At 42.4% G+C, this 60,948-nt stretch overlaps 7 protein-coding genes across 11 annotated transcripts; 4 read left to right on the top strand and 3 right to left on the bottom strand.

Annotated features, from left to right (window-relative positions):
* Positions 1-8,249: 8,249 nt before the first annotated feature.
* Positions 8,250-17,564, top strand: RB195_006743 (uncharacterized protein; the record flags this gene model as incomplete). The annotated part of the gene is made up of 13 exons (XM_064180000.1): positions 8,250-8,328; positions 8,722-8,882; positions 10,719-10,838; positions 10,908-11,009; positions 11,829-11,972; positions 12,037-12,139; positions 12,210-12,280; positions 12,334-12,435; positions 14,944-15,051; positions 15,333-15,459; positions 15,515-15,591; positions 17,219-17,311; positions 17,370-17,564. 13 exons carry the CDS (start codon positions 8,250-8,252, stop codon positions 17,562-17,564), a joined length of 1,482 nt encoding a protein of 493 aa, XP_064036906.1.
* Positions 17,565-20,088: 2,524 nt separating this feature from the next.
* On the bottom strand, positions 20,089-26,831 carry RB195_006742 (uncharacterized protein; the record flags this gene model as incomplete). Its single annotated transcript, XM_064179999.1, has 12 exons — positions 20,089-20,208; positions 20,258-20,370; positions 20,433-20,508; positions 23,530-23,598; positions 23,654-23,817; positions 23,898-24,033; positions 24,089-24,184; positions 24,236-24,338; positions 24,415-24,550; positions 26,502-26,569; positions 26,657-26,736; positions 26,790-26,831. 12 exons carry the CDS (start codon positions 26,829-26,831, stop codon positions 20,089-20,091), a joined length of 1,203 nt encoding a protein of 400 aa, XP_064036905.1.
* A 2,400-nt stretch (positions 26,832-29,231) lies between these two features.
* Positions 29,232-33,070, bottom strand: RB195_006741 (uncharacterized protein; the record flags this gene model as incomplete). Of its 3 annotated transcripts, none has more annotated exons than XM_064179995.1 (9): positions 29,232-29,363; positions 30,376-30,423; positions 31,047-31,201; positions 31,257-31,375; positions 31,454-31,519; positions 31,942-32,065; positions 32,132-32,238; positions 32,654-32,718; positions 33,008-33,070. In XM_064179995.1, 9 exons carry the CDS (start codon positions 33,068-33,070, stop codon positions 29,232-29,234), a joined length of 879 nt encoding a protein of 292 aa, XP_064036902.1. The 3 variants fall into 3 exon arrangements, with proteins under 3 accessions (XP_064036902.1, XP_064036903.1, XP_064036904.1); XM_064179996.1 differs by having other exon boundaries at positions 32,654-32,715; XM_064179994.1 differs by lacking the exon at positions 29,232-29,363 and having other exon boundaries at positions 30,319-30,423.
* Positions 33,071-37,959: 4,889 nt separating this feature from the next.
* On the top strand, positions 37,960-40,708 carry RB195_006740 (uncharacterized protein; the record flags this gene model as incomplete). Of its 2 annotated transcripts, none has more annotated exons than XM_064179993.1 (8): positions 37,960-38,022; positions 38,315-38,376; positions 38,791-38,897; positions 38,964-39,087; positions 39,510-39,575; positions 39,654-39,772; positions 39,828-39,982; positions 40,604-40,708. In XM_064179993.1, the coding sequence occupies 8 exons, from the start codon at positions 37,960-37,962 to the stop codon at positions 40,706-40,708; spliced, it is 801 nt and encodes a 266-aa protein (XP_064036900.1). The 2 variants fall into 2 exon arrangements, with proteins under 2 accessions (XP_064036900.1, XP_064036901.1); XM_064179992.1 differs by having other exon boundaries at positions 38,312-38,376.
* Positions 40,709-40,765: 57 nt separating this feature from the next.
* Positions 40,766-41,589, bottom strand: RB195_006739 (uncharacterized protein; the record flags this gene model as incomplete). Its single annotated transcript, XM_064179991.1, has 2 exons — positions 40,766-40,972; positions 41,485-41,589. 2 exons carry the CDS (start codon positions 41,587-41,589, stop codon positions 40,766-40,768), a joined length of 312 nt encoding a protein of 103 aa, XP_064036899.1.
* A 4,964-nt stretch (positions 41,590-46,553) lies between these two features.
* Positions 46,554-48,580, top strand: RB195_006738 (uncharacterized protein; the record flags this gene model as incomplete). Its single annotated transcript, XM_064179990.1, has 5 exons — positions 46,554-46,590; positions 46,692-46,831; positions 47,636-47,677; positions 47,779-47,880; positions 48,419-48,580. 5 exons carry the CDS (start codon positions 46,554-46,556, stop codon positions 48,578-48,580), a joined length of 483 nt encoding a protein of 160 aa, XP_064036898.1.
* Positions 48,581-51,862: 3,282 nt separating this feature from the next.
* On the top strand, positions 51,863-54,708 carry RB195_006737 (uncharacterized protein; the record flags this gene model as incomplete). Of its 2 annotated transcripts, none has more annotated exons than XM_064179989.1 (7): positions 51,863-51,883; positions 53,243-53,411; positions 53,599-53,745; positions 53,828-54,207; positions 54,269-54,352; positions 54,425-54,544; positions 54,601-54,708. In XM_064179989.1, 7 exons carry the CDS (start codon positions 51,863-51,865, stop codon positions 54,706-54,708), a joined length of 1,029 nt encoding a protein of 342 aa, XP_064036896.1. The 2 variants fall into 2 exon arrangements, with proteins under 2 accessions (XP_064036896.1, XP_064036897.1); XM_064179988.1 differs by lacking the exon at positions 51,863-51,883 and adding an exon at positions 52,471-52,500.
* Positions 54,709-60,948: the final 6,240 nt, after the last annotated feature.

The following is a 60,948-nucleotide window of genomic DNA, read 5'->3' as shown; positions in this document are numbered from 1 at the left end:
TAGATTACATGCATTGCAATAAATGAAATCAGAGACGGTTTTTCCTTGATTGTGCTGTAGAGCCGTTATTGGAAAGAAAATGGTATGGCGAGATGAAAGAAGATGGATACCTTGAGAAGTGAGACCTTAAAATTTGGACCGGAGGACAATTGATGACTTCCACCACAGTTTGGAGTAATTTATATTCTTCCCAGATTATTCGTATGCTAAAAAGTATTGAAATATCTTATTCTGTGCTTGAGGTTACTGCAGTCGTCAAGTAGCGAGATTTAGATAATTAGTTTGATGAGTAAGGAAATTAAATAGAATTTTATCTAGTACACATAGGAGAAAAACATGCAAAGCCGCTTATGTAGGGGCTCTATAGCGCTTCCTACTCTAAGTAGCCTATCCCATTGGAGCATCATCTCCTAGCCATCTCGTCCGTAACCGGTAGGATAAATGTTCTTCAATCACAACTAGATATTAGATTTCTTCTCTGACTTATTTTTCTTGTCTTCATCTCGTTTTCTTTCCATCTCTCCTCTCTTCCATGGCTTAGAAGAGAACCGCAACATTGAAGCAATTTTTTTTTTGAAATTTAGTATTCGTACGTTACTGAGGTCCCTTCCAGGAGAATGTTTCAGACATCAATATGGAATAATGGAATATAATATATTGTAATTTTCGACTTCACTTTCGTTCGCTTTACGAAAGTCAAGTCGGAGATGATAAAAGTGAGCTGAGATTTGAGCCTTTGTTGATAAATACGATTTTTCTCCTCTTACAACTGCATCTTCCATTTATCTTTATCTATAATCATATATCTATAGTCTATTTATCGATAATCATCGTGGTTTCAATAAATCACTTCGACATTATCCCTAATCCATGTTTTCTTGATTAAAAATTTTTTAAGAGTGTCGGTATAGGAGCAGTTCTACAGAATTTTATTCGGACTGGTGTGTTACTAATTATGGTAAATATTGAAGTCATAGTGTAACATAGGTAAGAAGAAAAAGAGGAGAATATTGAAATCAAAATCAGAGAACCAAGAAATCCGGTACTGAGTAATGCTATCTTTGAGTGTAACATACGGGTATGGTGGTTTATGAAAAGTTTATGTAATAAAATAAATATAAATGGAATAATGATAATATTTAAAATCCTTTTCGACTAGAAACGAAAGGCAGTGCTCGTGGGAATCTGCACTCTACTCTCCATGCAGTAATGGATAAGGTTCAGGACGTAGTTTGCAAGTACGGCGGCGAGAACACGAAGCGTCATCAGTGAATCTGGGAAATACCTGTCTCAAGCGTCGGAGAGTTCTCAATTTACTCAACGGCGCAACTTTTTACACGCGTGAGATTAACGAGATGAATCTATCCAGAAAATTGTAGACAATGCGTGTTTTTCGCTTTTTTGCCTCAGGGAGAGGCCCATTTTCTAGGGTTCCCGAAGTGAACGCCTTCAGATATAATTGATTTTTTCGTAGCAGCTTCCAGAAAAATTAACAAAAATGATATTTTCTATTTTCGTGCTCAAGCTTATCCTAATATTATCGAGTCCTATCAGAGCGAATTATCTCAAAAAAAAAAAACGAAAAGAAAAAAAGAAATCTTATCTTCATTTTATACGCTGATCAACTACGGATCACACTGTCATCGATATGTTAGAGTAAATTGCATTGTTCATGCGAGTGCGAAAAATTTCTTTATTGCTTACTTCTACCACTAATCCACTCTACGTACATTCTTGCGTACTTCCAATTCGTCATTTCAATGAGCGTAAAGAGTTGCTTTGTTGGCTAAACTGAAACCTCTGGTGTCTTTGAGGATCCTGCAGCTAGTCTTGAAAGTTGTGAAAAATGGATAATGTATGTTGGTTAAATGACCACATTTTTTTGAACTCGCAGTAGTTTTTGCACTTGAAAGTTGCTTGCACGTGAAGTGCATGGTAATGTAAAGTGAATAAAATGTCTGGGGTTAATAAATTCGCGCTAACGCATTCACTTCAATTCAGAATCGTTTGAGGTTTACGAGTGCGTACAAAACTATACAATGACTGGCGGGGGCTAGCTGATGTATCAAGTTAGTGTTTTTATCCTCCCAGACGAGTCTGGTATCATTTAATTGACTTCAGAGAATGAAAGGCTCTGTTGGCTTTGGGGCGGTTTTGAACCATTGAGCGATCGTGTAGTTACAGCGGAAGATCTTACCGACTGCACTACACACGCCTCCTAAGGCTATGTAAACATTTATGTAGATGTGCAATGTGTAATGTGAATGAAAAGCCGAGATATCGAAGAAAAAGTGTGTTTTGATACGCACACGATTAAAGGCAGCCTACCACGAATCTGGGGTGGTGCGGATTTCAGGTGGAGTATCCCTATACATGGTCGTAGATTATGGAGACCGGGGCGGTTCCGCTCATTTCTCTCTGAATCACTGCAAGCAGCCGGCCCCTGAATGCTGTTTCGTACGATGTCTTCTAGTGCGGCGCGCCACCCTTGCACGCGTAGCGTTCCTCACTGCCTACCGGGGCAGTCCAAATTGATTTTCGACGAATCGCAGGGCGGAGGCGGCGCAAGGGGTGCAGCGTTGCAATAGATGGCGTCATAGAAAACGGCATTCTGGAGGCTGCTGTTTGCAGTGATGCAGGAAGAGATGAGCGGAACTACATAATCTACGACCCTGCATACGGATACTCCACCTGAAATCCGCACCACCTCAGATTCGTGGTATGCTGCCTTTAAGAGCTACACTTATAGAAGTTAGGCGACAAACCACAAGACTATTTAGGAGCACAGCGACGGCTTTTTATAAACCCGATAGACTTGAACGAAGAAGAAGAGGATTCAGCAACAGTCCGCAGACCTTGGTTGGATGCATAGACAGAAATTCATGAAAAAAAAACTAAAAAGTTTGATAAGAACTTTATCTTATGTTCCTCAGTGGTTCTTGGTGGTCTCGAATCATGCCAAACTTTTTTGTGAGATCTAATAATCTTCAGCAGATCCGGATGACCTTACTACCGGTGATCAGGGCTTTCTACCGCAGAATTGCGCACGCGCATTACATACCAGAACTTTGATGCATTTTTTTTTGGGAACTCGTATTTCAAGTAATTCACTTTTCTTTCCATTCGAGCAGTTCAGATTTCGATTGAACCGATTTCTCAGATCACTGTTTTTCTCATAGTTCGTAGTGTCTATGTATCCTTACTCTTCTTATCGGATTTGATCAAGGATTTCAGAATTATAATATAATAATAATATATAATTTGATATCGATCAGTCTTCGTTTTTGATTTTGTTGGTTTTTAGGGGTGCAACTAGTGTATACATATATTGGTCTATTACGCGCACGTCAACTTAAACGATGTAATTAAAGAGCAATTATCGTGTGATCCGATAATTCCTCTGACTTTGTTTTTTTTATTCCAACAGGACTGTTGTGTCCATGGTCTGTTCAGGAGTTCTTTTTGTTTATCAATATGTTACAAGCATATGTATTATATAGTGGAGTAGTATTAGTATACGTCGATCTAGGATCAGTTTTTTTTTTCTGCGTACTTTCTCGGCCCATTCCTGGTCAACTGCACTGAGGAAAACGTTGGGCCTCGGACGCTTCAGGATGGTTGCGTAAATACAAATGTGCCTCGTTGCATATATTTCCCAACCTACTTTTTTTCTGATTAACTTAGCTTCTTCTCCTACGTAACTGTTACTTCCCTCAAGATTCACTGACTCTGATGCTCGCGCATTTTTAATATTATGGTGTGTGTTGCTTCGTTTGTACCCAAGTTCGGGCTGACCTTGACTGCAACACAGTGAAACGTTTGAACAGAACCATGATCGAATAGTCACTAAAATCCGCATTGTAGGATGTCACAAAAGTGGTTGTAATACTGTAATAGTAATACTTTTTTCTATTAATAAATAATCACTAAGAATGAGTATGAATGGTTTTTATAATTCAAGATAGTGCATAAGAATTTAGAATAATCTACTGACTGAGGTACAGTACTCGAGGTTAAAGGCATCACCCCACGAATCTGAGGTGGTGCGGATTTCAGATTTCAGGAGTATTCGTATACGGGATTGTAGATTATGGAGGGAAAGGTGATTGCGTCTATTTCTTCCTGATTGCCGTAAAAAACGGCCCGGAAGATACGACTTCGAGCGTTCCGGCGCACTATTTTCTACAAGGAGTTCGGTTGGAGCGCTCCAGCCCTGTGCGGCGCCGCATCTTCCGGGCCGTTTTTTTTACGGCAATTAGGAAGGAACGGACGGAATGACATCCGTCTCCTCAACCTACGATCCGGTATGCGAAAACTCCATCTGAAATCCGTACCACCTCAGATTCGTGGAGTGATGCCTTTAAGGATCCAGTTTAACACGTTTAGTTGATCACATTCCCTGTTTTTGTGTTTTCTTTTCTCTCGAATAGTAATGTTTCCAAGAAAAGTCAGTATATCACCGAAGAGACATGTCACCGTCAGTTTCAACCGGGAACTTTGGCGATGAAAGTAATGTGAAAACGATTATCGAAATTATTGCCTTTGCAATCGAGAGCATTCATAAATTTTACCGCAGCGATTTCACTAGTTTGAAAAAGAAAAAACACCTTATTTCTCATAGACGTCTCTTCAAAAACCAATAGACAATGTTTGAAATGTATCTGCTCACCTCTCTTGCTTCAAAGGGTACCTTTTTATAAGCTGAGCCTGAATCCAACTTACGATTTCAACAACAAAATAAAAAAAACACGAGAGTTGTGTTTTCTCGTGAATTTTATTGGTATAAATTGCGCGATGAAACATAAATTTATAAGTTTTGAATCTTCAGTTTTAAATACAGAACAGAACAAAAATTCCAAAAAAATCAAGAATTAAAAATTAAATTTGGGCCTTGAAAATTGTCCCAAATTGATAGTGGTGATCATTTCTCTAGTCTGGCGACATGAACCGCTGATCAGTGCTTACTAGAGGTCCAACACTTGCCTTCCTAAAGCTTTTTTGTGTTCCGGAAAAATTCCTGATCTGTTTATGTATATTCTTCTCTCAGGTATCCCTAAAGAAAAGTATATCACCGAGAAAGGTCTTGCGAATTGCGTTGATTGTCACTGTGCAAAAAAAATAAGGTGGTTCGAGAAGAAATTCGTTCCTAGCTGTTCCTGAAATAGTTGCGCAGTTGTTGAGACGGAAGATGCTCGATCCGGGAATACAGCTCCCAACAACCGCTTACAGATCTTTCAAATAAGTAAAATTCGGATCGTACACCGCTATTTTGATGTTGTGCAATTTTATGAGCTTCATCTGATAATGACGCCTAGTATTTGCACTAAAAGGATAAAATTATAAAGGGTCCAGGATCACTGCGTACATGGGTCTTCTTCGCATTCGACTTCAATTCAGAATCGTTTGAGGTTTATGGACGCGTGTGCAGCCTTACAATGACTTGCGGAGGAAGGGGATCCTGTGAGTGAAGTTAGTGTTTTTATCCTCCCAGACATACAACTCGTAACAATTTATTGCTTGGGATGAAATCTTTGGGATCAAAGCCCTGGTTGGCATTAGTGCGGTCTCGGATTATCCTGTCAGTCAAAGCGGAACCTCTCACCGGCTCGGCCACAACCGCACTTCTATTAAAAATACTTCTAAGAATTAAGAGGTAACTGTATTCCCAGTTTACTATACTATGTACATCCATATTAGTGATACCTGTACCATGCCTGTTGCTACAAATACGTGCATGTGCAAGATTCTATGTTCCCTTCAGGCAATTGACCTTTCAGGTTATGGGCTTTGGTGATGTACTGGACGACCCGCACCTTTTTGTAATCTATGGGCATAGGTTAGCAGTTGATAGTAGATCAAAACGACGTGAAGCACGGTCCAATTGCGTAAACGGCTACGCTCGAAGCGCTGCGGCATAGGTTAGCAGTTGAAATCTAGTAGGGACCCTTGCTGACGCCATTTCTCGCTGTAGTCCGCGATGGTCCCATCTCAATTCCAATCGCCACCTCCACCGCGCTTCATGTCTTTTTTGACCCAATTATAAGTGGTTGATAGGAAAGTTCCCTTTTCTCGTCCGGACTATGCTGGCCGAAATGAAAACAACACTACTAAACCACTTTTTTTTTAAACAGTCATGAGTTTAGAAAAAAAGACGCTGATATCTTCTCGGACATACCGTAGTTCTTAAGAATTCTCTGCGCAGTGCGTTGTATGGCCAGGAAAGGAGTGGAACTCAGATTTTACCTACTTTTCCTCAACTTTTGTTTTTCCACAGTTCCAGCATGTTATTTGAAAATTGACTTTCAAATTTTCAAATAATGTGAAAAATGAGCTGCAAAGCTATTCTCTTCTTGAACCTCGGTTTTTTTTAAATGTTCAAACACTGGACTAATAATACTTTTAAACAAACTTTCCGGACTCAGTTTTGGAAAGTTTTGCAGTTCGCGGGTTGGGGTGGAGGAGGAACGACCCCAATGTCGTTCTGTTCTGCTGAGATCTGTCGAAGTGGTGCGAATGACACGTTATTTCTGTTGCTGAGGAAAAAGTCTATTATTGATGCTGATATGATTTGACATCGGCGAAATAACCGGAATGGGCGCGTCACTGACAGCTATTTCGTCCGTGTCGCCACCGTAGACAATTATTCCGCTTGTTGATTCAAATATCTGCAATATTTTACACTACAATATTTTTCACATATAAATTTGGCGATCAGACGATATTGTCTCGGCGGAAATAGTGTTCCGTCAGCCGTGCAGTTGACAAAATTCACTTCTCCTTACAAGTTTTCCCCGCGGTCACTTATGTTTCCCGTCGTATTCGGAACCATCGAAGATATCTTTGTCCTTTCCAAGCGCTGCAAAACTGGAACTTCCCACACGCCTACTCCGTATTTTTTATTGTTGACACGTGTATGTACAGTATGTACAGTATGTTTAGTATAGTACGCTCCCCACACCCTGATTCGTTCCTTATCTCCGAACGTAGCGTTTGTTTTCGGTGTTTATTGTGTACATCTCACACTGTCTTGTTACTTCTTGAACGTTACTCCTGTACCGTCCTGGAAGGCCAACAATCGAGCAACCGAGTTCTCCTCCTTTAAGAACGAACTGATTAGCTTCACTTTGAAATCTTCGCTTTTTTCTTGGAAATGAACAATTTGTTATTATTTTTTTTCTCGACCTGTCCTAGTGTTGTAATCGTAGTCAATGAGTGTTTGTCGTATCGTGATCGTTTCTGGGAGGAAATTCCTGTACACTCTGGATGTGTCAAGGACACTCTTTACACACCAATATACGTTCGTAACGCTAAGAGTGCAAACATAAAGTTGTTTTTGATGAAAATGAACAAATAACGGAATATAGTGGACAAAAATTTCAAAGAAAATCTCGAGCGTCTTTGGATTCGATATGAAAAGATTTCGAATTTTGAAAAATTGAGTGTAAGTGGAACAACCGCGACTTATGCGATGAATAGTAAAAATTACAGAGAAGAAGGAATTAGTGACGACATTTGGAAGAAATCAGCTTAAAAATACGAAGGAAAGTGAAAAAGAAAGTATTGTGAGGATAGTTCGCAATCATTTGATGCTGTCGCTGACGTTTTCTCAACCTATGAATTCGTACGCTCTCCAGCTGATCCACCTTCTGACAGTTTCGGAGTTGTTTTAGTCCTAGAAAAACCTGGGAACGAAACTTATGAATTTGAACTCTCCATTTCATGAAATTTGAAGCGCAGTTTTTGAAATTTTCCCTCCTCTTTGTCAAAAGAATCAGGTTTTTGTTTTTTGAGCATTATGAACTCATCGACAATATGTTCTGTATTATATATTCAGTGTCTGTGTTGAGAAGCTGTGAAACGAGTGTATTCGTCACTTAAAATATTATCCAGAGAGTCTGAGTGTAGTGTGAAGCGCTTCTTCGTGGATTCTTTCAGGAAGGCAGGCATTGTAGAAACCTTTGTGGTAATTGGAACCAGCAAATCTATGTACGGTAGAAGGGCAGCTGATAGAGGGTTATTTCCAGTTCGTAGTGGAAATGAAAACAATAAGAAGAAAAAAGTGTTCGGTTGTTTTAACAAGTAGAAAAACCTCACCTGACTGCTTGATTCATTTAAACGTAGTCATTTTCATTTTTCTCCAACTGTGGTGCTCTTTTACCAATTTCGAAAGAATATGCATATTGTAATTCGAATGAATAGCTTTAGTTCATTTCTAGTGAGCAAATTTTTTTTGAAATAGATTTCTTCAGATGGTTGCTGTCACTGTTTCCTCGCTATCGCCAGAAGTCAATCATTCATCTGACGTGAGGGTAGGAGGTGAAAATCAACGTGAGTTGACGATTTTTTAAATTACATGTAATTTTTCTTCTACTTTTCAAGCGCTTTAGATTTCTTAGCGGCAGCAAATGACATTTCGTTATATTTCTGCAAAGAGCCGAGTTGTATTTCCTCCAACCATTAAAACGTGTTCCACTGTCATTTGATGTTGTTCTCATAGATTTCTGGTGGTTCATTTCAAAGGTGATTAAGCGCTCCATGCATCATTGGATTTTGATTGCTTTCTGACGGTCTATTCGAGTTTAACAGATCTGGATTCGCTCGCATCCATGGATTTTTGAATACTCTCCCACAAAAGTCAAAGGACAAAATAAATGGGGTGCTTCCAAGCACATAATCTTTTGATGAACAATATTTTTTATTCTCGTAGAAGCTTCTTTCCAGCACACTCAACACCAGCCGACGATGATGACCGCTCGTGGACCAGATACGCAGTGCTTTGCTCCACTATTATCTGTCTCTCATCAATTATGGCCAACATGGTGTGCTTCAACTTCACCGTGTTGTGTATGCCAGCCACGCATGAACAGCTGTCGATGAACGAGGTGATTTTTTAGGGAATCGTTTGAGACATCACTCAAAAAGAGATATTTCTTCCAGTTTTTCTCTCCGAAAAACGATGTCTGATCGGGTTGTTTTTTCTCCAAAGGTCACACTACTTCGGTTAAGAAACGTGTGTTCGGTTTGCTGCTTCCACTTGCTTAATCGATGCGATTGCCGTTACGAAAAATTGCACAGTAAACAAAGAAACGCCCATAACAAAGGGAAAAATCGACGTTATTATAAAACCCGCAACAAAAGGAACATTATGATGGATGATACAGCAGGGGAATCTCCGTGCAGGGAAACCCTTGCAGCGATGCACGCACCGAAGAAGAGATGAAACGAATAGGCAACAGGAATTGCAATGACTCACCGGAAATGCGCTCGTCCTTCGCTGCTCGTACCCTTCCTCTTCTCATAATTTTGATGTGGATGCGCGTGATCCGAATGAAGCCACCCGCGTCTTGAACAGAGGTCATGACGTACTGTGCTGTCGCTTCGTCAAGAACCTGAAACACTTTGTTCTTCGAAAGTCGCTCCGTTCGCGAAACAGCGCAGTGACGTAGCAGCTGCGAACGGTCTTTAGTCGAAGCGAACAGGGAAGAATATGGTAGCCCCGATGAAACGAGGAACCAGAGCGAAGCGACCCATCGTCTGTGTAAAAATTTCGAGGGGTTTTCAAGAGCAATAAGTACTTTGCAGGGTTGTTGTAGAACTATCTCATCTGAATTACGAACTCCCCGTGAAAATTCATCTTTCTCTTAGTTAATATCGCTAAATGATAGTTTTTATGATCATAAAGAGAAGTAGAGCAAAAAAAGACTTTTTTGATATTTTAGACTTTAAGGGCATCACTCCACTCCATGAATCTGAGGTGGTACGGATTTTAGGTGGAGTATTCGTATACGGCATAGTAGATTATGGAGGGGGGTGATTCCGTCCATTTCTTCCTAATTGCCGTAAAAAACGGCCCGAAAGATACGGCTTCGGGCATTCTAGTGCACTTTTTTCTACAAGAAGTTCGACTGGTGCGCACCAGCCTTGTGCGGCGCCGCATCTTCCGGGCAATTAGGAAGAAATGGACGGAATCACCCTCCTCTCCATAATTTACTATCCCGTATACGAATACTCCACCTAAAATCCGTACCACCTCAGATTCGTGGAGTGATGCCTTTAGGATACTGGTTCTTTCCTCATCTGAAAATTACTGAATGTCTTAGATTTTGATAAGGATAAAGGATAAAGTGTCTGGCGTTAATCACGCCGCTTGGGATGCGCCCCCACGTTCACTTCAATTCAGAATCGTTTTAAGGTTACGAACGTGTTACTGGCCTTTACAATGACTTGCGGTGGCTAGCCGATGTGTCAAGTCAGTGTTTTTATCCTCCCAGACAACTGTGGTACCAATTCTTCTACTCCAGAGATATGAAAGGTTTGATCGGCACTAGGACAGATTCGAACCTCCGATCGATAGTGGACTAGCACTCGTACCACTTTCCGACTGCCCTTCGTCCGCATCGAGCTTTTTATGAAGTTCCATAGACTCATATGTCTCTCTATATGGAACATAATGTCATATTTGACGTTAGAATATGATTAAGTACTGTAATAATGTGGTCACAATACTGAAATAGTTCTCTTATGAATAATTTTTCGCTCTAAAATTGTTTTACTGGCAAAAAGTGAGGCGATGCTCTCCTTGATGCTTTAAAATCTACTTGAAATGACGTTACAGTAGCTCGTTTTTGCTGGCAAAACTAGGTCAGCGTAGGTTTAGTCAACAAATGCAAATTGTTCGTCCTATTTTGCGGTATTTTTGAAGGCCAACGCTTCTTCAGACTCACTATCATGGATACAGCAAAAATGAGCGGACGTGGCTTTTTAGTGCGGTAGCGGTTGGTGCACTGCTGTCGGTGGTGCCAACTTCGCATGCCATCGCCACGATTGGAGCTCGACACGTGAGTTCTTCACTGACTTCACTTCGGCACTGAACAATACATGCATAGAAAAAGTTGCATACGTTTCAGGTGTTCTTCGCAGCCGGAATGCTCACCACCATTGCTACTGCGTTGATTCCAATTGCAGCTCAGAACAGTTTGAACGCATTTCTGTTGCTGCGTTTTGTACAGGTGAGACGGAGAACATCGTCATGTAAGGAATTGTGATTGGCACTCAAGTAGTCAACTCTCTATCTAGGCAATTTAAAAGAGATTCAAAATCATCTATATGATCCCCTTACTTCAGAGATAGTTTCTGATATCCTTCAGATCCTCTCCATAAATCTATGGATAATCTCCTAATTTTTGAGAGTAGACATTAATTATTTGTACTGGTGTTTAACTGTAACGTGCATTTAAATAACTCTATCGTGGCACGGACCGGCTGGCCGGTCCTTGTGCTCACAGGTGCCACAAATTTCAATCCTTTATATTTCCTTAGCAATAAAAGAAGTTCTCGGCACCATCACGTTAAAAAATATTGTGTTCTAATCGTTACTAAAAATATAAATAAAATAATAATGTAAAATAGGTCCAGATATTAATACGAAGAAGGTCTGTGAAGGTGTCGGTAGGTGAAGGTGAAGGTAAGAGGTTGAAGATTTCAAACGGAGAACATGAAAGGAGAGACACGAATAGGACATTAGACGGAACACCTTTTTTCTTTTTCTAATCTCTTCAGCCTTCCAATTGAATCCTTCATCGAAAAAATTAACATTCAACGTTTATCCTTAAAACCAACATTTTTTAAATTAACTCCATGTCTGAAAAGAAGATGAAATTGAAAACATGAGAGTACAAAAATAACAAGTGATGTTTTTGAATAAAAGTAGTTTTGCGGAAAGTGTCGGTTAACCTTCGGAGGTGTCCCTTTCCGTTTGTTTCCTGCCTACAGGAAAAGAAGAAGGGCAGGCCCAAGTTCTCGTTCCTCTCATGCGTTGATCTACTTAGGGTATTTCTTGCGCGGCTTGTATGCCCACGGTGGGAGCGGTGACCGCGGCATGGGCCTCACTCAAGCAGCACGGGCTTTTCATGTCCACTCTCACCACATTCGGTCAACTCAGCGCTGTGTTCGCAATGCCGGTATCGGGCGAGGTGAGTTCTTCAAGTTCTTCCCACCTCATTCTTGCTGCCTCTTGCAATTTTTCTTCTTTTCCAGCTCTGTTCATCATCTTTGGGCTGGGAAGCTGTATTCTACTTGCACGCAGTGATTTCGCTAGTCTCATTCACTGGATGGTTCTTTCTGTATAGCAATAGTCCTGGTGAACTGAACTATTCACAGATTGCGATTTGATTCCAGAGATTGCGATCCTTACACTAATCTATTTCCAGAACATCATCCACTAGTCTCCAAACACGAACTTGCTGAAATCAACGATGGTAAATTCGCCTCGTCTCTTAAGGTAAGTCTTTATTCATTCTGTTCCAGAAGGAGTTTTTTGAAAGTTTTTTTTAGGCAGAAGATTCCAAAGACGCTATTCCTTATCTCGAAATTCTCACTACTCCAAGTGTATGGGGTGTATGGATAGGAGCTCTCGGTGATCTTATCGCTATACAGGTCACTGAGCAATTCATGCTAAAAAAAAAAGTTCTTGATATTCTCAAGATGCTGGGGATATTTTAAATGATATACAAAAGGAAGTCTTTTGGAATGAGTTTTCGAATTTCTAGGAAAGAGCAAACGCAAAAATCCGATCAAAAATCTGAATTCTGAAATCAATACAACGATCCGCAGAAATGCAGCTCGTGATCTCGCTGTTGCATGGTTTAAAGGCATCGCCCCACGAATCTGAGGTGGTGCGGATTTCAGGTGGAGTATTCGTATACGGGATCGTAGATCATGGGGGAGAGGGTGATTCCTTCCATTTCTTCCTAATTGCCGTAAAAACTGCCCGGAAGATGCGCGTGTGCACACTGCTGGCGCGCTCCAATCGAACTCCTTGTAGAAAACAACGCGCCGGAACGCCCGAAGCCGTATCTTCCGGGCCGGTTTTTACGCGCCAATTAGGAAGAAATAGACGGAATCACCCCGGTCTCCATAATGTACGATCCCGTATACGAGTGCTCCACTCGAAATCCGTACCAGCTCAGATTCGTGGGGTGATGCTTTTCAAACTACGCATTTCTGATCCGCTACTTTTCCGCCCTTCCTCCGTTGAAAAGCACTGATTATCGCATCCACTGTGAGAAAAGCGACCACGAAAAAGCTAAAGGATTGATGTGCTTCAACTGCAATCCTTTCTCCTTGTCTCCATTCGGTGATTATGCACGTGAATTACCGGTTTTGCAGGCCGTTTTAAACTTTTTTTTTATTTCGCTAGCTTTTTAAAATTGCTGGGTTTTACTAGCATCTTCGCCGAAATCGCCGAAGTTGAATGCCTTGTCAGCTAATTATTAATTACCCAGATCTTCAAACTTACTTTTTCGGTTTGTTTACTGTGACTTTTACTCACGACAAACGTCACTCACACATCTCGATTATGAAGGTCTAATCAAAGGCATCACACCACGAATCTGGGGTGGTACGGATTTCAGGTGGAGTATCCGTATGACGGCTCGTAGATTATGGAGACCAGAGTGGTTCCGCTCATCTCTCTCTGAATCACCGCAAACAGCCGCCTCCAGAATACTGTTTTGTACGATGCCTTCCATTGCAGCGCGCTACCTTTGCACGTGTAACGTCCATTACTGACTATCAGGGTAGTTTTCGACGAATCGCGGGGGGAGGCGGCACAAGGGGTGGAGCGTTGTAATAGATGGCGTCGTACAAAACAGCATTCTGGAGGCGGCTGTTTACAGTGATGCAGGGAGAGATGAGCGGAACTACTCCCGTCTCCATAATCTACGACCTCGTATACGGATACTCCACCTGAAATCCGCACCACCTCAGATTCGTGGTATGCTGCCTTTAAACTAACGTTTATGTGCTAGAAAGTGATCAACATCTGGAACCGACACATAAACCGGGGTAAGCTTTGAAACTGACTTTCAAAGAACACAAAGAACAAAAAAATGTTGGTCAGAAAACAGTTCTAGAAGACTAGGATAAACGGTCTATATAAAAAATAAGATGCTCTTTCAAGAAATGTGCTAAAATTGAAACATTTAGTTCAACCACTTATCATATGCAAGCGTGCTCTACAACACAAATCGGCTAATTCTTGCAAAGCGAAGAAAATGCTTTTGAGTCAATTTAATCTCAATCCTGTACAGCAAACTTTCTTAAAGGCAGCGCATGTCACGAAATTGATGTTGTTGGGGTCTCTGTGGGCCAATATAAAGTTCGTGTTCTAGGTTACAAGCGTTAGCGTGGTCATGCTTAATTCTCCTTAAAGGCATCACCCCACGAATCTGAGGTGGTGCAGATTTCAGGTGGAGTATGCGTATACGGGATCGTAGATTATGAAGAGGTGGGTGATTCCGTCCATTTCTTGCTAATTGGCGCAAAAAACGACCTGGAAGCTGCGGCACGTGCACGAGGCTGGCGTGCTCCAGTCGAACTCCTTGTAGAAAATAGCGTGCCGGAACGCTCGAAGCCATATAGCCATAGGCCGTTTTTTACGGCAATTAGGAAGAAATGGACGGGATCACTCCCTTCTCCATAGTCTCCCATCCCGTATACGAATACTCCACCTAAAATCCGTATCACCTCAGATTCGTGGAGTGATGCCTTTAATCGTCCTCAAAAAAAGGCTTGAGAAATAGCGTTAATTCCTATGAGGTACGTGAGAACGCACCGCGTCCACGAGCAAGTGGCCGAAAATCAAAGAGGTCTCCTCAGCTGTGCTATGAATTCAAATCAATGAACAGGCTGCAGGACCGGAACGTCTACAAAGGTGGGTGTCCTAACGCACCTCGTTGAAACTGAGGGTGTATGCCGTTTTTTTCAGATTTTTTTAGGGGGAATTTAGCGGGTCGACGTTTGTATTTGTAGACTATACTTTGAACTTTATATTCGCCTACAGGGACCACAATATCGTCCCTTTTGTGACACGTTGACACTTCAGATGAAATCCACTTCGAACATCAATTCAGCCGTCATCATTATACATTTTTTTCATTTCAGTTAATTCATACCTTTTCTCCACAATACATTCGTGAAATACTGCAGTATTCGGTACATCATACCGGATTCGCTGCCGCTCTCCCTGTTCTCTTCCAGTTCATTGTCAAGGTAGCACTAATACGATCCCTACGGGAGAATTTTAGCATAGTCGAGTCAAAACGACATGAAGATCGGCGCAGTTGCGCAAGCGGCTGCGCTCGCAGCTGCTCGCTAGAGCTAGCGGATGGGATCGAGGTGGGAACATCGGGAGCTGCAGCCTTCCTGATCCTACGCGCACCGCTTCGAGCGCAGCCGCTTACGCGACTACACCGAGATGCATGTCGTTTTGACTCTACTGTACCTGAGAATTTTAGTAGTTTTACTATTCTAGTTCTCATTTGCACTTGCAGGTGTTTGCTGGCCACAGCAGCGATCAGATCAGAGGTGTGTCAGAAACAACGAAAATACGGATTTATAACAGTGTTGCGCTGGGAGCAAGTGCTGTATTTTTATGTGCATTGGCTTTCGTTAAAAAAGGTGAAACGTTCTTGAGAATATGTCTAGACATATGGATGCAAATCGTATTTGTCAGGAGATTCCATCACCGGTATTGTGTTGATAACGCTCGCCACCGCGATGTTCGGCTTCAACGGCGGCGGATTCAACAAGGTCTGTTCACTTATGGTCGGGTCAAAACGACATGAAGCATGGTGTTTTTGCGTACGCGCTTGAAACGGCGCGATGGAGGATTGAAACCGTAGTGTCGCATCGCAAACTTTGGCGATGTGTGGTGCCAGCAAGGGTTCCGGTGCGTTCCTAGCAGCGACGCCCCATCGCACTGCCTCGAAAGAAGTCGCGTACGCAATTGCGTACGAGCTTCATGTCGTTTTGCCCCCGCTGTATGCTTCCATCCACTTTCAAATTTCCATTCCCGCATGTGGTCAAATTCAGCAGCATGGGTGAATGTAAACTAGAAAGGGAATTATTTTAGCGGAACCTTGGACAACAATAAAATGAGGTCACTACTAGAATAAAATCCTATAGTCGGGTCAAAACGACCTGGAACTCGGTGCAGTTGCGTAAGCGACTGCGCTTGAAGCGGAGCGATGGAGCTAGCGGTTGGGATCGAGGTGGGACCATCCCGCAGCGGCGAGAGGTGCTAGCAAGGGTCCCTCTCTATTCTAACCGCTACGCTTCACTGTATCGCTTCAAGCGCAGAAATTGAGAAATTGCGCTGAGTCTCATGTCCCATGTGTAAACTAGTGTTAGTCATTACGTTGGTCATTAGCAGAGAACTTTAAAAAACGGCACAAAATAGGGGCATATTTAGGTACGACTAATACAGAGAAAAGCATGCGGCACAGCGTAAAATGGTTACAAGGTTTTTGATCAGATCTTCGTTAGAAACTGTATCCATATCGCTTGGGAAATTTCACTCCTCAAGACCGCTAAAAAGAGCTGAACTAACAACTTCGGTAACGTACTGAGAAAGACGGACTTCACAACGATATTCACCGCTATTTCAATCTTAATCCATAGTTTTGTTGTCTTTTCACATTCTTGCTGATCGTGACAGCCACAAAACATAACATTTGTCCAAAAACCTCACGAAGCTTTACAATAGAAATCAAATTCCTTAGGTGAGACTGCATATCGATGTAAAAGTAAGGGACAGAACTCGCATTCTAAGGACAATTTGCAGTGTTCACGTGTCCTTCCATTACATTTATGGCGATGAACATTCCCGTCTAAAAAGTTTGATTCATGTTGTAATGCTGTGTAAGAAGTTTGACACATGTTATGTGGAATGGATCTCATGAGCGGACGCTTACGTACAGCGTGAATTTGGTTAGCCCAAACTCCGAGTCTGAACTTAAAAACAACGAATGGAGGCATATTCGGGATTGGTATCTCTCTTTCATCGAGTAGTAGTTGGGATGTACTGCTTTGTAGTCCAGGGTTCATAGTATCAGTATCCGTATGGGGAGGGTACAATTTCACTAAAGGCTACGGCACTGAATCGCCAGTGAAATTCGAGGAGCACTAGTCAAGCGGATATGGTGGTACTCTTTTTTCCCAGCTTCTCATCTCATGGAAATCGGGAGATCCGGGACCTAGTCAATGACCACCATGTACTTTTCTCTTCCAATAAAACAGAACGAAACAGGAATCACTAATAAATTGCGTTAAATGTGTGTTGCTCATTTAAACTCCGCCATGTATTTCAGCAGTTTCACGAATTCAGAGGATACATATATACCTCTAGCCTCTTTTCCTTATTTGCATGCTTTTCCAGTGTGCCACGCTAGTATCACGTCAGTACAGCCATTTCGTACTAGCCAACATTCAATTCATCTGGTGTCTATCTATGCTCATCTGTCCAATCTTAGTAAGTCTGTTCTTTCATTCCTCTTGTCGAGTATCTGTAACGTTTTGGGAATTTTCAGGTTTCTTTCCTCCTCCCGAATGGTTCAGTGGAGGAATGGCGTCTTGTATACCTGGCTCATGCCGTTTTGTTGGTCCTATCAAATGCAATATTCTGCCTTCTGGCAACCGCAAAACCTGCACCTTGGACTGATCCTTCCATTACAACATCGGCTAAGAAAAACACTCCGATTATTTCACGGCGACTCCGGGTCTGAATTTCACAACAAACACTTGCCTTGTGTGCTAACGCTGTGTTTTACGGCGCTTACTTCCTACAGCGGTCTCAGTGCGTGTTTCAAGAAGCCATGAAGAACTGCTCCACTAAGTTATCTAATTTATGATCTCATTCCGTGATAAATATTCTGTCCGAACTGATGCCATAATACTTCCTCACATGTAGCTCCACGATTTTCTGCGAATTGAAAAGATCACTCAGAGGTACTGGATTAGATTAAATAAGTTTCATTTAGGGCACAATATTGCTATCTCTGTGTGAAACAGTAGCATCAGTAAATATTTTCCGATGCTTTAAAGAGCAAGTTGTGAGAGCGCATGTTATGTAAACCATATAGAATCGCATTCTATAATTTTTGTTTGCTAGACGTTATCGGCTTTTAGCCTTGAATCCATAACAATCCTTACGACAATCTAAGTGTTATGCATGCGCCAGGCCATTGTTTTGTTCATATATGTGTACACACATAAATACACTGGTCTCCAAAACTTAACGACAAAAATTCTTTCAAATTTATCATCCCACGAATTTGGGGTGGTGCGGATTTCACCATTTCTTCGTAATTCCCGTAAAAAAAACGGCCCGGAAGATGCGGCGGGCACAAGGCTGGCGCGCTCCAATCGAACTCGTAGAAAATAGCGCGCCGGGACGCTCGAAGCCGTATCTTCCAGGCCGTTTTTTTACGGTAATTAGGGAGAAATGGACGGAATCACCCTTCTCTCCATAATCTACGACTCCGTATAGGCATAAACCACCTGGAACCCACACCATCCCAGATTCGTGGGGTGATGCCTTTAAGCTTAAGGCCCCGGCACTAGTGGAAGTATGATGGTGTGAGGTGTGTAGAGCAGGATGGACGGCGGACTACCCAACCTAGGGGCTCAAGTTGACGACATGGGGCCGGAGCGACGTGCTGGCTACGTCGTGGAAGAGTTAGACGGAGGCACATCTTTGTAGTTTTTCTCAAATTGCAGTCATGGAGCTGCTGCATGTAGACTTTTGTCCGGTCCTCGAGTAGCAGCTCACCTTAAGCCATTCATTCTGAGTCCCAGGAAGAGCAGTGGAAGAACTTTCCGTTGGTGTTGTTTCAGTTGTGGCCGTGAGCAGCAGTGACCTCGTCTATCGCCTTATTGGTCTCGGGGGCCGTCTCACGTGCTGTGTGGCTTTGTTTCTATTTGTAAAAGAAGATTTCTTGGAGATTACGTCGATTCATTTGCATTGCAACCATGGCACAACAGAGACGCAGTGCTCCTACATCTGGCTGGGAAGCTTCTAGAATCATCTAGTTTTTACCTGGTCCCCAGAAAAAAAATCCGAACAGCTTTTAAACACCATTTTTTTTCCAGAGTGTAAAAAAGAACAGTTAACCCAATTTACCTTTCACGTTGAAAAAAAATAAACACCCACGACTTATTCTTCAACCTGATACAATCGGCTAACACCGCTACGATTGATATCAGGGTGTTGTTGCTGGGACCAACCTATAAGATGACTGCAATGACGTATACTAGGCGTATGTCTGGTCACAAAATTAAATCCCCGATCAAAAGCAGCGTTTCAAGAAATTGACGAAGTTCGGAAACCCAGGGAAAATGCAGGGTTCGGACTGTAGATTAAGAATATGGGTGTGGCCCCGCCCAATTTTCTCTAAACCACCTAGAAAAGGCTTCCACGTGAATAGGCTGGTGAGAAGACCTCACTGATTATCAACAGCCCGCTAGTGGATGCGGCGCATTCCAACTCACCTCGTAGGAAGGAACGGCGTTTCCCACGGCATTTTTCAGGACAACTGGGGGAAATTGAGCAGGGCTTCGCTCATAGTCGTGATCTACTTCACGAACTCTGATTTCCTGTACGTTTCTACACTACGTCAATCTCGTGATACGCTGCCTTCGAATGCGTGGTAGATCCAACCCTTGAGTGATCCTGATGTTGCACGGGGTAAGGAGAAACTTGAATATAACACGATAAGATTCGCGAACTTAAGCAAACGTCGTGGAGTCTTCCTAGAAGTTGTGATAGGGCGAACGCCAGCTTCTCATGCTCACAAGGGTTTCTTACACACTTCCAAGTATAGCTGTGTGGAAGATGGAAATTTATTCCTACATTGGTTCCCCATATTTCTGCTGTTTCTGTTATTACAGATACAAAGTCGGGTGTAGTCGGGTCAAAACGATCCGAAGTCTGGAGCTCCAATCGAACTGCAGAAATGGGTAGGACTAGCGTGGGTCCCACCTTAATCACAACCGCTAGGTCGAGCGCAGCCGATTACGCTACTGCACAATGTGGGGTTTTGACTCGACTTAGAACGAGGATTGATCTTCGTTCTAAGCTGAAACGTACCCTGGCGCTGCTGCTCTTTGAATATCGATTCTATTTCTCTATTCAATTCTGATGTTCAGCACATCTCAAGAGTCTCTGCGTTAAAAACAAGCAATCACAAAATTTACTACTGAAAGTCACAATAGTCAATATGCACAATCAGTCAACCCTTAGGTTCACATTTACTTTGAACGGTCGTAGATATCCTTTAACGTTTTAAAGATTTTGGACATTTCCGGCCGTCGCGCCGGTTCTCTTTCCCAGCACGAGTACACTACATCTGCAACGTTTTTCGGCGTATCCTAAATTTTTGTTTATTTTCGCTGTTTCGTCTTGCATGCGTGCAATTACCTTTGGCATTTCCATTCTATAATTTTGAACTACAATTTTCGCTCTTGTTTGAAGCCTTGTTAAACCAGGATATGGTTCTGCGCCATCTGCATAGATTTCCCAAACCAAAACCCCTGTAAGCGAACCGATTAAGGACTGTCTTCTTTCAAAGAACGATTGAATAGAATGTTCATACCATACGACCATACATCTGTTTTAAGTGAGTAAATTTTATCTTGAAGTGTTTCTGGAGCTAACCATTTTACGGGAACCTTAAATATTGTTTTTCTTTCCGTTTTTTTGTTTGTTTGTTGGTTTGTTTGTTTTTTTCCACGTATATGTTCTACAAAAAAGCATTTTACTTTGCTCGCGAAGGACAGCTGTTTCGTCTTGGTCTCCGGTTTGAAGAAGGCATACAACAGAATTGAGGATGTTCAGATCTCTCCACCAAAGGCAGGGTTAGGAATAGACGTCACGTGTATTAGTGCGATCATGATGAAGAAACGGCCAGCATCCCTTTGATTGTCAGTTCGGTGGCAGATATGGCACGTTACCATGTGCCTCGTAGGAAAATTCGGACCCCAAGGCCCAGGCCGTTTTTAGGACAATTACTGGGAAATGAACGCGATCATAGTCACACTCGTAACCAACAAACCCGATTCTATTCCCTTGTTGATGGATCAGAACATCGTCACTTTCGTAGTACTTTGCCTTTAAATGCAACACTTAATTATTTTAGTCTTAGAACGATACTGAACGAAAAAGTCCTGGACTGATTTACTTGACTTAATCGGGGAGCTGATTTTATTACCTGACACAGTTGCGAAACTTTACGTCTCGCCTGAACTACCTATTGACGTCGAATGTCCTCAAGGAAAAACGATTTTGTGTAGACACCTTCGATGGGGTGCAAAATCTTGATAACTGCGACGTGTCATCCTACACACCACATCAATTTCCGCGTGAAGATCTTTTCACTGTGGCATTCTCTAGGCCAAAAGTAGACAAACACCCGTCTAAGCAGCTCCCTTTCCGTGCAATCAGAGGTCTCCGTGACGGTATATGGTGCTGCCCTCTACGATCCGTACATTAAGATGGTGCGAATTGCGAATAGATAGATTCGCAGCTTGGCTTCGTTGGTGAAGGTGATCGACCACAGGCGTTTCGTTGAGGAGTTAAGTGCAGAAGGGGCCTTGGCGAATCTTCGCCTTATATCTTTCCTGTAGCTGCAGTTTTTCTTCAGCTCAGATAACAGATCTCATCGACGAGTTTGATCGGTTGTCTGTCACCCTGATTCCCTTTCGAGATCTTGAAGAGATCCACATCCGATTGCACTTATCAGAGCGTAGAAGCAGTTCATAGGCTGCATCTACCTTTTAAACACGTTAATGCTTCGAAGTTTGTTCTCCGCGAATATAACAGTGTCATCGGCGTAGAGAGATCGATCAAGGAGCACTCTGACGGTGCTAGAACGATGTCGGCGGGACACTCATCAACTGTTCTTCGCATGATGTCATCAATGACAAAATTGAACAGGCAGGATCCTACCTTGTCTTACTCCAGTTACCACCTAAAACGATGATGTACGATTGGTGTTCGAACTGCAGCAGTTGGTCGTTCATGTCTTCAAGTAGGCGACCGAAATCCCTCAATATTTCATCTGCGCTAAGTGCGTTGAGTAGACTGCCTACCCATTGAGTAGGATCAAAAGCGGCTTCAAAGTTCAAAAAAGCTAATTGCATTTACTTCGAATTCCGCTGCCAGATTTAGATCACTCTCAGGACGATGAGCACCTGGTCAATCGTATCCGCCAGGACGAAAGCCAGCTCGCTCTTCGCACGTTGCTTGTTCGCTGTTGGCGATGTTTAATAACTTGGTCAAGGAGGATCTGCTCCAGTACCTTGTACATAACAGCAACGAGAATCCTCGATAGTTCCTAGGGTTCGTGACGGATGACTTCTTGTGAAGGGAACTTATAATACCGTGTCTCCGAGACAATAATTCTCTCGTCGATCCATATCGAACGGATGATCTTTGTCATCTCACCAATCCCAGACGGAAGAAAGTGCTTCAACATTTCTGCGCTAAATCCATCGTCTCCATCAGATTTTCAATTTTTCATCTTTTCGATACAGACCAGAACCTTCGACTCGGTCGGTGGTTCCTCATTAACCGCATGTGTCGGTCTATATACATGCTCGAGTTCAGTAGCTGATAGCGCGTGCCGGTTCAGCACGGTTGTGAAGTGAGATTGGCAAGGTTACTTCACCGACAGCCACTCCTTTAGCAGTGTTAAGAACAGAGGAACAACCTTTCATCTTGCCGCTATACTCTTTTAAAAGCATCACCCCACGAAGCTGGAGTGGTGCGGGTTCCAGGTGGTTTATGGCTATACGGAGTCGTAGATTATGGAGAGAAGGGTGATTCTGTCCATTTCTTCCTAATTGCCGTAAAAAAGAGCCCGGAAGATAAGGCTTCGAGCGTCCCGGCGCGCTATTTTCTACTACGAGTTCGATTTTAGCGCGCCGGCCTTGTGCACGCGCCGCATCTTCTGGGCCGTTTTTTACGGTAATTAGGAAGAAATGGACAGAATCACCCTCCAATCCCTAAACTCCAACCCCGCATAGGAACCCTCCATCTGAAATCCGTACCACCCCAGATTCGAGAGGTGATGCCTTTAATAGAGTATAGCCTTTTCGCGGGTTATTTTCGTTGTCCGCATTTTCGATTTCCTTCGCTTTTGACATCTATTCGTTTTCGCGGGCTTTTTGTAGTTGACGACGCAACTTTTTTCTCAGACGCTTTTCATAGCCTAAATCGTCAGTGTGCGGACAGCACACATAGAGTAATACGACGGTCGTGTTTCCACATATACGAAGCTCTTTGCAATCCCACAATTGTACAAAAGCGCATTTAGGCGACGTTGAGCCAAATTCCCCACCAGGATGTTGTAGTCAGTCACCACAGGAATATAGATGGTGTAGTATACTGATTATGGACCGATCTCTGATGCGTTGTTCCTGCACACGCACAAACGGCACACAGAGGCATCGTAAAAGCCTAGACAGGGCTGTTTGTTGGAGTTCACTCAACAGTGTTCGGCAGCTCAGCGTGGTAAAACGAATGGTTGTTTCCAAAGACCACATGCTCACTTGACTCAGTTGATTTTTCAGGTTAAGGGTTTTGGCGATGTGCTGGACGACACCACCTTTTCGCTTTTTTTCGCAGCACGCTGAACATTTAACAATGGAACACTCGCGAATACGAATCTGTCTCGTGTAAACGAAAGTCACCTTTTCTAGTGTGTCATCATGCACTATAACTTTGTCATCTGACATTCCAAAATCAGAAATCTTGATTTCCTGGAAATACAAAAAATAGTCAGGCATTCTCAGCTCAGAATACCGACCTACTTACATATTTCGCGCTGAGTAGGCAGTTTCTCGCCGCTATATCTCTGTGAATGCATAACTTTTTTTCTAAGTAAGCGAGTCCGTCGGCAGCCTCTGTAGCGAACCGCAGCTTTTCTGACAACGCTACACTTCCTTTGTTTTTCCGTAAATATGACACCAAGGAGCCGTCTAAATCGGACCAAAGCCAACTACACAAACGAATTCATTGAAGAGTAACTGTAATGACAGAATTAGAAAACACTGTTTACTCGGGCAAACTTCCATGACTAGCATAAGTGGATGTTCGTGAACGGCTACTCCGAGAATTTTTACTACGTGCTTGTGGTTGTATTTTCTCATTAGCCTTGCTTCTTTCATAAATTTTAAACGTGCATCCCTCGTAGCCTGCAGGTGGGATGAGCAATACTTGTCTATCATCCCATCACAAGGTATCGCATACCTCGTTTCTCATCGTCTTTACTGCAACTTCTTGCTTACTTTTTCCGCTCCCGTATTCTGCAAGGTACACTTCACCGAAAGCCCCTTCTCCAAGTTTCTGAACAAAGCATTAGGAAAGTAATGGAGTACGCAAGTTTTCTTTGGATACCTTAACTAGTACTATCGAGTCATGATTAAGAAGCCATTGTGTCCTCTCTACAGGACGTCGCAAGCGAGCGTTGGAAGCTGCTGACAGTGGTGTTTTCGTTGCTCTACAATTATTTGACATTTTTTGGAACAAGTCGGAGAAAGACCAGAAAGGCAAGAAGTAGATTGTCCAAAACTCACAAGTGCCATGCGATCAAATCAGCAATACTTTTCTCGTGGTGGTGTTCGAGGTAGAACGTACCATTAGGATCTTGATTAATCATAAAATGTTTAACGCCATTTTCTGTCTTACAGGAAAGCGCTAGCACAATCATGCCTGTAATGTGAAAGTGTGCTTCTCAATCTATATACTGCATAGTTAACCCAAAGCAAATCTCTGAACGTATTCTGAAAAAGAGAATGATTGAAATAAAGCTGATGTTACCGTGCCACTGTGGAGCTTCACATTGCCTATCTTGCAGTCCTGTTAAATGTGGCTGCAATTGTACCCGCTGATTGAAGTGGGTCCTTCTTGGTCTGTTACACAATGCACCAGTCATCTGCTTGACCGTGATCGACCACCTCCTCTCCTTCAGGCAGCAATACCTTTGGTTCGGAACACTCTCCACGAACGTAAAACAGTGCAATGAGGAATACCAGGCTTGAGGGCTGCACTCTCCCTCACACTTTGTCCTTCTTCCAATTTCCCGATGACTGCTTGAAGATTCTCAATGATTCCTTCAAACTTCCCGATGATTCCTCCACATGTGAGACCATTTCATAATGAAAAACACCACTATAGTGCACCGAGACTGCTCGTTGATTGACACACTGTTTTTTTCCTTCAACTGCCGAGCCAGCCCTAACTTTTAATGCACGACTAGGAGACCTCTAACAACATACAAATGCACTTTCATTTATTTTCACCGAGTTGTAAACAAATTATCGTCTGGTGAAACGACATGAAGCACGGACAGATCCGTGAGCGGCTGCGCTAGAGACGGTGCGGTGGAGACAGAGGTTGGAACCGAGGTGGGACCGTGGCGAACTGCCGAGATGGGTGGCGGTGGCGAGAGTCCTTACACGATCTCAACAGCTACGCTCAACCGCGCCGCTTACTGTCCGTGCTTGATGTCGTTTTGACCGAACTGTATGTTGCTTTACCTGTCTCGTCTTTATTTTTTGCGCACCAGTGTAGTTTCAAGGTGATCAGTTCAGGAATATTGTGAGGAAATGAACGATATCAAGTTTGAGCTGAACCTGAGGGCGGACTTTCTGTTTGCAATCCTCCCAGCGGTAATTGCGATCCTTTCGAACAGTCCAACTTGTTGTAATGAGCAATTATACTGGGTAGGGGGAAACATCTCGCGAAGCAAACAACATATTTTTGAATGGGAGTTTTCACCAATTAAGTCACAACTTCAACCGTCACGTGTTCTTTATTGGCGATAGCAATCGTCATGATGCTAATCCATATCTAAGACCGATTATCGGTTCCACTTTTTCAAAATATTGAGGATATCATATCGGGGAATTCATCGAAACACATTCTAAGTTAACACCGGTTAATGAGCTGTCCGTTTCGAAGATAATGTTTTAGAGCTCGGAATAAATGGCTGCCAGAAAGAGTGAATTTTAATGAGCAATTAGCTCGTAAGATAAGTTCGTCTTTTCTAGACAGGAAAGAGGTGATTCTACGATGCCGACAAAATATGCTTCTTCGGACCCGCGGACTTGGGGCAGAAACCACCCTCCAGAACCTTACGGAAGCTGAGAGAGTGACGGGATGACTGGTGGTAGTCGTTCTCAAGTGTTCTTGCTATTCTAGGGCAGGTGGATTTAATATTCGCAAGCAAAGCACTGCACAAATAATCACAATAAACACCGGAGAATATTCTGATCTTTCATAGAGACGTCGCCCGATACGGAGCGATGAAACCATACCAGTCCGGTGTGGAGCAAAGTGCTACCTGGCTCGTTGGAGCGAGCGGCCGATATCGAAGTGGGACCTCCTCTAGTGGGACCTCCTCTAGCTCCACTCAGTCCGAGTCGCTCGCGACCGCTTCGAGAGCTGCCAGCTGCACAATTACACCTGAGTTTCAGTACATTTTTACCCAACTATATTTAAATGTATGCAGAAAGAAGTATTCTCCTTCCACTTTTTGTTCGTGAAGAACCTGCAACCGACCAAGCTGTCGCGATTTAGAAGAGCAATACTTCATCACTCTCTACAATTTCGCTTCAATCTCTTAAGAAAAGACTTTAAGAAGATGCTTTGCGAGCCATACCGGGCGAGTGTTCTGTCTTTCGGAGTAGAAAATCCCCTTCTTTCTTGAGTAAAGGTTCTGCATCCATCCTGCATAAGACAGATTGTTATGTGCTTCTAGAGGTGAGTGAGGTTACACTTTTCTTTCTACAACCACATCCATACTAAATCTCTGACCGAGGTATCAATCCGTGGTAATATTCGGCTCCTCGAACGTCATCGGTAATGGATACTGCGTCGTCTTGCTGCGACGTCTGCTGAAACAATCACCGGTTTACGTTTACTGCAATAAATGACAGAAACCACTTACGTTTTCCGACGCAGACTCCCTCTCCTTCTTCCCTTTAGCCATTGACGAAATGGAACTGACCAGCCATTCACTTTTCTCTTATATGTGTGATCTGAAACATGTTTTCTGTTTTTGAAGCATACAATCAGAAATGATAGCGAGTTCTTAGCTAGAGTGGGACAACCATGGTCCAGAATGTATACTGCGCATGAACTTGCAGCAAATAAAAACTCCGTTGCAGCAAAACCGAAGAGTTGCGAGGTTGACCGTCTCATCCACCGTGAATGTCGATTCCGACTAAATCTATCAAAGCGGGAAAAGAAAAAATTCTTTTCATGTCGAGCTATCTACGGATATCGTTAGTTTGGCGGAAGTTTCCCATTCGAAAACGTTTATTCAAAAACTTCATTTCCCAAAACTTTATTATAGACTTTACAGACCTGAGATTCCAGTTTTTCAAGAACAGTTTTTTCCACTGGATTTTCAAAATCAAAAAGGAGGAATTGTGTGAAACCAAATCCGGATTAAAGAACACATGAGAAATCTAATTTGAATTAGTTTATTTTCTTCTTGGGTTCGAGTGTATGAGCCAGTCGGATTGCTGCGGAGCCCGTTTGCTGCGGGTCGCTTTCGTTGTACCAAATGCAACTAAGCATTTCTGTGTAAGGTCAGGGCACCTGCGAGCTATGTAACTTGCATGGTTATAAGGTTGAAGTTTTTCAGATGATATTACGGAAAGGTGTTGTTTTCCAGCACATCACCAGAGTCCAACCCAAACTGGTCAGATACCCAGAGTGAGCGTGAAAGCTTTTGTAGCAAATTTAATGCAGAACATTTTCGATCAGAGGCACTCAGGTCACTCGGTGTCGATAGGCAGTTTAAGTAAGACGGCAAGTCTCGTAGACTATGGATGGATTCTGTGAGAGCTCTTGATCGAGATCGAGGTTTAAGCAGAGGCGTATTCGAGGGTGAAACGCCTCGGTGAAGATGCGGAGAAAATAGGCAGGCAAAAATAACAGTCCGCCGATTAGGTCAAGCACGTAAATTTCTTCTTAGCAACGTTCAACATTTGGGATCAGTATTGTCATGGTGCGAGAACATTTTCTCGCAACAAATGATCTCCAGCTGTGATCTACACATCACGTCTTCCTGGAAAATAGCCTGAAGGCTTTGAAGAATGGATATCACATCGCTTGACCGATACAGAATCAAAATGGTCCTGTACAAAATTACCGCAGTCATCAAATAGCAGTCGCAACTATCTCATCCCAATAAACTTAAACTTAGCCACCTAGTCAGATGAAAGGCTGATAGCATAATGATGGGATACACGCTACGGTGTGCATCGCGAACGTTGCGCTACAGCTTCCTCGCCTCGGAAGAGTTATAACATTTCAGTCAAACGTTCCTATATCAACTAATTTTTAGATAAGTATAGGGGTGGAAATGAAACTCGTAGAATCATCGCAGCTGAATGTGTTTTTATTTTCTTCAACCTTGACAAGGTACTAACATCATCCGCTGTTCTCTGTTAGATTGAATTGATGCAATAAAGAGTGAAAACAGAATATTTGGGGAAGACCATAGCACATAAGGATACTTGAATTACCAAGTAGACACATTAATTGCGTTTTGGATCCCCTCAAAATCTCAAGCACTTAGGAAAGAAAATTCTCTGAAACAATCTAAAAATTCTGCTGAAACAGTCGCACTTTAGAAGACAAATAATTATTTAAATCTGGTTTGGAGCCACAGACTACACTGTGTGCCAAGAACCATAATATCGGACAAAGTAGTTTCGAATCCGAAGGGATTGTTGGACATTTTCTAACCCGCTAATTCCCTTTATACAACTTTTTCGCTCGTATTTTCTGAATATGTTCTAGCTGCTGCCTTAATGTTAATGACTACATGATTTCCTTGACATTTTACTTTTTTTTCCATAGAACTGAAAAGCAAAATCATTGTAAGCATCATGTGAAGCTTAAAGGCATCACCCCACAATTTTGAGGTAGTACGGATTTCAGGTGGCTCGTATACGGGATCGTAGATTATGGAGAGAAGGGAGATTCCGTCCATTTCTTCCCAATTGCCGTGAAAAATGGGTCGGACGACACGTCTTCGAGCGATCCAGCGCGCTATTCTCTACAACGAGTTCGATTGGAGCGCGCCAGCCTTGTGCACACGCCGCATCTTCCGGGCCGTTTTTTACGGCAATTAGGAAGAAATGGACGGAATCACCCACCTCTCCATAATCTACGATCCCGTATACGAATACTCCACCTGAAATAATTGAACCACCTCAATTCGTGAACTCCATCTTTGGTCAATGCTAGAAGCGTACTTTGACACGCCATCTGACGTGAGCATAATGGTGGGATGTGCGAGATAAAATCCTCTTTCTGTACGTCGTGGAGGATGCAGAGGACGAGCAGGGTGTACGTCCTGAACACCCTGCTCGTCCTATACATCCTCCACATACTCCACATCCTGCACTTCCTGCTTCCTACCTTCTGTACTCGTTGGAGTGAATTCTTCTGAATAGTATATGTGCAAATCCGGTGTTTGGACATGCAGGAACGCTGCTGCTCCACTCTGCAGAAGGCGAAAATCGCCAGGTACATGTTTCTTGGAACTTCCTCATTTGGGCCGACGCTGGTCTGAAAAACAAATTCTAACGTGATATAAAACAAAAACAACGTAATTTTGCCTTGGAAATGTCTTTCTCTTCTTCTCAGAACCGCCTGCGCTGAACTTGTGTGGAACCGTCTCCTTTCCTTCAGCTTGGTATCGTATTCAGAGAAACTCAACCACCTAAATATGGTCACCTCGATAGCAATGTTCAAAGAGCACTGAATATTCAGATGACTACCTGAAGGCACGAATGAATCAATTTAAGGGTGAAAATTATGTTTGTTGGTGAATCCTATTAGCATAGAAGATATATCGAAGAGGGTTCCCAGTTCAACCTGGAGATGAACGTCGGATGCAATCAACTCAACGCCTGAGCTTGAAGTAAACTACGCAAATGCACCAGGCTTCAGGTAGTTCTGATCCGACTGTGCGTCGACCTTCAATAACTTTGTTTTAGGATTTTATTCGGCAGCTATTCTAATTTTCGTTTTTATTTCAGGAATTCAAAAAAATAGATGGCTGTTACAGACTGTGTGTTTTCGATAATCTCTCGAAGAGTTCAGCCTGAGAGTGGCGAAGAAGTTTTTCCTAGGACATTGCGTTGCAAAATAACTGCGCCTGAGGTGTCGAATGTCTTTGCAGAAAATTTCAGCTACTTCTGTTGCTTCAAAGAGGAGGAGGGCATGCATACTATACGAGAGAGCTTCATGTAAATTCGTCTGCACTCGCCTCTGATCCTCAGTTATTCAGTGTAGGAGAACACTCTCCAAGAGATATCGATGAGTACTTTTTCATGAAGATGGAATTCCACACATCATCTTTGATCAGTGCGCTTTATTGTTCGATTATTAATTTATAAGCAAACGATGAACTTTCCATCGCTCAAAGACGAAATTGATCTTCACTTCGTTTGATTTCACGCAAATGGCATCTGTTTGCCGATGCACCGCCCACATTTGTAGATCGAACACACCTTCATGTAGTCGTACATCGATGGCTCCGTTAGCGTTCCGATCACATCCTGCAAACAGCGAAAGTAAGTACAGTAGTTTTAGTCGTTTCCAATAGAGGAAAAAGATTTGCGATCATGGTGCAACTATGGATGATTTTTTGGACTCTGAAAAACTTTACGGTGTGCCAGACGCGTTCAGCAGGCATGTGATGCATCCGTTCTAAGTGTGTCACCTTACTCCTCTTACGAACTCTGCCCTACCAGCTTTGCTGATGGACCCCTTCGGGAACATCAGCGCAAGCGGTGGTCACGTGCGTCACAACCATAGATGCGTTGTCGGAGTCAGTGCGGCGACTCTCTCCAGTTTTGGATGGTCGGCGCAGGGACCCACTTCACTTCTGGTTCACGGTTGACAAAGGGGTCCTCATCAATTGAACTTCACCCCACGAGCTAGACCCCTTCTCCTGAGGAAGGCCCTGCTCCTCCGTACCGCATCTATGGTTACGATTGAACGAGTTTGGCAGCGAATACAGAGCCAAACATATCTTCAGTCATCAAATTTGTTTTTTTTCTTGTTTATTTTTTCAAAATACGACAACTCCTGAATAGCAATATCTGTGGTCTCATTGTGATTTTCTGCTGCCGCATTCAAAGAAGTTTTGAGGAAAGAATATAAAGCGTAAGTCCTGCACCTGGAATGCGGGATCCAGTGTTTCTATGGTGGTCTTCCCAGACTCTGCATAGTGATCTTTTCCAACGTGCATTATTGAAGTGTAGTCGTATGGAAGATTGTAGGTACTTACGTCAGCAGGGTCCAACTTTGCAAATTGGAAATGGGTGCTTAGATCTTAAAGGCAATGAGATCTTTCAGTGTATTTTTCTGCAAATGTTGCTAATATCACCTTGAATCGCGTTTTCTTTGTGCACCTTGATAAAGTTGTCCCTGTCCGGACGTCTATGCTCATGGTACAGACCAACAGTGTGCAAAAGCATTTGCATAATGGTTCTCTTGCCCATACACCTAAAAAATATGAGGGTGTGGAAACATTTCTGGTTACGTTCTTCCCTCCAACTCTCTTATCGATCATAACAAGCTCACCCATATTTGCCATTCTCCAGCCTCAACAAGCTCACCCCTCCGAATCGACCAACATAAGCACTACATCTGAATTCGTTAAGTATAGACGCAGATGTGACACTGGCTATAGAGGGTTCACCGAATTTCTAGTGCTGGATATGGTAAGTTTTCGAAGGAGTAAGAGACGAGCTTCGCTTAGCTTGGAACTATTTGCACAAATACAAAAAATGTCTTCAGTCAAGGATTTGGAGAGTCATGCACGCGTGAGGGTCGCTCCTAGCTGCGCGACCCGTCTAACGCAAACGGACGTCAATGGAAGGCTCGTTTTAAGCAGCAGCTGAAGTCAATCGCTTTTTTTCTTGGATTTTTTCGCTCCAGGCTTGTAAGCATATTTTTGAGGGCTGGTGAAAATAAATACAGAGAATTGCTCGTTTGGAACCCTACCAAACTGGAATGAAAAAGGGATCCGCGTCAAATGCAATTTCAAATGAATGAAAAAAGACTCGTACCCTTCATACTTTATGTTCGCAATTTCAACGTAGTCCTCTTCCGCTGATCTGCTCCTGAAGGCAACACAGGTGTTTTTGCTGATTTTTTCCATCGCAGCAAAGATCTCCTTCTTCTCTTCAGGACCTGAAAGTCAGAGATGTTCTTTCCTATAGAAATAGCACTCGATTGTGTTGTTCATCGCCAACTCACTGTAGTCCCCTGAAATCACATAAGGTATGACATAGTTTCCGCTTTCATCCTGGTACTTGTCCCATTTATAGGGGGAATCTGGTGGAAGAGCACTCCGTCCGAATCGCCTGAATTACAGTAAATGCCCCAATTTACGGAGATCTTGCACTGTTCTTGCCTCATAATCCAAAAACCGTAAGTAATAATTGATGTGCAAGTTAGTCGGATTTTTTTTTTCCAAAAAAAGAAACGTATTTGAATAAAGTGGCGAACAAAAGTATGACGACTTTTCTCTTAAAGCTTTTGCTAGAATTTTTCGTCTTCTTCTGGAAATAGGAATCTATGATTCCTATTTGTTTTATTTCGCTTGAGAACGCGTGAGATTGTCATCTGTACAAGTCTATGATTCAAAAAAGAGTAAACAAGAAATGGGACTGTTTATATATTTGAGTTACTTGTGTTACAACAGATTAGAAGTGATATGTAGTTACGTGACCATCTCAGCATGAAAAATCTAATACTGGAGTAGTGAGTGGCACACACCTCCTTTCTCCTTGATGACGCAGCGCACCTCCTCCATACGTCAACAAAAAGGGGAACGGCTCCTTCTGCGAGACAATGAAATATTCGGTTAATTTTCTGATTGAGTTACGATATGCTTATTTATAAGGTGCTATGCTCTCTGTTACAGTACAACGATTGCTTTTTGTGTAGGACACCATGTGGTCGTTTCACAGAACATCACGAAGAAAACAAAACGAGGTCCATTGCGAATGTTATTTCAATTTTTTTAAATCTGCTAGTTCAGGCCTTTGTTCCACGTTTTGAAGGTTGTCCAAAAGCAGTATTTGATCTCTTTGACTGGCGGTCTTCCTGGATATAATGCTGTACCCTTACCGGTATCGCTGCTGCCACTGTTGCAAGCAGCGTGCAGCTGTAGATAAACAACACGACGTTCATTTCCTGAAAACCTACTCGTGTCAAAGTTTACTACGAATAACAATGACAAAAACCAATATAGGAATGCAATTCCAACAGACGAGATCATAAAGATATAATTGTGAGAGTGAATAGGACACGTGGTGGTCCGGAAGATCCTATTCCTATCTAAAACTTGTGCGTTTTATATCCGAGTTCCTTCTTACCCCCATACAACAGCAGAATCAAGTTTGGATCTGCCACGCATTTGAAGACAGCGTATCATGAGATTGACGCAGCGTGGAAACCCAATGAGGAAAACACAGAGTTGGTTTGTAGATTACGATCGAGGTCCCGTCCACTTTCGCCTAATCGCCCCTCAAAAAAAAACGTGGAGAACGGCGTTCGTTCCTGCGAGGCAAAGGTAACGCTCCTCGCTTATGCGCGTCCCGCTTCCACGAGTGACCGCACAGAGTTACTCTATTCGAGTAAAACCAAGGCTGCAGGCTGTTGACAGGGGCATGGGCCGGAGCATGTAGAACTATGTCGCGTTCTAACGTATCTCGTAGGAATGAAGGCTATTTTCCATGCCGTTTTCAACGAGGACCAGGGGAATCAAACATAATAAATTTTAATAATTTGGAACAGGGACTCCATACTGTTCCACATTGTCAACCTCGTGATATGATGTGGTGCCTTTAAGGTAGCCAGTCGCCCTTGGCGCCTCTTCGTAAATTCGTGTCACGTTGCTCCTCCATTTCTGTCTACCCTGTATCCTATTTGTCGTTTTTGTCGCCACTGCGATCTGGTGCTGTGCGCAAATGCGGATCGATCAAACGAACAACAAGTGATCAAGTTCCGAATTCCGTCAAGCACCATTTGCGAGGTAGTTAAAGGAGTAGAATGTGTTGTGAGAAAGGAGCCCGAATTTTCCGTGTTTGCGAGGAAAAGCACACCTTCAGCCCGGTATTTACACACATTTGAGGAGTTCGTCTAGCCAGTAGTGAGCGTGACTTATTAGACTTTTCTTCGAATCGACATTACCCTTCTAGTCACAATTCTAGTAGTTCACAGTGTGTACGTATTTCAAGCGATGGAATGGCGCGTTGATACAGTGTTGGTGCTCGCATGCACACGATAACAACGAATAAGTGGCTTGAACCTGGTTTTATCCGTACGTATATCAACTTTCTCACATGTCACTACGGATACTAGGCAGGAACTGGACATCATGAAGCTCTTCTTCCTCAAAGTCCCCGTTGGGTGCGAGTGTCTTAATCTTCTAGCTGTCAGGGTAATGCACACGGACTTGACAAAAAGCTCAGTTAGGGAGCAGATCGGAAAATTTGCGGCTTAGACCTCTACAGACGGCTTTGGTGCCACGCAGTTGGCAGGCAAACATAGCAGTCTATGCGCAAACAACATTGTCTATTAACTTCGGTAACGATGCAGGTCTTAAGTATGCCCTGTTGCGGACTGGGTGGAGCAGCACCAGCGCCGATGCGTCGAACGCTGCTCAGAGTTAAGAGGACGAACTTTAAGTAAAGAGGAAAGGAGCTAAAGCAGAAATTTGGAGGAAAAACTAAGTCACGTTGGTGCTGTGTTGAATATCACCCACTTTTTATACAGATTTTTTCAATAAAGTTCTCAGAAAAAAAACAAAAGTCAAATGAAACTTTGATAGAGGAAAATATCAGTGTAATAAAGGTCTAAAATAGAAGTCCTGACATTTTGAGAATGACGAAGGATTATTCATGGAAAAAATCGGAGCGGGTATTACGCACAGCGGGTCCTTCAGGAAACTTGAAAGCACATTGAACATTCATTGCATGCTGACATTTGGAATGTTGTGATGTACCGTGATTATCAAGAGCTTAAGTAATTGGTGCGAAAGATAAGTGATGCGCTTCATGATGCTCTAAAGATTTGCTACAGTTCGGTCGACGCCAAGGAAAGTGTAGACTCTTTGAGAGGATTCGCTATCTGCACGATAGATTAGGGGTTCAAATCCGCCCTAGTCCCAACTAAGCTTTCCATTCCTCTGCGGTCGATAAATTGTTTTCAGAATTCTCACAATCATTACATTTCAGACTTGCCTGGGAGGATAAAAGAACTGACTTGACACATCGGCTAGCCCCGCAAGTCACCGTATGGGCCAGCTACACGTTCGCAAACCTCAAACGATTCTGAACTGAAGTGGTCGTGGTAGCGCATCCTCGCCAAGATTTTATTTATTCTTGATAGTATTTGCAGCAAGTGTTTGTATTTGTAGAAGTAGTAGAAGCCGTAGAAACACGTGACACTGATGTGCGGTTTGTATACATTCATTACATGCTTTTCCTTGAGAATGGAAGCAGGAATGTACGATCATTTACAGGTGTTCGGGATGCAGGAAAGATAACAAAAGTTTACACTGGCTCACGTGAGTGGATGTTCACCACCTGCACTCTTGAAGCAAGCGATCTGTATGATTTCAGGTGAAGAACATAGTTTCACAACGGGATCCATGTGGCTAGGGACACAATTGTTTGATCATCAAGCGAAATGAAGATAAAGACAATTGAGAACTCTACGACATTTTCTATTCCTTTCTTTTCTTCATTCCTCTCGTTATACAGACTGTTTCATCATCCGTTTTTTTTTTCAAGAGCTATCACAAGTTACACAAGGATAACAGTCCACACAGATGCATGTCCAAACGAGAAAAGCCGGCATTACTGTTGACCAAATTACAAAGGACAAACGATGAAGCTTCTGAGGTTAATCAATCCGATTGGATGCGCTACCACGACCACTTCAGTTCAGAATCGTTTGAGGTTTGCGAACGTGTAGCTGGCCCATACGGTGACTTGCGGGGCTAGCCGATGTGTCAAGTCAGTTCTTTTATCCTCCCAGGCAAGTCTGAAATGTAATGATTGTGAGAATTCTGAAAACAATTTATCGACCGCAGAGGAATGGAAAGCTTAGTTGGGACTAGGGCGGATTTGAACCCCTAATCTATCGTGCAGATAGCGATTCCTCTCGAAGAGTCTACACTTTCCTTGGCGTCGACCGAACTGTAGCAAATCTTTAGAGCATCATGAAGCGCATCACTTATCTTTCGCACCAATTACTTAAGCTCTTGATAATCACGGTACATCACAACATTCCAAATGTCAGCATGCAATGAATGTTCAATGTGCTTTCAAGTTTCCTGAAGGACCCGCTGTGCGTAATACCCGCTCCGATTTTTTCCATGAATAATCCTTCGTCATTCTCAAAATGTCAGGACTTCTATTTTAGACCTTTATTACACTGATATTTTCCTCTATCAAAGTTTCATTTGACTTTTGTTTTTTTTCTGAGAACTTTATTGAAAAAATCTGTATAAAAAGTGGGTGATATTCAACACAGCACCAACGTGACTTAGTTTTTCCTCCAAATTTCTGCTTTAGCTCCTTTCCTCTTTACTTAAAGTTCGTCCTCTTAACTCTGAGCAGCGTTCGACGCATCGGCGCTGGCGCTGCTCCACCCAGTCCGCAACAGGGCATACCTAAGACCTGCATCGTTACCGAAGTTAATAGACAATGTTGTTTGCGCATAGACTGCTATGTTTGCCTGCCAACTGCGTGGCACCAAAGCCGTCTGTAGAGGTCTAAGCCGCAAATTTTCCGATCTGCTCCCTAACTGAGCTTTTTGTCAAGTCCGTGTGCATTACCCTGACAGCTAGAAGATTAAGACACTCGCACCCAACGGGGACTTTGAGGAAGAAGAGCTTCATGATGTCCAGTTCCTGCCTAGTATCCGTAGTGACATGTGAGAAAGTTGATATACGTACGGATAAAACCAGGTTCAAGCCACTTATTCGTTGTTATCGTGTGCATGCGAGCACCAACACTGTATCAACGCGCCATTCCATCGCTTGAAATACGTACACACTGTGATAGAAGGGTAATGTCGATTCGAAGAAAAGTCTAATAAGTCACGCTCACTACTGGCTAGACGAACTCCTCAAATGTGTGTAAATACCGGGCTGAAGGTGTGCTTTTCCTCGCAAACACGGAAAATTCGGGCTCCTTTCTCACAACACATTCTACTCCTTTAACTACCTCGCAAATGGTGCTTGACGGAATTCGGAACTTGATCACTTGTTGTTCGTTTGATCGATCCGCATTTGCGCCCAGCACCAGATCGCAGTGGCGACAAAAACGACAAATAGGATACAGGGTAGACAGAAATGGAGGAGCAACGTGACACGAATTTACGAAGAGGCGCCAAGGGCGACTGGCTACCTTAAAGGCACCACATCATATCACGAGGTTGACAATGTGGAACAGTATGGAGTCCCTGTTCCAAATTATTAAAATTTATTATGTTTGATTCCCCTGGTCCTCGTTGAAAACGGCATGGAAAATAGCCTTCATTCCTACGAGATACGTTAGAACGCGACATAGTTCTACATGCTCCGGCCCATGCCCCTGTCAACAGCCTGCAGCCTTGGTTTTACTCGAATAGAGTAACTCTGTGCGGTCACTCGTGGAAGCGGGACGCGCATAAGCGAGGAGCGTTACCTTTGCCTCGCAGGAACGAACGCCGTTCTCCACGTTTTTTTTGGGGGGCGATTAGGCGAAAGTGGACGGGACCTCGATCGTAATCTACAAACCAACTCTGTGTTTTCCTCATTGGGTTTCCACGCTGCGTCAATCTCATGATACGCTGTCTTCAAATGCGTGGCAGATCCAAACTTGATTCTGCTGTTGTATGGGGGTAAGAAGGAACTCGGATATAAAACGCACAAGTTTTAGATAGAAATAGGATCTTCCGGACCACCACGTGTCCTATTCACTCTCACAATTATATCTTTATGATCTCGTCTGTTGGAATTGCATTCCTATATTGGTTTTTGTCATTGTTATTCGTAGTAAACTTTGACACGAGTAGGTTTTCAGGAAATGAACGTCGTGTTGTTTATCTACAGCTGCACGCTGCTTGCAACAGTGGCAGCAGCGATACCGGTAAGGGTACAGCATTATATCCAGGAAGACCGCCAGTCAAAGAGATCAAATACTGCTTTTGGACAACCTTCAAAACGTGGAACAAAGGCCTGAACTAGCAGATTTAAAAAAATTGAAATAACATTCGCAATGGACCTCGTTTTGTTTTCTTCGTGATGTTCTGTGAAACGACCACATGGTGTCCTACACAAAAAGCAATCGTTGTACTGTAACAGAGAGCATAGCACCTTATAAATAAGCATATCGTAACTCAATCAGAAAATTAACCGAATATTTCATTGTCTCGCAGAAGGAGCCGTTCCCCTTTTTGTTGACGTATGGAGGAGGTGCGCTGCGTCATCAAGGAGAAAGGAGGTGTGTGCCACTCACTACTCCAGTATTAGATTTTTCATGCTGAGATGGTCACGTAACTACATATCACTTCTAATCTGTTGTAACACAAGTAACTCAAATATATAAACAGTCCCATTTCTTGTTTACTCTTTTTTGAATCATAGACTTGTACAGATGACAATCTCACGCGTTCTCAAGCGAAATAAAACAAATAGGAATCATAGATTCCTATTTCCAGAAGAAGACGAAAAATTCTAGCAAAAGCTTTAAGAGAAAAGTCGTCATACTTTTGTTCGCCACTTTATTCAAATACGTTTCTTTTTTTGGAAAAAAAAATCCGACTAACTTGCACATCAATTATTACTTACGGTTTTTGGATTATGAGGCAAGAACAGTGCAAGATCTCCGTAAATAGGGACATTTACTGTAATTCAGGCGATTCGGACGGAGTGCTCTTCCACCAGATTCCCCCTATAAATGGGACAAGTACCAGGATGAAAGCGGAAACTATGTCATACCTTATGTGATTTCAGGGGACTACAGTGAGTTGGCGATGAACAACACAATCGAGTGCTATTTCTATAGGAAAGAACATCTCTGACTTTCAGGTCCTGAAGAGAAGAAGGAGATCTTTGCTGCGATGGAAAAAATCAGCAAAAACACCTGTGTTGCCTTCAGGAGCAGATCAGCGGAAGAGGACTACGTTGAAATTGCGAACATAAAGTATGAAGGGTACGAGTCTTTTTTCATTCATTTGAAATTGTATTTGACGCGGATCCCTTTCTCATTCCAGTTTGGTAGGGTTCCAAACGAGCAATTCTCTGTATTTATTTTCACCAGCCCTCAAAAATATGCTTACAAGCCTGGAGCGAAAAAATCCAAGAAAAAAAGCGATTGACTTCAGCTACTGCTTAAAACGAGCCTTCCATTGACGTCCGTCTGCGTTAGACGGGTCGCGCAGCTAGGAGCGACCCTCACGCGTGCATGACTCTCCAAATCCTTGACTGAAGACATTTTTTGTATTTGTGCAAATAGTTCCAAGCTAAGCGAAGCTCGTCTCTTACTCCTTCGAAAACTTACCATATCCAGGACTAGAAATTCGGCGAACTCTCTATAGCCAGTGTCACACCTGTGTCTATACTTAACGAATTCAGATGTAGTGCTTATGTTGGTCGATTCGGAGGGGTGAGCTTGTTGAGGCTGGAGAATGGCAAATATGGGTGAGCTTGTTATGATCGATAAGAGAGTTGGAGGGAAGAACGTAACCAGAAATGTTTCCACACCCTCATATTTTTTAGGTGTATGGGCAAGAGAACCATTATGCAAATGCTTTTGCACACTGTTGGTCTGTACCATGAGCATAGACGTCCGGACAGGGACAACTTTATCAAGGTGCACAAAGAAAACGCGATTCAAGGTGATATTAGCAACATTTGCAGAAAAATACACTGAAAGATCTCATTGCCTTTAAGATCTAAGCACCCATTTCCAATTTGAAAAGTTGGACCCTGCTGACGTGAGTACCTACAATCTTCCATACGACTACACTTCAATAATGCACGTTGGAAAAGATCACTATGCAGAGTCTGGGAAGACCACCATAGAAACACTGGATCCCGCATTCCAGGTGCAGGACTTACGCTTTATATTCTTTCCTCAAAACTTCTTTGAATGCGGCAGCAGAAAATCACAATGAGACCACAGATATTGCTATTCAGGAATTGTGGTATTTTGAAAAAATAAACAAAAAAAAAACAAATTTGATGACTGAAGATATGCTTGGCTCTGTATTCGCTGCCAAACTCGTTCAATCGTAACCATAGATGCGGTAGGGAGGAGCAGGGCCTTCCTCAGGAGAAGGGGTCTAGCTCGTGGGGTGAAGTTCAATTGATGAGGACCCCTTTGTCAACCGTGAACCAGAAGTGAAGTGGGCCCTGCGCCGACCATCCAAAACTGGAGAGAGTCGCCGCACTGACTCCGACAACGCATCTATGGTTGTGACGCACGTGACCACCGCTTGCGCTGATGTTCCCGAAGGGGTCCATCAGCAAAGCTGGTAGGGCAGAGTTCGTAAGAGGAGTAAGGTGACACACTTAGAACGGATGCATCACATGCCTGCTGAACGCGTCTGGCACACCGTAAAGTTTTTCAGAGTCCAAAAAATCATCCATAGTTGCACCATGATCGCAAATCTTTTTCCTCTATTGGAAACGACTAAAACTACTGTACTTACTTTCGCTGTTTGCAGGATGTGATCGGAACGCTAACGGAGCCATCGATGTACGACTACATGAAGGTGTGTTCGATCTACAAATGTGGGCGGTGCATCGGCAAACAGATGCCATTTGCGTGAAATCAAACGAAGTGAAGATCAATTTCGTCTTTGAGCGATGGAAAGTTCATCGTTTGCTTATAAATTAATAATCGAACAATAAAGCGCACTGATCAAAGATGATGTGTGGAATTCCATCTTCATGAAAAAGTACTCATCGATATCTCTTGGAGAGTGTTCTCCTACACTGAATAACTGAGGAGCAAAGACGTGTGCAGACGAATTTACATGAAGCTCTCTCGTATAGTATGCATGCCCTCCTCCTCTTTGAAGCAACAGAAGTAGCTGAAATTTTCTGCAAAGACATTCGACACCTCAGGCGCAGTTATTTTGCAACGCGATGTCCTAGGAAAAACTTCTTCGCCACTCTCAGGCTGAACTCTTCGAGAGATTATCGAAAACACACAGTCTGTAACAGCCATCTATTGTATCTGAAAGCGCAACTTAGTGCTGCCGAATAAAATCCTGAATCAAAGTTATTGAAGGTCGACGTACAGTCGGATCAGAACGACCTGAAGCCTGGTACATTTGCGTAGTTTACTTCAGGCTCAGGCGCTGACTGTATCCGACGTTCAACTCCAGGTTGAACTGGAAACCCTCTTCGATATATCTTCTATGCTAAAAGGATTCACCAACAAACATAATTTTCACCCTTAAATTGATTCATTCGTGCCTTCAGGTAGTCATCTGAATATTCAGTGATCTTCGAACATTGCTATCGAGGTGACCATATTTAGGTAGTTGAGTTTGCTTGGATCCAATGCGAAGAATGCGAAGCAGAACACTGAAAAACCGACCATGAGTGAAGGGACGGCACCGTCGCTCGCTTTTATCTTCCCACGAAGTGGAAATCTCAGAACAGCTTCAATATCATCTGATTCCCCTCTTTGAGATCCATCCATAAACAGGGATATTGTTAAAAGCAAAACGTAACGAAAATGCAAAATGGCCCCAAGAGAACAAGTATTGTTGTTTTTTCCTCATTTGTGCGAGTTTGCGGTTTTGTAAAATTGTGATTTGTCCTTACTTTAAACCTTTGTTGAAGAGACTGAGATTATCGAAACATCCATTAATGTTCCGAGTATCCACAGCTATTACACATCTGAATTTTGTAAAATAATCGTTGTATGTATGTACGTATCGTTGGTCCACTAAAGTAGCGCAAACTTCGTAAGTCCACCTTTTGTTCTTTCTTCAAAATATTTCTGTACTTTGCACCTTTGTTGACCTCCACAACAGGGGTTCAAGTTGAATGGACTCAAACAGAACCTCTGAAACATAGTGTTTTCTGGTTTGTAATGCTTCTCTTCCTCTGTGTGGATCTTCTTCCTCTCTTATAACGCCGTCTTTTCACAACTTTCTTCAGCAAGGAAGAAGACAGCACTTTCAGTCGATTTAATGCGACTATTCCAACATTGCACCAATAAATTTAGAAGAAATCGGAATTCGCCATAGCATTTCGAGTTGAGTGACAGAAACAAAATCATTTCTGCACTGTCAGACTCTGCGGCCCGGCTATCTTCGCACCTCAACCAGTGCCTATAGTACCACAGACCATCACTATTTTTGCGTTGGAAGGAGAACATCACGTGAAGTCCTATATTTATATTTAGAATAAATTTTTAAACCAATTTTTTTCCAAGAATCATTCATATCAAATTATAGATTAAGAATGATCGCATTCTAATGAAGATGAAATGGTGAATGCCGTTACTTAATGCGACCGCTCAGTTCACTTGTCTGGTAATGAAAAAATGAGATCTAGATTGTCTTGTTCCTTCTGTTCCATATACAGTCCTGACAGTAACCAGTCCCCCTTGACTCTAACAACGAACAATTCACGTAAAAACGAGCTATCCAGCCGTCAGTAATAAATCCAGCGGTGGAGGATGAACAGCCATCATGATGAGAGTGTTGAGAATTGTTAAGAGCATTAGCCCACGAATCTGAGGTGGCACGGATTTCAGGTGGAGTATTTGTATACGGCACAGTAGATTATGGAGATGGGAACGATTCCGTCCATTTCCTCCTAATTGCCGTAAAAAACGGCCCGGAAGATGCGGCGCCGCACAGGGCTGACGCGCTCCAATCGAACTTCTTGTAGAAAATATACTGCGCCGGAGCGCTCGAAGCCGTATCTTCCGGGCCGTTTTCTACGGCGATTAGGCAGAAATGGACGAAATCACCCTTCTCTCCATAATCTACCATCCCGTATACGAATACTCCACCTGAAATCCGTACCAACTAAAATTCGTGGGGTGATGCCTTTAAATTTTATGACGACGTAATGTTGCCCTGGGCGCAATAGGTCAGCCTTATTTGAGGTGCTAAAATAGCCGGGCTGCAGAGTTTCACAGAAAAGAAAGGGCCTCGAATCGTTTTGAAAACGACACCACTCAACTCGATATGGTGCGGCGGATCCAATATTTGTGAAGTAATCAGTATAGGTTGAAATAGTTGCATAAGAATTGGCCGAAAGTTCCATTTTCTTCCTTGCTAAAGAGCGCTTTGTATAATGAAGCATATTATGTGTTTCAAAAGTTCTGTTCGGGTTCCTTCAATTTGAACCCTGTTCTTGAGACTAAAAGGAGGTGCAAAGTGGAAAAGAAGTGAAAGAAAAATGACGTAAAGTGGATTTTCAAAGTTTTCTGCTCCAGTGCACGAACAAAGTTCGTTCATCCACATACAACAAAAGTCCAAAACAAAATTCAGGTGCAATTGTGCTTAATCGCGACTTTATTGGCTGTTTTGATAACGTCTTTCCCTGTAGCAAGGGTTGGAAGTATGGACGAACAGCAATTTTACACATTGAAGCCACAAAGTTGCACAAATGAAGGAAAAACAATAAACAAATAATTTCGTGAGTTTCCCTTCAGCATTCTTTACACGTCTTGATGAAATGTGAAGGTATGAGTACTTGAATACTTTCTCCAACTATAACCCTAGGCTATGTTGCAATTCTTGCTTTTTCCGAATAGTTGGTCCCATTTCGCTCCTTCCTCAACAATAAGCTGGTTTTTGTATAGATCCCAAGGATCCAAAGGAGAGAAATCTTCATTATCTATAAATTGTTCTGAGATTTCCATCTCGTGACAAGATAAGAACAACCCACTGTGCCCGACGGTGCCGCACCGTCACTTTCAGAGTTCATGCAAAATGTTGTAGATAAGCAATCTTAAGTGATTTTATGTGAACGAATATTTTGTGAGCAATTTTTGCTACCGCATTAATGAACGGGAAATCGCTCCACGAGAAGTTGCCGTATTTTTTCATTACACAGAAGAAGTAAAACTAGAGATTTTCGCACCAACACTTAACGATTTATTCAACTTTCCTTCTTCCGGTCGTTTTCCGAGTTTTCGTTAGGGATCCTTGTTCCGGCATTCAATGCTGCATTCTCTCATACCTTATTGTCTGCAGAGCACTAGGAAGACACTTCTTGCTCTTAAAAATTTTTACTGTGTAACAGTTCAAACGATTATGTTTTGATGCATTTTCATGGTATGGAGGCAACATTAATCTGGATGGTCAACCAGTGAAAAATCAAGCGGTAATTTTTATTCAGCATATATATTAGCAGGTAAATTTCAGGAGTAGAAAACCAAAGGAAACCGTTAGTGCAGGATTGGTATTGTTGTTGCGTGGTATTTCGTCGTTGTTGACAGCATTTCACTTCTTCACGACGGCTCCTGGTCACTCCGACAGCGATGGTCGCTCAGTGAATGAGAACCCCCAAGTTGAGTCAAACAACTTCTTTCTAAAATAGACGTATGGGAAAAGAGATATCGGCGTAACAGACCAGATAATCTTTTTTTTTATATTTTTTGATAACAGTCCTCAAAAAGTGGGCCACCACTCTGCGAGACAGACGTTTCTTTTCAAGAATTTCAAGATCAAGATTTGTTTATCTCTCCAGTGAGGTTTGACAAATATTCTCTTCGTGACTCATGTTTCATTTGCCTCAATCACCACCCTTCCAATATCTTTAAAGGATAAAGTTTCTGGCGTTAATCAATCCGCTTTGGATGCGCCCCCACGTTCACTTCAATTTAGAATCGTTTGAGGTTTACGAACGTGTAACTGACCTATACAATGACTTGCGGTGGCTAGCCGATGTGTAAAGTCAGCGTTTTTGGCCTCCCAGACAGGTCTGGTACCAATTTGTCGACCCCGGAGCGATGAGAGGCTTGGTGAGCACTAGGGCGGATTCGAACCTGCGATCGATCGTGCAGGAAGCGGAGCCTTTAACCGCTACACTACACCCGCCCAAAAAATCATTGAAATCGGGAGATTCAATACCTTAATCAATGACCACCATGTACGTTTCTCTTCCAGATAGACAGGAACGGGCGAAAATCACTTATTAATTACATCAAATGCATGTTGCTCGTTTAAAGGCATCACCCCACGAATCTGACGTGGTGTGGATTTCCGATTAACAAACACAACTAACAAAAGTTGTTGCAGCCTTCTACCTGGAAAATTATCGTCAGATTCTACAATAGTTCACTCGATTCAGCGTAAAGGTCCGAGTTCAACTCCGAACAACTCCGAGACGTCGTTCTGATCAGAAAGCATTCAGAGAAACCAACAGTGGAAAGATCACAGCGACTGTCCCCGAAGTACCACTTCATTCAACATTGACGTCCGTGGAAAGGACGAGTAAACAAAGTGCATTCCAAAATGTCTCAGTTCAGCTGAAGAAGAGATCCGTGGGTAGTCTGTGGCGTGCGGCGTCAACGGTTCGACATTTAATGTTTTGATGTTCGTTCAGATATGCACACAGCACTGGCCAAATCATCTCAACGTTGTGCTTTGCTGTTCTCTCCATGCTTTAGGTGTGCATAGTGGATAAATGGCACCGGCTTTGTTTTATTCTCTAGCAGCAAAGGAACACATACCGAAGAAGGAGTCCGCTGAGTAGAGTTTTCCTTGGTGGTCGATAGTAATAGTAATAGTTTAATAATTATAGGAATTTATAGCAATTTATAGTAGTTTGTAGTGATTTACTATAGCCTTTAGTAACTCATTCCTTCATCGTAAGCCTGGACGTATATCCACGCAATGTAAAAATATAAATATACACATATAATACAAAATACTTTGATGTTATTTGTTTTTTCTTAAATGTAACGTAGCACATGTATCACAAATAGATGATCGTTTAAGACAAATGCACCATACGAAACGTTTGGTTGCTTCCTCCTGAAAATAGACAAAGTCGTCCTTATTGTATGAGGTGCTAAAGCCCGAATTTTTAAATATGGCTTTTTTGTTCGTCTCGAGCATTTATTCGGGCAGAGATATTCATCTAAGCTTTAAATCCATAGTTATTTCCTGAATTTTTATTCGACACTGGACTTCTTGTTAAAAAAAACGGATTAAAAAAAAGAAAACCCACTTCAGGTACTTTTTCATTTTCTAGACACTGAACTCTGCTTGTATTAATATTGTACTGTTATTTCAATGCTAATACCTCATTTTTGGTAATTTCGGATTTTCGAGATCACCGCTAGGTATAGAATGAGCTGAGGATCCAGGTTTACGCTAGGAGAAAACCACTATTGTATTTGTTTGAGTGTATGTCGACTACAGAACGGCACAGCTAGAGTTACATATCTGTGCTGCTACTCAGTTCTCGAAACCTATTCGTTTTCCTCAACCTAATTTATTTTTTTATCATCAGAAGTTCAAGAAACATCGTTAAATGGAGTGCACATCACATCATACAGAAAAATTTGTGCTCAACCATCTTCCACACAGCTGAATTTCAGATTTCTACTCGACGTCGCGCCTTCGAGAAGTTTGAGTCATTCAAATTTCTCATACAGAAGCGAAAAGAATTTTAAAAAACAGAGAAAATTTTATGTCTACTGTCACCGGATTGTATTCTAAGCCTTATGGTGAGTTAAATAGAAAAGCTTCTGTGTTTTTGTTTGCGAAACGTTGCAGCTTCGCTGTGCTCATAAAAGTCCCGAAGTGATGCTTAGAATCCACTAATCAGGGAATGTCGATGATTGGAGGACGAATCCGAGAATTCTCCCGGTGGCCGGTATGTGTTTGTATGGGCCCAGTTTCGTCGAGATGATGATGCAAAGGAATCGAGTTGCATCGCCCACGCGATTCTCCCCTCTGCTGCTTCAGGTGAGCGCATGAATGAGTTCTGCTCGCAACTAATTATTATCATAATAACCATCGAGCTTAACCGTGTATCGATCAGGGCGAGAAGTCCGGCCAACTCATGGCCTTTTTACTCACACGCTGTATTTTTCGATGCACTGAAATCGAACTCTGAATTCGTTTCCTGCTACCTTTACTGAAAGACTGTTGTGACCCAAAGAAGAACCACTTTAGACATTAATTTTTAAGCCTGGTTTAAATTTTGAATCGAATTACAACATTTCAATGTTTGAATTGATTGGGTTTGCATAGTAAATAGCAAAGGTTTATTTACATGATTTTATGATAGAATTTTCGTATTTTTCTTTTCGATTCTCGACCCTGGGGTTTGCAACAACAACCTTGAGGCTTGGAAACCTTTTTTCGAATGGAACGGTCCTCCATGATTCCCTTCCCTAACCTCTATCTGCCACTCAGCCTAAATTTGACTATTTTTGCTGTTTCGGATCATTTACTCCTGAGCATTTAGTAGCCGTTGCCGACATCTTTAGTTTCGATGAATATTTCTCACGAATAATATTTTCACCACAAAAACCAAAACGACCATTTTCCGTTTTTCATTTTTCTTCCCCTAGTAAAAAATTAAATGAAAAAACGCATTTTTGAGAATTTGGGCAACTCGTCGTTCGTGAGAAGAAATCTCTCGCTACCGATTAAGAGCAAGAAGAATCTTGAGCTCCATTTGCTTGAAATTATATAACGTTACGTTTCTTATCCAGCTACACGTAACTGTTCTATGAGGTCCAGCAAAAATTGTCTTTTTTTCAGACCTTATTCAAAAAGCCACTGCTTCCCCAAACAAAAATGCAGGTTAGCACATTTTTCGTCACTTTATTTTTCCTGCTCTATCCTACCCGTACCCTTTCCCTTGTAATTTGTCTACTACATGTGTCTGTACGCTATAACTACAGGATGAACCCGAAGATCTGAGCCTTCCTGAATCCGAGCGGAAGTTCCGAGCAGACTTCTGGAATTTTATCGAACGAAAAAAGAGGACTGGAGAAATAGTGCTGGTTTGTGATTTCCGCGGTTCTATTGCTTAAAACCATCATACCCTTTTTATAGCTATTATACTACATAGCAGAGTTCTCCTGCTGTTCTTCACCCCTTTTGTTAAAGAAGACCTGTAAAACCTTAGTTTTTATGGAAAGAATCGTGTTTTGCTACGCTAAAGCCTTAGTATTAAGAATAAAGGGGTTAGCGTTAATCTTCAGTTCATTATCATTATTCATTTGAGGTTTTACGAAAAAGAAAGTAACTAGACTCTAACAATGAGTTAGTGTAGCTAGCTGATGTGTCAGGTCAGTGTTTTTATCCTCCCAAACAGATCTGGTGCGAATTTATGAACCACAGAGGGATGAGAGGCTTAGTTGGCGCTAGAATGGAATTGAACCTCACATCGATCGTGCAGACATAGCGAAACCTCTTACCGACTAAGTTACAACCGCCCTTAGAGCCTTACTAAAAAGTACAGTATGTCGTTAGCCGCGCAAGGCTTCATTTGTAGTCCTTTAGTTCATTAGTTCCATACGTAATAATTGCGATTCTCAGGCATGTTCGGCTTGTCTGATCGTCTTCTCCGATCCGCTCCTCTACCGTATGCACGTCAGCACACACGCACTCGGCCGATCCTTTCAATGTGTCGCTTGCGGTACCGTATGCTCGGACCGCGTCGCCTTCCAACAACATCTGGTCATCTCTCGACACGGCTGACTTCCCGATCCACATCTATCGGCTTTTGCGAATCAATGTTCGCCAGTTGTTTCTGTGATTTTCAGCATTTGCTATTACAGGATTTCCTTCACTCTTCTTTTATTTCAGATACTATTTGAATGCTTTTAAATAGTACTTTCTGTACCTTTGAATGCTTAAATACATTAAATACCATGAACTTGTGGCATACTTTTAAACGAACACCGAAGAGAATAATATCTTTCACATTTTCGCCTTGTGTTCTACAATGAAAACGTGGGAAAAAAAAAACAAGCAAATACAATCTATGATCTTAGCCATGGGCATGATTTTACTTCTAATTTTGATATGACGAAAAAGAAACCGAAGAAATGCGCATTGGACAGAAGTAGATCCTAGTCAGGTTGGGCCCAATCGATCAATACCTCGAATGGATTCCAGCCTTAAGATGGGATGAGATTCGTTGCGTCCGTTATGGAGACTGAAGACTAAGAAAATACGTTCAACTCCATTTCTATCGATGGGAAAGTAAGAGAAAAAGAAAATAAAAGAAAAGAAAATAAATTTATATTTTTACTTTTTTTTTAAATTTTAACTTCTAGTTCTTATTTTTTTTTAAATAAAATTACCGATTTTTTAAATTTTAAATTTTTATAGAAAAAAGATCAGATCCAAAAAACTTGTGGCACCTTCTGGATTTAGCAACGTCGCTGTGGTACCTAATGCCCCGAACAGCCTTGAACTACATAGTACTCCTGAAAAGAGGTGTAATCCCTTATCCATGGTAGCCGCAGCTTTAATTATGGGTTCGGTATGACGCTGTACATAACTTCACTCACAAAAGCACCAAAACAACTTTCTTTTCTTTCGAGAAGGTAATCTGCTATGAAATTTAGACTCTTCTTTCTTCTTCGACATCTTAATTTTATTTGTTCTAAAAAATTTTTTGAAGGGATTTCATCTTCAAAGGTCCGTGGATCATTAAAGGATTTCTCCTTTAAAAGGTTTCTGATTTTTTTGTTTACCAACAAGAAACTTCCAATCACAAAAATAGTCGATGACATTCGTCGACCGATCGGTTAAATTGTTGACTTCTTTGATTCGGAACTCAGGTGAATGGGAATTTTAGGAAATATGACGACTTTATTTTCAAGGGTCCCTAGATCATTTAAAAAAATCTCTTCTTTAAAAAGTTTTGAAGAGCTTTGAATAAATAGCAGTCCAGTTAGACGTATCTACCTATTATGAGGAACGAAAAATGGAACAGAAGCTCCCTGTTCACATCTTCTAATTTTTCTTCTTTATTATAATCTTTATAAAAAAATGCAATATTTCCAACAAAAAAAAGTGAAAACAGTTTTCCGAGTGAGCCTGATATCTCAGAGGTATCTTATTGAAGTTCTTATGAAGTTCGCATTGTCGTTGTGCCATCCCGAGCGCTACCTGCGAAATATTCTTCCTTGCAGAAAAGAGGTCTTACGAGCCAAAAACTGTGGTGAACGGTACGGTAGATAGAGTAGAAGTGAAGACGTTCTGCCGAGTCTTCATTTGTTGACACCTGTCGTCCGCCATCCATGCCTCTTTAGCGGAATTAGTAGGATTTTTTCGGAATCACTTATTCCCTATTCTTATCCAAGTATACAGTTTAAACAGGACGCAGGCTCTCACAAGCTTTCGTTTGATTTTTTCCTTTCTAAATGTTTATTTCTGAAAGGATGAAGTCGGAAGTTTCTGGCGTAAATCAATCCGGCTGGGATGCGCACCGCGTTCACTTCAATTCGGAGTCGTTTGAGATCCATGAACGCGCGTCTAGGCTATGCGGTGATTTGCGACCTAACTGTTGTGTCAAGTCATTGTTTTCGTCCTCCCAGATGAGGCTGGTACCAATTTATCGACCGGATGAACGCCTTGGTTGACACTGGAGTAGTTTCGAACCATCGATCTCTCGTGCAGAGACGGGAACCTTTTACCGACTCCGCTGCACCTGCCCTCTGTTTATTCTTATTTGATTATTAAAATGTATTGTACTGAACACTAGTGATGTACTTTGAATAAAAGGTGACAGTTTGTTTATGGCGTGGGCTAAACCGCGTTCGACAAAAAAATAATGATAATAGTTTAAAAATACTCGTGTCTTGGACCCTCAACATACTTCTGTCTACGTTTTCTCTTAGTGCCCCCTACGAGGTTTTTATATGGGACCTTTATTAGCGTGACGCTTCGGGTTTTTCTTTAGTGCTGCAGCGTTCCACCGCATCTGCCGCCGGTGGTAACACGCATTTGTCCGCTGCTCAGTAAATCAACGAACAACTCAATCGTCATAGAAACCTCGTAGGCACATTAATAGGAAGCAAATAATGCTAATGCAGTAATTATCATTACCATAAAGTTCGCCTATTTGACCTGCGAAGTTTCGGTAGACAGGTGCTCAAGCAACAAAACGACTGACTACCGAAAAACATTATTGCAATCAATTTGACATTTTCATCCTTACTAAGGTACTAAGGTAGTCCATTTTACTGAAGGTCCCGAGCACACCATCTTTTTCAGTCGTTCCTTCCTCTCGTATTCGTCATCCAAGACATCCGCAAGTTTTAAGGTTTGGAATAGTTTTCGAATTTTTCTCGCGTGGATGCAGGTTCGGGACTTGGTGGGAAAACTTTGACGGCCACAGGGCGGTAGGAGAGAAGAAAAATGTGAATTTTTGGTAGAGTGTGGGGGTGTTTTTCAGCGAATCCAGTTTATCAAAGTGAATCAAGGTTTACATAGTCTTTGTGTTCGTTGTTGAATCTGAATGTTACGACTGTGAAAGAAAAAATTTGTCATTTATGAATGACTCACGCAGCAGGACCCACGAGATTCTTAAGACTCTTTATTACGACTAAAGTCTTTGCGTCTTCTCCTCCGTCAAATCCTAGAAAGTCAGAATACTTGTAACATATCCTCTCAAATGCCTGATTCTGAACAAGTTACCACTCCGTAAGACATTCGAAAACAAGAACAAAAAAAAACCTAAAATTGTTGTGCCTACCTAAGTATTTGTAATCGATCAGTCATTATAATAAGATTCATTTTAAGAATGTCGAATTTTCACGCTTTTGTGAAAAAAGCCCTCACCAATAATGAATCACAGGCAGAAACATCACCGCAGATTGTTGTCGTCCTGGACGTGCTGTACTGTGGAAGACAGTATGCGATACGTTAGAGCAGGTGTGCAAATACACCGCTCATTCTATTCGATCACTGTGGATTCAGTGCGATTCTGCGCCGCGCTGATCAAGCCGACATCCACAACCTGAAAACATGCTGAGGTCTTCGGTCAAGGTAAGTAAAACCTTTGCTTTACAGATGTTTCTTGATAACTCGTCAGGATCACGCAGAGCTGTGCACTTTTGATGGGATCTCCATCAATTCCATCAACTCCATTGATGGAATTCTGATATTCACACAATGACAAGCTTTTTTTCATCGCAAGCATTTAATTGGTTCCGTTTACCGTCCAAAATTCCTGTAACGTTTTACACTCAGGAAAAAAAGCTTAGTAGTTGACTTTTTCTAGAAATGTATATGAGTTCAGAATTAGCAGAGTCCACTGCTGATACGCTGACGTTTTGCAGGGAAAACATTTTTGTTTCTTTTTGGTATCTAAAATTTCCAAAAATCCCATTTTTTTGAATGAAGTGTTTTGCTTTATTGAATATCCATAGTTTTAGCTATAAGACGGATAGACGATAAGTGCACGGGTCGATCGACTCCTCTGGGGGATGAGCCTACGCTTTCGACTTGAATGTAGAACTCATTTGAAGTTTAAGAACGCGTGAGTAGCCTTACAATGACTTGCCGGGGTTCACCGATGTGCCAAGTCAGTGTTTTATCCTCCCAGATAAGTCTGATACCAATTTATCGAGGTTATGAAAGGGATAGGCGGTGTAGCGCAGTTGGTAAGAGGTTCCGCTGTGGTTACAATCGATCGGAGATCCCAATCCCAAACTGTCACCTTATATTCAAAGTACATCACTAGTGTTCAGTACAATACATTCTAATAATCATATAAGAATAACCATGTGGCATGTGCAGCGGAGTCGGTAAAAGGTTCCAGTCTCTGCACGATCGATCGATGGTTCGAAACTACTCTAGTGTCAACCAAGGCGTTCATCCGGTCGATAAATTGGTATCAGACTTATCTGGGAGGACGAAAACACTGACTTGGCACAGGCGAGGAGCGTTCATAAACCTCAAACAAAGTCTGGGTTGAAGTAGAACGCGTAAGCGCATCCCCATAGGGATAGGGATTGATCAACTTTATCCTTTACCCTTTAGTGAAAGGGTTGGTTGACACTAAAACGGATTCGAACCTCCAATCGATCGTGCAGCCATTGCGAACCTTTCACTGACTGCGCTACACTCGCCCACCTTTAGCTATAGTTTTAGCTCAAAAAGCTGACTGAAAAAATAAAAACTAGTAGAAGCAAGCTAAAAAAATGAAGCTTCACTAGTATTGATCAGTAAGAAGATGCGGGATGAATGGGAATAGAATAGGAACAACTAATGTGAAACAGTTCGTAATCGTTTTCATTTCATTATGAAAAACTGCATCGGAATCATTTCATCACTTGAAGCAGTGGAGATGTTTACTGATCGCAAAAATTCCGCTCCGCTGTGCACGAATGACGAAATTTGCAGATCGTTGCCTTGCTTCACCTGTTCGAGTTCGTTCCAACTCGATCCGCACCGAACAACTTCTCTGTTGGAGGTCGCGCCAGAGCACCTTCTTCGTTCTGGACTGCAGGAACGCAACAACAAAATTCTGACACCGTCGAACCGCAACCTCGTGCTGTAAATAGTCCAGAAGGTCTGTTTGAGCACCTTTATCTTGACTTCGCGCATTTTGGAATGGGTAATGAAGAAATATTCGGAAATCTGCCGGAATTAAGCATCCCACATAAAGAAATGCCAAAATTACTGCGCTCAGATCTTCTGAGCTACAATTTCAAATTTACTTCCTATTCCTTCAAACTATTATTTTTTTGTTATTGCAGTAAACAAGCCCGGTGGCGCTCCCCTCGATGACTCTCCTACCAACGGTTTCTGGCCTGATCCTCAAGCACTCCGTGAATTTCGAAGACGTCTGAAGGATGCAAAATCTGTAGCAGTTGGCCCAGACAACAACAAAATCCAGAAACTTGGTACGAACTCACAAAACAAATCACAAGCTCGACAAATTTCTGGGTCAGGTTGCCTAAAGTGGAAATCTTGTAATATTTACAGATCAAAACACCTTCCCTACAGTATTCATCCACCACGCAGACCGCTTGGAAAATCCGACAAGTCCTCCAGCTCCTCCAGTTACCTGCGCTCCACAGGTGCAGAACCCCTGGGGAGTGATACCGCCGAATCAGGAACCAAATCCTGACAACACATTGGTTGTGCAACCGCCAGCCGTTTCATCTCCTCCTTCTGTTCCTCTCGAAGTGTTAGTACACTGGATTTACGACGAAGAGAACGGAGGCGACGTCGTTGCTCCACTAGGGGGGAGCACAAATCAGATTCTACCGCCAGCTCCGCTGCCACCACCACCACCTCAGCCAATCGACAGGCCACCGTTTCTGTTGGAGGCAACTGACGACACCGTTGCAGAATATTTCAAAGTAACGTGAATACAGAAAAGTACTGGTCAGTTACGCCTCAATCCTCACCGTTTATTTGCAGATTATAATGGATGAGAGGCTGACAAAACGTGAGCTGAAATGCGCACTGGAGGCTTGGAAAGCAACGCTTACTCCTTATTTATTGGTTGGTGCCCGAAGATATCTTCTGGTTACAATTTTGAACTATTTTTTACGTGCTGGAGATTCAAAAATCCAGAGCAAGTACGAGGAGAGCGAGGCTGAAAGGCAAAGAATGTTCGCCGTGGAGCGCGACCTGCGAGCGCAAAGGGTTGCCAGACTGAGTCCAGCGGCGAAGTTGATTGCCGACAAAATTGAGGTAAGCTCAAAGTGTTGTTGCAAAAAAAAAGCTTTGTCTGCATTATTCACATCCAGGCAGTTCGCTTGAACGACGAGTTCACAGTTCTGGAAGAGGAGCACATGATCCGAGAAATTATGCAAAGTGCTCCGCTTGAAATACGCGAAGAACTCACTGCTCAATGATTTCTTTTGGTATTATCCATATAGAGATTCATGTATATAGAACTGCTTTTCAATAAAATGTTCGTTCCACGACTATGTGAAGAGCGAAATTGGCAGTAACACAGAGTAAACCTTGTCTTTCGTTAGTGAGGACATCACATTTGTGTCTAAACGACCCGAAGCCTCGTACAATTGCGTAAGCAGTTGCGTTTGAAGTGGCGCATTGGGATCTTTGGTCTGCCGTTCGTCCATCTCGCAACATTTCTTTCTATGTATTTGTGATGTTATTTATGTTATGTATTTATTTATTTATGATGGAAGCTCTGCAGTCCGACAGAAGCCAATGAAGGTCCCATTTCGATCGCAACTATGTAGTGTATCCGGTTTATGCCTATAATGAGGTCCAGGCGATTGATTAGATTTTTTTAAAAATAATTTTGGAAGTAATTAGGATTATAGCCAAGAGCGAAAGGTTCCCTGAGTTATACCGCTCTAGATTAGCAGGGCCTAACTACTGATATTAACTAAGAAAGGATGGACACTGGATAAAATGTCTAGCGTTAAACAATCCGCATGGGATGCGCCACCGTATTCTCTTCAATTCAGAATCGTTTGAGGTTAGCCTTTCAATGAGTTGCGGGGCTAGCTGATGTATCAAGTCTGTGTTTTTATCCTCCCAAACAACTTTTTCTTCAATTTACTGATCTCATAGGTGTGAAATGTTTGGTTGGCTCCAGTGCGGTTTCGAACCATCGATTGACCGTTTAGTCACAGTGGAACCTGTTACCAACTGCGCTGCACCCACCCGACTAACGATATCACTGACGGAGTTGTTAAAACAAACTGCATTATGCTTAATTCAGGTGGCTCGCGTACTTCTTTTTTGCGTAATTTTTCCATCACGCCTCCAAAACACCTTAAAGGAGTGTTTGTGGAGATTTTCAATGATAATTTTAGACCTAGTCTAGCGAGAACGCAAAATGCGCCTAAGAATCTGCCAATCAGTGATCTCAGAAGCATCAGAAATCAGAATACACCTAATGACCTAATCTTTTGAATCCACGTAATTGACGACAGCGTAGAGTAGATTACTGGTAAAGTAAACGGTAGTAAATTACTCGTAAATACTTTACTAGTACTAGTGAATTACTCGAGAAGGTAATCTTTAGGTGCACAGATCGTAACGGAGACGACGTCTCGGAATTGTATTTACTAGAGGAAGGAACCGGACCGCGAAAGCTTCCATTAATCTTGCGATCTTGCTTTTATTTCCACATCCTATTATCGCAGTGTGACCACGTTTGTAATGAAGGAGAAGAGCTAAACTTTGCGACACAGAAAGCGATTGTGGCCAGCAAACATTTGAAGCTCCTATTAAACGACGATTAAACTGAGCGTACCTCGAAATTGACGTCATGTGAGGACCTCATGGAAAACATAGAGTTCGGGGTGTAGATTACGAATTTGAGTGTGGTTCTACTCAATTTCCAACTAATGATCCCGAAAAAGGATATAGGAAACGCAGTTCGTTCCTACGATGGGGGGGGGGGGACGCTCGAACACGCACTGCGTCTACGAGTGTGGAGCGGCCCAAGATCGATGAGGTCACTTAAACCGCCTATTCAACCAAACCAATGAATAGGGTGCTGCGACAACCGGAGCGTGTACAAGGGGACGTGTTCTAACGCACCTCGTAGAAAGAAATGGTTTTCTCATGCTGTTTTTTAGGGACGATTAGGGAAAACTGAGCGGGACGATGCTCGCATTCGTAATCCGCTCCCCGAACTCTATATTTGTCACGGGATTCCACACAATTTCGTGAAATGCTACCTTTAAAGTCATCCAGATGCATTATTGTTCGGGAATGACATATTTCCTTCCAGTCAAGTATTATGAAGACTAAATATTCCACGTTTACAACGCTTTGGGCGTATTATCGTTGTCATAACGTCATAACTGAGGAAGAAAGAACCCATCGCCTTAGGGTTGATGGTTGTGCGCTGCTGAGCCTAAAGGCATCATCATACGAATCTGAAGTGGTACGGATTTTAGGTGGAGTATTCGTATACGGGATTGTAGATTATGGAGAGAAGGGTGATTCCGTTCATTTCTTCCTAATTGCCGTAAAAACAGCCCGAAAGATGCGGCGCGTGCAGAAGGCTGGCGCGCTCCAATCGAACTCGTTGTAGGAAATAGTGCGCCGGAACGGTACAGAAAGCCATATCTTCCTGGCCGTTTTTTACGGCACTTAGGAAGAATTGACAGAGTCTCCCTTCTCTCCATAATCTACGTTCCCACATACGAATAATCCACCTAAAATCAATACCTCAGATTCGTAGGGTGATGCCTTTAACTAATGGTTCATGTTAGATTAGCTTCTGTTGAGAAACTGTGAACGGTCTTCCTGATGAAATAACGCAAACAGTTCCTTTGCAATCCTATTCCGCTCCTCTTCCCTCAACTTCACAATCAGACTAATGTGCAGTGTGCAACAGACTGTGATGAATTTGTTCTCACTTGCAGAGAGTCCCATTTCACTTTCATTCAATTTCGAGGTCGTGTTACAAGGGTCTTTAAAATTATGAATAGAAAAATTCCACTGAGGCTCTTTACGTTACTCCATGGACTCTTCGATCAGAGTTACTGTTACGCAAACGTGCTCAGCTGAGCGAGAATTGTTGACTAAAGAAACACTCGACTATAGTACAAGAAAGTAGGAAAAGATGGAAAAAGCCAGCATATTCGCTGTTGAAAAGAGGTTCAGTTAGTTCCGTAAAATATGCTAACACGATTTTTTACGATTAAAAAAGCTTTTTTTTTGGTTTTTCGATGTTCAGTTCGTCTCACTAACAAACACGTACGCAGATTCCGATAGTGAAAGCGGGAACGCGAAACACCGCTACGAAAACAGAAACGGCTGAGATCTCAGTTTACGCTTCGAGCAACGAACCCAGCAATTGTTTACACCAATTAGACTCGTGAAAAGAAGGCGAACTAAGTGAATTAGAGGAGAAATCACCCGATAGAAGTATTCTCAACGCCCACGCAAGTAATAAGATCCACTTTTTTCGCAGTCCATCGTTCTCATGGAAAACGTTCGTTAAATGAACTGAGATTTCCAGTCCCTGGGTTTCTATTAAGCGGTACGCGCTTTCTCTGCAGTAAATAAAGTCTGATACATAGTATTTACGAGCCACATCCCAAATTCTATTAGACTGAGTTGTAAATGACTTCCGCCCAAGTACATGGTACCTTTTGTTACTGTTTACGGGTAAAATGGTTTACCCAGACAAGGAATTGTTATCGTCCTGCAGCCATAACTTCGGTTGCTCTTTAGACAGCAGTCAAGCTACATTTATTTTTTTTTGTTCACCTTGAGAATGGAGGGTCAAAAAAAGTATTTACCCCATGCGTTGCTTTGGGAATTCAAACAAGATAATAGTTCTGAGGACACCGCTCAAAAAATATGCAAGGTGTACGGTGGTTCAGTGATAATCGATCGGACGGTTAGAAATTGATTTGTCAAATTCCGTTCTGGAAATATGACCTTTAAAGAAGAACCAGGAGGAGGGGGTGTCGCTCTTGGTTCCCCTTTCAAGCTCCAGAACGGATTTTGCTTCAGACATCGATGACAACATTTTGAAGTCAATATTGGAACAAAATCCACATCAAACAGGGAGAGAGAGAGAGTTGGCAGGGAAGCTCAATACGTCACTATCAATTTTTTGTTACCATTTTTGATGTTGAAAAATAAATGCATGAAAATGAAAGCAACTTATGACTGAACCTGATATCTAATACTGAAGGAGAATCGTCAGCTCCAGAAATTACCCTCAAGTTTTAAAGAATCGTTTCACTGAGCGATAAAATTTGAAGTTCGCTTGAGTGAAGGCACATTAATAATCTGCGAAGTGCATGTTTATCTCAATGAAACTTTTTTTGTTGAAATTAATTGGATGTCGGTAATAACATTAATTAGAAACCTTCGTCAGTGTTGTTGTCCTCGAATTATGTTGTGGGCATGATGTGAACGAGGCAAAAAGAATGCATCTACTACCTGGATAGAAACAAGACACGAATCCAAGAACGAATCGAGGACGCCACACTGGACGCTAGATTATATAAGTGACCTACTGTGTGTACATCGACAGATTTCAAGGATTTTCCGCGTAAACAACGGTGAAGTACTACCACTGAATCTTCTCCAGCATGAAAAATGCTTTCATTTAAAGGTCACAAAGAACTATGACGTCGTTCTCTCATTCTTCATGTTCGCCCAACCTCCACGGGGCTTCTTTCTTCAGTGGGTTGTTCTGTGGGTAGCTTAAAGGATTTTTGTCAAGCAGAAGGCAATAAACAACCAATTGAAAAAATGGGGAGCTAACAGCACTTTATATTTTGAAAACATACATAAACACATCTAAACATACAAAAACCTACATGGATGTATGAGTTCGATAAGAATGTCTCGCCTGGGTTTTTTTTTCCGATTCGACAACTTCCGATTCTTGATTGATACCCATGATGTTTCATGTGGGATTGTAGAACATTCTCGAAGCTTCTCCGCTGAAGGAATGTAGATATATTTTCTTATAGCAAGGTACTCTTCCTTAACTTCAAGCACAATGTCAATTTCACTGGAGCAGTTTCGAGCCGTCATCTTCCATGAATGCCATCGTAAAAGTGGAGCGACGACAGCAACCCGACAGCGCTTCGGAGGAGGGAACCACTAAAACCAGGACTATCCATTGCTTCGCAAAAGAAGATAGGATCTTCGAAGTACAGACCAAGACGCCACCGCATTGAAATTCGAGGGAAATGCTCCACCACGAGCTGCTCCCGCGAGGACACACGGTCGCCGCTGTCATTTCTGTCACTCAGTAAAGCGACCGAGACGAGCTTCGCATGCCTTTCATGATAACGCGGGACCCGTTATAGTTAAGTAGACCGACCCATCAGAAACGAAGTGGCACGAACACAGTACCCCATTTCTCCTCTGATTATCACTTATTCCACTCCCTTAAGGTTTTCTTGACTAAGAAAACTTTCACCAATTTCGATGACATTCGTTGAGCGGTCGCCGACTTCTTGCACTCCTATCCTCCCCCGTTCTGGAAGAAGGGGATCGCTGAGCTGCCCATTGGGTGAAGCACTGTAGTGACTGATAATGACGATTATATTGTTGAGTGATTTCCACTGCATCACCCCACGAATCTGGGGTGCTGAAAAAAAAAACGGAAAACACGACTTTGGGCGTTCTACAATGAGTTCGATTGGAGCGCGCCAGCCCTGCGCACGCACCGCATCCACAACGGGCCGTTTTTTTACGGCAATTAGGAAGAAATGGACGGAAGCACCCTCCTCTCCATAATTTGCGACCCCGTATAGGAACTGTCCACCTGAAATCCGTACCACCCCAGATTCGTGGGGTGATGCCTTTAAATTAAAAAAAAAGCAAAGAAGAAAACATTACAAAACTGACAAGAATTTCTTATCAATCTAATATATATATATATATATATATATATATATATATATGCGTTTGTATATACTGCGTAAGTAAGTACTGTGTACATACTCACAACGCAATAGTGGTGAGATATCCACTATCCACTATCCAACTGGTTAACAAACTTCTAATTCTTTTGAAAGATTCTCTAGGTTTTCTAAACCGCAAAAAAAAATATGCAATATCACCCAAAACCCAATTTGAGAAGGAGGAGGTAGAGGCTTCCGCTGTTCAGAGCTATTCACAGCCTACGTCGATTCTGCACAGGACCGATTGAACAAATCGTTTTCGCGAAGCAAGACATGTTAGGTTCGGGAACCTCTTGCGGAGCTCACATTTAATTCCCGCGGTGAAGTTCTCATGGAGCCCCATTTCCGTACTTTCCTGCTACATATGAATTTAAATGAATGCTCAGTAGTCAGCTATCACGAGTATGAGGGGAGAAGTTGAATTAGTCGAGATTCCCAGATGATTTTCTTTTTTCAGTGACTTTTCTCATATTTTGCCACCTGAAAAGACCACATTCAACCCAGTTGCAGCGCAGGAAAGAGTGAGTGCAAAGCAAGTGAGTTAGGAACGGATTTAAAGGCAGGATACCACGAATCTGACATGGTGAGGGGATCCACAGGAGAGGCCAGAGGTGGGCTGTAGATAGTAGGATCCGGAGAGGTTCAGCCATCTCTCCCTAGTCGTTCTAAAAAAATCGTCGTGGACAACGCTTGAGCTGCAACGCCCCGCTTCCACGCGCAAAC

This window comes from Necator americanus, chromosome I, assembly GCF_031761385.1.
Source record: "Necator americanus strain Aroian chromosome I, whole genome shotgun sequence".
In the NCBI taxonomy this organism is placed as follows: domain Eukaryota; kingdom Metazoa; phylum Nematoda; class Chromadorea; order Rhabditida; family Ancylostomatidae; genus Necator; species Necator americanus.
The sequence above is the reverse complement of the archived record's forward strand: the minus strand, read 5'-3'. Positions and strand labels throughout refer to the sequence as shown.